This window comes from Pelodiscus sinensis, chromosome 1, assembly GCF_052426305.1.
Source record: "Pelodiscus sinensis isolate ZL-2025 chromosome 1, ASM5242630v1, whole genome shotgun sequence".
Lineage (NCBI taxonomy): Eukaryota > Metazoa > Chordata > Testudines > Trionychidae > Pelodiscus > Pelodiscus sinensis.
The window spans coordinates 349,471,163-349,540,627 of record NC_143052.1 but is presented as its reverse complement, the minus strand read 5'-3'; the positions used below and the strand labels follow the sequence as shown (position 1 = coordinate 349,540,627).

The following is a 69,465-nucleotide window of genomic DNA, read 5'->3' as shown; positions in this document are numbered from 1 at the left end:
ATTTCCAGCATGCACTGGCTCCCTTAGTCAGCAACACAGGGCTGCAGCCAGCTCCCTAGGAGCAGAGTGGTAGGTGGGAGCCGTCTACTGCCCTGCGCTGAAGGTTCTGCAGTATAAAGCTTATAGAATTTGCAAAACAGCCAGGTCCCTGGGAGTGGGTCTGTCATTCAGGAGCAAACAAATTCCCACACACTCGTAGGAAAAGCAAAACACCCCATTCTAGATAACAGAGTATTAACTATCACAGTATCTTCCATCGAGGGGCTTCAGATACATGGTGTACTGTGCTCCCAATGGCTCCGAACTGAACTAAAAACCAAAGAAATCCAATATTTTTCTTTAGTGTATAACGCTCTTCTGGGATGCACAGGCCTCTAAATTGTTTCTTTGTGCTTAGCCTTCTTGCACAGGCCAACGCGTCTTTGTACTTGATAAAACAAGGGTGTCACTCTGATATAACAAGACCTGAAATAACAAGGTTGTCGCTCCAGCAGCCCTGCTTGGAGTATTGAACTGGTTCCTTAGTGGTTCTTTTAAGATGCTGATTTTCAATAATGTCTTTTTTTCTCAGGGGAACAGGAAAGCCCTATAATTCTCACCAATTATTCTAATGGTGGATGAGCGTGCTGACAAAAGGGTGGGGAATCAGTGGCGATTAAGGACACAAACTAGGGATCGTCCCACAAATTGTATTGGGGTTCAATGTGAAGGCAACAATTCACACTGGGAGACAGTTTGCAGAGTGAGACTGCTTCACATGCAACGCCACCCCTGAAAGTGGCAAGATCACGGGATTCCAGATCATAACAGGGCAGGGTATGAGGCTTGGGATTTGCAATTCGGAGAACAAGAGGAATAGAGATGCCAGGAGCACCATAACTCTCTGGAGAACGTATTGGGTAGAAGTGATGGAGCCCTCAGCTGTTCAGGTAACAGAAATATCAGATTAGTTGTCGGAGAGCAACGCAGCTCTGAATTCCTGCCTGCACCATCGAGCCAGAGAATAAAATGTTTAGAAATGCTTTTGCTGAATGCATTTCCATTCAGAATAAAACTATTTGGGAGCCATTCACTGCTACCCTGGGAGCTCTCCTTTCCCTCAGCCCCTGGCAGGACCTCGCTCAGAGCACATGGCACCTCTAGAAGTGGGACAATCCTGACTTGGGGCATTGAGGGTTTAACACTCCAAGCTCATTTTGAATTTCTTCTATAGCTTAAATAAAACACCATGGAGCTTGGGCAGTTGTAAGGGAGGGTTCCCCATCTACTTAGTGCTGCCTGCCTGTCATCCCACCTCTGAGTCACCCCGACAGCCCAGCTGTGTCCTCTGCCACTGCACAAAACAGCTGCCAATGCAAACAGCCTGCAGCCTTCGCCCTGCACTTGGCATGTTACAGACAGTGAAACCTGCCAACGTACCCAGTTCCTGCTAGAAGGGAGCCGCTGGCACCAGAGGTCTTCACCCTAAAAGACAAGGAGTCATCAGAGAGGCTGCACAAGGAGCAGGCAGTGTGTGTTTAGAAAGGGAGACAACTGTCTTTATGAAGCATTTTTGTACATATCCTTGAGGGAGCTACTTGGCCATCAGGGAACCTCAGCCGCTTGGCTTCATGTGCACCAGCTTAAACCCCATGACAGCCAACGGCAAATGGCAGCAAGGCATATCCCAAGGGATTGGGGCTGATTCTAAACAACTAGCCTGCATCACCAGCCCGGCTGCAGGCTTTGTCAATGGAAACTGGACTTGTCATCACTGTTCTCAGGGTTCAATTTGCCAAATAGCTCAGGCAAGGGTGACTGTGATAATGATGGTGCTGTCATGTGTTCTTCCTGACGTAACAGAAAGGTGCAGACAGTCTATGCATCATGTTTGCTCTGACTCAGCAGGTCAAGCAAAGGCATGCGCCCAGACCACATGACACTGAACTCCATTTTGGTTCCTGTGGGAAGCCACGCTCTTGAGAGGGGGGCTACTCATAGATCCGACACCTGCTGCTCCTCTAAACCCTGTGCTCTCCCCAGGCCAGGTAGAGGGTCCATAGTTTCCCACAGTGGCCCGGGAACCCTGTGTAATTCTTACCATAGCCCAGGCCTGGTTTTCAGAAAAGCTAGGAGAAAGGATCTCAAGGTGAAGAGGAACAGTGATAAGATTTGAGTGGAGGGGAAATGAGGCAGGGACCTCTTAGGAAAAAGGGGAGCAGAGCGTGGAGCCTCAGGGGAAGAAGATGAGCAGGTGCAGGTCTTGCGGGGGAGGAGGACGACTCCTTCCTGGGTCCTGCTTTTACCTGTTTGAAAAGGTGACCCTAAACTGCAGGATCTAGGCTGGAATGGGAGCTCACTATCAGTGGCATAGCGAGGGGGGGCAGTTGTCCCCCGGTGCCATGCCAAGGGGGCACCAGTTTTGTCCTCCGCTCCCTCTATCATCCCTTGGCTTGCCTGCTCCTCCTCTGCCTCTCCGCCCCCATCCCAACCCTCCTCCATCTCCACAGGCAGGTGAGTGCATATGGGGGCCTGGCCCCAAAATGGAGAGGGCAGAGAAAGACATGGTAGAAACTTGGAACTTAGGAATTTGGCTGAAATGGGAGCTTGATGTGCCTCTCTGTGGGTCGGTAGCCCCTTTTTAAGGAGCTGTGGCAGCACAACCTGAGCGGATGGTGAAAACCTTGGCCTCAGACTCTTGCCAGGACTCCTGTGTGTCAGACCCTCCCTCACACACACAGCAGGGGGGGGGGAAGAGGGTGTCTGTGCCCCTTGAACAGCCGCTGGCCACAGCTGGTTCAGGGCTCATGGGTCACACAGCATCAGCGTGCTCAGAAGGGCCAGGACTGCGACTGCAGAACAGCCCTGTGGTTTATCTCAGGGCTCCTGGGTGTTTAAGGAGAGACAGGACAGTGACAGGCCTGGTGTCATGGGAAACTACAGCCACACCCCTTCTCTTTTTTGTTTGTACTGACAGGAATTCTGAGGTCGGAACAGCCACCAAACAGCTCTTCAGCGGCCAACATCCCACCGGTCCCCTGGCTCTTTTGATCACAGTCACTTCGTAAATGCTACTTCCTGCCTTGGTCTCCTTCCCCCATCACTCCTCCCTCACCTGCCCCTCACCCACTGCTCCAGGCCTTAGGCCCCATCTGACCCTCCCTCTACACAGCAAAGACCATTAAAACTCATGTCTTCCAGAGCATAACGGTCCAGAATGGAACTGGGGGCCGGTGCCTTTTTTTTTTTATTCATCTCCCATCTCACAAGCGCGGGAGCCGGGTGATGAAATGACCCTTCACTTGATGAACACCCTGATGATCCTCGCACGAAGGTGTTTGCTTTTCACGCTGTACACGACTGGGTTCAGCAGTGGTGGGACCATCAAGTAAAAGTAGGCCAGGAGAAACTGAAACAAATGAGGAGAGCTGTTCCCAAATCTGTGGATCACAGCCAGGCCAAGGACAGGTACGTAGAAGAGCAGGACGGCACAGAGGTGGGAGACGCAGGTGTTCAGGGCCTTGAGGCTCTCTGTGCATGATGCGATCCTCAGCACTGTTTTGAGGATCATCACGTAGGAGAGGAAGATCAGAAGCGAATCGAAACCCAGTGTCAAAAGTGCAGTAAACAAGCCATACACATTGTTGACTGTGGTATCCGCACAAGCCAGCCTCATAATTTCCTGGTGCAGGCAGTAGGAATGGGAGAGGACATTGGAGCGACAATATTGGAACCGTTTCAGGAGAAAGGGCAGTGGACATACTATAGCCACCCCTTTTAACACAAACACCAGCCCCATCTTGGCTACTCTTGGCAGAGTTAAGATGGAGGCGTATCTCAGCGGGTTACAGATGGCAACAAAGCGGTCAAAGGCCATCAACAGGAGCATGGAGGATTCAATACCTTGAAGAAAGTGGATGAAGAACAACTGAGCAAAACAGGCATCCAGGCTGATCTCCCTAAAGTTAAACAAGAATATGCCCAGTATCGTTGGCATGGTGGATATTGATAAACCAAGGTCTGTGAGGGCCAACATGGAAAGGAAAATGTACATGGGCTCATGGAGGCTTGGGTCTGTTTTTATAATGAACAGAAGGAAGGAATTGCCTACTAACGAAATGGCATACATGATGCAGAAGGGGATAGCGATCCAGAGATGGATGTCTTCGTGCCCAGATATCCCAGTGAGAAGGAACACTGCAAATTGGAAGTTGGTATCATTGACAGCTGACATATTGTACTGGAAAGTTCCAAGACTTTTTCTACTTTACTTCCTGAAAGGAACAACAGGAGACTGGATGACATTTAACTAGATATCATTCTGCTCTCTGATCAAAACTAGAGACTTCCCTGAGGAAAAAAAACAGCAAGCAAATGGTCTGGTAGCACTTTATAAACTAACAAAACATGTAGATGGTATCATGAGCTTTCATGGGCACTGCCCACTTCTTCAGATGACCAGAGTTAACACTAGGGGACAAGAAAACTCGAAATAAATAGTAGAAGGGAAGGGGGGGAAGAGAAAGATGCTCTGTTGCCCACCCCCTGTTGGTTTTTTTTTCTGTAACAGACTAACTTGGGTACCCCCTGAATTCCCTGAGGAAGATCATCTAACTCATAGTCTTGGATTTACACCACCAATAGCAATATAGGCACTGTAAGCCTGGATCAGACCTGCATTGCCTCTAACCCAGTATCCAGTGGCCAAGTCTAGATGATTCAGAGGAAGGTAGAAGAAACCCTGCAATATACAGCTGCGTTCATACCTATTCTCAAGGAAAGTTTCCCACTGGCACCTACTAGTTAGACATAATTTGTGGTGAAAATCAAGGAAGATTTACAGCCCTTCCAAGACAGCTCTCACGGCTCTAATTGGATTTGCTGGTTACCCATATAAACATAAGCCTTCTTTGAATCCATCTGTGTTCTTGGTCCCAATGACAGCTTGTGGCAGAGAGTTCCACAGGCTACTTGATCTCTGTGTGATTTACAGTCATGAACGTCACGCAGAGAAACCCTTTCTGGACCTCCACTTTGGTGCCATTGTATCATGGCATGTGCATAAACACATGGCTAGTGCATGGTGAAAAGGGACATTGTACTTCACACCTCTACGGTCAAGCTATTTATAAATGTGTTTCATTGGGCATCTATTACATACAACCACATTTACACTCCCCTTTCCTCTACCCTTTGCTGAGACAGACCAGGGGTTCTGTTCTCTCGCAACTTTTTGAAAGACTTGTGCAGGTATTGCCAATAGATTCTCTTCATGATCCAGAATGGAAGCGTTAGAAAGAGCTTCTGATCCGGTAGCAGGAGGCAGGATCATGCACCAATTCACTGATCAGAGAATGCTTTTCAGCAGGCAAGACCGTACAGAAACGATGACACTTTTAACCACTTGCTAACAAACTCTTTAGTGCTGCACACAGCCATGCTGATTGTGAAGGTTGGTGGAGGTGGTGGAGTCAGGGTATGGACTCTTTCTCAGGGAATGCCTTGCTACTCAGTCATGAACTAGCACTCACATGAACCCTTCAGGGTCAACACGGTGCTGTTAATGTAGCCTCAGACTCAACAAGGCAGCCTGGACTGAGGCAGGAGGAAGGAAAACACAAGAGATGCAGGACAGTGGCTGCTATCGCTTCCCAGCATAAACTGAACCTGGTGGTGAACTCACACTATCCCACTGGCGTGCACCACTCTCTCTCCTGCATGGTGCATACACAGCTGCACATGGCCATGGGGGGGGGGGGAGATAGACAGAGATGCACAGTGTCTGTGTGGCAGGGGGCGGATAGAGACATCCATTGCCCCTTTAAGTACGTGGGGCTCACTTGACGCATATTGCTCTTGTAAGTGGCCAGGGAAGTCCAGAAACAAGACTCTGTAGCTGTGATATCCTGCGCTATGGAGATGGGGTATGGCGCAGGATGGAGGAGGCGAGGGGGGACATTCTGACATCAGCACCCTCTTGTCCTTCCTAGTCCTCAGCCCCCGGAAAGCAGGCGACTCGTAGGAGCAACTCCAAGGCACAGAGCAGGAGCAGCACAGCAGTGAGGGGGAAGGGCAGCTGAACCCAGCCTCATGTCTGCAAGGGAACATGGGGGAGATGATGGTGGGACTGCCAGCCCACCCTGGTTCCAAACATCTCCACTTGGGCACTCACTTACTGATCCATCCTTTCCCCTCCGATCTCCTTTCAGAGATGATTTCTCATGTTACAGTGGGATTTCAAATGTAGCTTCTGTCATCTGGCTTTCTCCAAACCCTGAAAAGGTGGCAGAGTCTCTTGTTAGCAAACAAACATCCAGCAGCTCCACAGTCCCTGGGTTAAGAGCTGACTGGTTCTCCTCAGGGCCTGTTCTGTCAGTCTCTCGCCTGTGCCCGGTGTGGTGACATGCACGGGGGTCTGCATATGAAATATTCATCCCCTGAGCTCTCACTCTCTGGTACGTAACCCCAGCACCTGTTATTCAGGCACGATGAGGGTTTGCAGGAAGTGGATTTCAAAGTCAACTGGAGGAGTATTCATGGAAATGGAGCTCAGTTTCCCACATGCTAGTAATCTCTTGTTCTCTCCCTCAGGGATGTAATCGTTTAAACTGTAACCGTTTAAATGATTAACCAATAAGCATGAGCTTATCAAATACGGAAACTGTTACATGCCCGCTCTGGTGGGGCTGCATCTGAGCCCACAGCAGGGGACGGCATTCGGCTCCCTGGGAGCGGGGCTGGGAGCCAGTGCGCACTGGGATCCAGCTGAAAACCTCGTTTCCAGCATGCACTGTTTCCCATAGACAGCAACGCAGGGCAGCAGCCAGCTCTTTGGGAGCAGGGTGGGAGGTGGGATCCGTCTACGGCCCTGCGCTGAAGGTTCTTCAGTATAAAGCTTATAGAATCTGCAACACAGCTGGCTCCCCAGGAGTGGGTCTGTCATTCAGGAGCAAACAAATTCCCACACACTCATAAGAAAAGCAAAACACCCCATTCTACATACCAGGGCATTAACTTTCACAGTATCTTCCATCGAGGGGCTTCAGATGTCTGATATACTGTGCTCCCAATGGCACCAAACTGAACTAAAAAGCAAAGAAATCAAATGTTTTTCTTTATTGCATTTTGCTGTCCTGGAATGCACAGGCCACCAAATTATTTCTTCGTGCTCAGCCTCGTTCCACAGGGCAACATTTCTCCGTACTTGATATAACAAGGGCGTCACTCTGATATAACAAGACCTGAAATAACAAGGTTGTCGCTCCAGCAGCCTTGCTTGGAGTATTCCACTGGAAGCTCATTGGCGGTTCATTTCAGATGCTGATTTTCAATAAAGTCTTTTTCTTCAGGGGCACAGGAAGCACAACAAGGAGAAGCCCTGGTTTGTCAACTCCTGGTCGTTCAAAAGCGAAAAGGCTTTAGGTTGAGTTTGTTTAATGCTTGTAGAGTGACTGTGAAGAGCTAATACTGTACAGAAGTGCTAAATATTAAGACTTTGCAACCATCGAAAGATCTGGGTCATTTCCGGTTGCTGCTGACAGAAAGCTTAACACAAAGTGCAAACTGTAGGGGGCTGGTACACACAAAACGTATGCTTCAAGAAACCTCATGTCAGAGCGGCTGATCACACATGCTAGAGGAGATACTACTTAGTCCCACTTGAAGTGCAGAGGTTCGCCCTGCATGATCTCTTGACCCCTATCGTTCTCCCCTATTATCCTGATTGTGCATGAGCTGGTGGACAAAAGAGTGGGGAATCGGTGGCAATTAAGGACACAAACTAGGGATCTTCCCTAAAATTATATTGGGGTTCAATGTGAAGGCAACAATTCACACTGGGAGACAGTTTGTAGAGTGAGGCAGCCTAAAATGCAACGCCACCCCTGAAAGTGGGAGGATCACGGGATTCCAGCCCATAACAGGGCAGGGTATGAGGCTTAGGATTTGCAATTCGGGATAGTGATGCCAGGAGCACTGTAACTCTTTGGAGAACCTATTGGGTAGAAGTGATGGAGCCCTCAGCTGTTCAGGTAACAGAAATATCAGATTTGTTGCCAGAGAGCACCGCAGCTCTGAATTCCTGCCTGCACCATCAAGCCGGAGAATAAAGTGTTTGGAAATGCATTTGCTGAATGCATTTCCATTCAGAAAAAACTATTTGGGAGCCATTCACTACTACCCTGGGAGATCCCCTTTCCCTCAGCCCTTGGCAGTACCTTGCTCGGAGCACATGGCACCTCTAGAAGTGGGATCCCAGAGCAACCCGGACTCCAGCTCATTTTGAATTTCTTCTCTGGCGTCAATAAAACACCATGGAGCTTGGGCAGTTGTAAGGGAGGGTTCCCCATCTACTTAGTGCTGCCTGCCTGTCACCCTATCTCTGAGTCACCCGGACAGCCCAGCTGCGTCCTCTGCTGCTGCACAGAACATCTGCCAATACAAACAGCCTGCAGCCTTCGCCCTGCACTTGGCATGTTACAGACAGTGAAACCTGCCAACGTACCCAGTTCCTGCTAGAAGGGAGCTGCTGGCATCAGAGGTCTTCACCCTAAAAAACAAGGAGTCACCAGAGAAGCTGCACAAGGAGCAGGCAGTGTGTGTTTAGAAAGGGAGACAACTGTCTTTATGAAGCATGCTTGCAAATTTCCTTGAGGGAGCTACTTGGCCATCAGGGAACCTAAGCTTTAACCCATGACATCCAATAGCAAACGGCAGGAGGCCAGATCCCAGGGGATGGGGGATGATGCTAAACAACTGGCCTGCAGCGCCAGCCGAGCTGCAGGCTCTGTTGATGGAACCTGGATTTGCCATCACTGTTCTCAGGGTTTGATTCACCACATGGCTAAGGCAAGGGTGACCATATGGTAATGATGGTGCTGTCATGTGTTCTTACTGACATAACATAAAATATAGTAATAATGTGGGACCAGATTTCTCCCTGGCAGCCCCTTTCCTGTATTACAAAAATAATTATTAATTCTATCAGGGATGGTCTAGACAGTATTTGGTCCTGCCGTGAGGGCAGGGGACTGCATTTGATGACCTCTCGAGGTCCCTTCCAGTTAGTATTCTATGATTCTATGAGATAGTTTAAATGTCTCTTGTAGAAAATGTGTCTTGTCAGGTATTTATGGAAATGTTAAGATTGGCAGATTGTGATGGTCTCGTGTTTGCATGGCTTATTATTGCAGCTGAAGTTATGAATATTGACTATCTCCATGTGTGGTGATACCTGGGTGGCACCCACAATGCAAAATACTTAGTTGCAGTCTAGACCAGTTGGTTACAAACTTGATTCTGGGGACCCTTTTGTAAGCCACTGATGGGCCAATGATGCTTTGGTTAGTCAAGTGTCTGTAGCAACGGAACCTCACAGCTCCCATTGTCTGTGGTCCAACATTTCCAGCCAAGAGGGGCTGTGGGAAGCACCAAGCCCCTGGCAGGTCCTCAAATGAAGTTTGAAAACTGCTATTCTAGACAGCAGGTTGGGAAGGGGAACTTAGCGGAAGCAATAGTCCCTAGGAGCGTTTTCCCAAGAAAGCTCCGGACAGCCTATGGGGAATGGCTGCTCTGATTCAGCAGGTCAGGCAAAGGCATGTGACCAGACCACATGACACGGAACTCCATTTCGGTACCCTGGGGAGCCAGGGTCTTGAGAGGGGGGCTACCCACAGACCCTGCTCCTGCTGCTCCTCTAGTCCCTGTGCGCTCCCCAGAGCAGGTAGAGGGTCTGTAGTTTCCCACAGTGGGCCGGGAACCCTGCGTGTCTCTTACCACAGCCCAGCCCTGGCTTTCAGAAAGGTCAGGAGACATAGGACCTCAAGGTGAAGAGGAACAGGGTGAAGATATGGGGGGAGGCGAAATGGGGCAGGGACCTCTGAGGAAAAGGAGGAGCAGAGCGTGGAGCCTCAGAGAAGAACTCCTTCCCATGTCCTGCTTTTGCCTGTTTGCAAAGGTCACCCTAAGGTGCAGGAACTAGGCTTGCTGTGCCTCTCGGCAAGGGGGAGGCTAACGGAGCCTGTTTCCACCACTTCCCAACGAGGTGGAGCAGCACAAACCCAGTGGATGCTGAAAAATTTCACCTGAATCTCTTGCCAGGACTCCTGTGGGTCAGACCCTCCCTCGCACACACAGCTCTGCCCTCCCTTGGCGGAAAGTGCGCTCAGAGTGTGTGTGTGTGTGTGGTGCAGAGCCATTAAAGGGGAGGGAGGAGTTGTCTGACTGGCTTCTCCCAGGTCTCCTGCAAGAATCACGTGTCTGACACGACTCAGTCACAAGCCCCCGGCTGTGGGCAAGGGGGAAGGGTGGGTGTCTGTGCACCTTGAACAGGCGCTGGCCATAGCTGGTGCAGGGCTCATGCGTCACACATCATCAGCGTGCTCAGGATGGGCCAGGACTGTGACTGCAGAACAGCTCTGTGGTTTATCTCAGGGCTCCTGGGTGTTTAAGCAGAGACAGGAAGGTGACAGGCCTGGCGTCATGGGAAACAACAGCCACCTCCCTTCTCTTTATGGTTTGTAGTAACAGGAATTCTGAGGCCGGAGCAGCCACCAAACAGCTCTTTATGGGCCAACATCCCACCAGTCCCCTGGCTCTTCCAAACACAGTCACTTTGTAAATGCTGCTTCCTACCTTGGTCTCCTTCCCCCATCGTTCCTCCCTCACCTGCCCTTCGCCCATTGCTCCAGGCCTTAGACCCCCAACCGACCCTCCCTCTACACAGCAGAGATCATTAATGCTCATGTCTCCTAGAGCATAACAGGTCCAGGATAGAATGGGGGTCTGTGCGGCCATTTATTTTTTAATTCATCTCCCATGTCACCAGCACTGGAGCTGGGTGATGAAATGACCCTTCACTTGATGAACACCCTGATGATCCTCGCACGAAGGTGTTTGTTTTTCACGCTGTACACGATTGGGTTCAGCAGCGGTGGGACCAGCAGGTAAAAGTAGCCCAGGAGAAACTGAAGTAAGTGAGAAGAGCTGTTCCCAAATCTGTGGATCACAGCCAGGCCGATGACAGGTAAGAAGAAGAGCAGGACGGCACAGAGGTGGGAGACGCAGGTGTTCAGGGCCTTGAGGCTCTCTGTGCGGGACGCGATGCTCAGCACTGTTTTGAGGATCATCACATAGGAGAGGAAGATCAGAAGCGAATCGAAACCAATTGTTAAGAGTGCAGTAAACAGACCAAAGATATTGTTGACTGTGATGTCCGCACAAGCCAGCCTCATAACTTCCTGGTGCAGGCAGTAGGAATGGGAGAGGACATTGGAGCGACAATATTGGAACCGTCTCAGCAGAAAGGGCAGTGGATATACTACAGCCACCTCTCTTACCACAAACACCAGCCCCATCTTGGCTACTCTTGGCAGGGTTAAGATGGAAGCATATCTCAGCGGGTTACAGATGGCAACAAAGCGGTCAAAGGCCATCAACAGGAGCGTGGAGGATTCAATACCTTGAAGAAAGTGGATGAAGAACAGCTGAGCAAAACAGGCATCCAGGCTGATCTCCCTAAAGTTAAACAAGAATATGCCCAGTATCGTTGGCATGGTGGATATTGATAAACCAAGGTCTGTGAGGGCCAACATGGAAAGGAAAATGTACATGGGCTCATGGAGGCTTGGGTCTGTTTTTATAATGAACAGAAGGAAGGAATTGCCTACCAGCGAAATGACATACATGATGCAGAAGGGGATAGCGATCCAGAGATGGACATCTTCGTGCCCAGGTATCCCAGTGAGAAGGAACACTGCAAATTGGAAGTTGGTATCATTGACAGCTGACATATTGTACTGGAAAGCTCCAAGGCATTTTCTACTTTGCTTCCTGAAAGGAACAACAACAGGAGACTGTATGACATTTAACTAACCATCATTCTGCTCTCAGATCAAGACTAGAGACTTCCTGGTGTTTGAGGAAGATCCGCTAAATTATAGTCTTGGACTTATACCACAAATAGCAAGATAGGCACTGTCTGCTTGGATCAGACCTACATTGCTTCTAACCAGTGGCCAGTGGCCAGGTCTAAATGATTCAGAGGAAGGTGGAAGAAACCCTGCAATACACAGCTGCACTAATACTATTATCAAGGAAAGTTTCCCTCTGACACCCGCTAGTTAGATGTAATTTGTCAGGAAAATCAAGCCCTCCGAGATAAACACTCATGACTCTAATTGGATTTGCTGGTTACCCATGTAAACATGAAGCCCCTCTTTGGATCTGCCTGTACTCTTGGCCCCAATGATACCTTGTGGCAGAGAGATTTACAGTCATGAACTTCACACACAGAAACTCTTTCTGGACCTCCACTTTGGTACCATTGTACTATGGTACATGCATAAACACATGGCTAGTGCTTTGTGAAAAGGGGGATTGTACGTCTCACCTTTATATTGAAACTTTTTATAAATGTGTTTCATTGCCTCACTCTCATAAGATATAATAAAAATAATACATTATTATTAATTGTCGTATTAGTATTATCTCCGCTCCAAACTATGTCACTGCCTCTTTGCAGTGCACGGGACAAATTCTTAGGGACAGATTCTGAATTCAGCAACATTGACTTCAACTGTGTCACTGAAGATTTATATCTTTAAATTCCGTCAAAGCTGGTCTCTATAATTTTTCCCTTACTCGAAGCTTCTGGCGATACACTCTGGCCCAAAAGAATCCCCCCAGGAGAACCTGAAGTATTTTGACTGGTTAGCATTGATTGATTCAGGAGAATTCAGTCATCGTACAGGCTTCTCTTCATCCTCACAAGACCTGCATCCTCGGTCTGTAGACACCAGGCAAGTTACAATCTACACAGACAGTCACTTCATCTGGTTGGGGAAGGGTTGACTTCACAAATGGTGAATAGTGCAAACACTAGTTTTTCACTAATATTCAGCTGACTGTGCAAGTTACCTCAGTTGGGTATCTATTACATATAACCATATTTACACTCCCCTTTGCTCTACCTTTCACTGAAACAGACCAGGGGTTCTGTTCTCTCAGGAGTTTTTGAAAGTCTTGCTCAGGTATTGCCAATGGGTTGTTTTCATGCCCCAGAATGTAAGTGTTAGAAAGAGCTTCTGGTCAGGTAGCAGGAGACAGGCTCATGCACCTGTTCACTGATCAGAGAACTTTTTTCAGCAGACAAAAGTGCTGCACACAGCCATGATGATTGTGAAGCTGGGTGGATGTGGTGGAGCCAGGGGGTAGACTCATTCCCTGGGAATGCCTTGCTACTCAGTGAAGAATAGAGACATGCATTGCCCCTTTAACTACACTGGGCTTATTTCAAGCATATTTCCCTTTGAAGTGGTCCAGGAAATCCAGAAACAAGACTCTGTAGCTGTGATATCCTGCCTCATGGAGATGGGGTATGGAGCTGGATGGAGGAGGCAAGGGGAGACAGTCTGACATCATCACCTTCTCTCCTTCCTAGCCCCCACCCCCGCAGAAAGCAGGATGCTCATGGGAGCAGCTCCAAGGCACAGAGGTGGGGGAAAGGCAGCTGAACCCAGCCTCATAAATCACAGGGAACTTGGGGGAGCTGATGCGGGGCTGCCAGTCCACCCTGGTTCCAAATCCCCTTAAGGACAGGCTGCTTTTCCCAAAAATCCGGCAAGTCGTGGATGAAACAGGCAGGTGAACAACATTATAAGACAGCGCTACACAACTTTCCGTGAGCTCGTGCTCTGATAGAATAAGCACCGTAACAACTAAACAGCGTTAACTGGGATGACATTACATTGACTGTCCCTGTACATGCATGCCATGAAATCCTGTTTTGTACTCTTTGTATTGCAATGAAAAGTTTTGGAATAACATTTATACATTTCTGCTTTGGCACTCACTTACCCACCCTTCCTTTCCCCTCCGAACTCCTTTCAGAGATGATTTCTCAGGTTACAGTGGGACTTCAAATGTGGCTTTTGTCACCTGGCTTTCTTCAAAACCTGAAAAGGTGTCAGTGCCTCTTGTCAACAAACAAAGGTCTACTAGCATCTCTATCCCTGGGTTAAGAGCTGACTGGTTCTCCTCAGGGTCTGTTCTGTCAGTCACTAGCCTGTACCCAGAGAGGAAACAGGCACGGGGGTCTGCATATGAAATATTCATCCCCTGAGCTCTCACTCTCTGGTACATAACCCCAGCACTTTTTATTCCGGCATGATGAGGGTTTGCAGGAAGTGGATTTCAAAGTCAAATGGAAGAGTATTCATGGAAATGGAGCTTAGTTTCCCACATAACAGTAATCTCTTGCTCTCGCTGGCTAGGTCTAGACTGCGACATTTTTGGGGAAAAAGCTATGCAAAATGCGCTCCTCATTTTGCATAGCTTTTTCCGCTTTTTTTCTTTTTTTCAGAAAAACCTCCTCTTTCAGCGGAGCCCTTATGCCTTGTGAAACGAAGTATACAGGGCTTCCCGGAAGAGTGTGTTTGCTCTTCCGCGAAAAAAAGTGGAAGGGCAAACGTGTTCCTTGGACACAGAGATATCCTTCTAATACCCCGTAGTCTAGACGTAACCTCTCTCTCAGGGAGGTAGTAGACGTTTAAATGGTTAAATGGTTAACCAATAAGCATGATCTTATCGGAGACTGAAATGATTATATGCCAGCTCCCACAGGGCTGTATCTGAGCCCACCAGCATGCGGCGGCAACTGGCTCCCTGGGAGTGGGGCTGGAAGCCGGTATGTATCTGGAGCTGGCTTAAAAGCAAGTTTTCGGTGCACACTGTCTTCCGAGGAGCAGCTGCCATCCTGTGCTTCTGCCTCTATATCATTCTTGGTACTTTTAAGGGGTTGCAAGGGCAGCGGAGGAAGCCCAAACACAATGTGGTAGGTTTCTCCTTCATCCCTCCTTCAAGGATTTTAAATCCACTTCTTAGCAGACTATGATAGAAAGACTGTCCCAATAAGCTAAAGGCAGGTTTTTCTCTCCATTTGCTGGGTCTCTAACAGTTCAATCCATTTTTAAAGTACCTCACATTTGATTTCTTTTGAGTGTCATTCCAAAACCTTACAACTTAAAATAAACCTGAAGTTAGTCCACATTTTTAATGCCCCAAATCAAACCGACTTCTTTCCCAGGTGGCAAATGTTGGGTACACATGGAATGTGTATGATTCGAGAAGAGAAGGAGAACACAGACCAGTTCCGGCTGACAGTTACACTTGTCTAGCATTATTACCTCCAGGGAAAACAGATTTTTGCAGACTAGATTTTTGTCCCTTCTGCTTTTTCACATCTGATATAGTAGAATTGCTTTCCTCTCCTTAATGGATCTTTTAAGATGCTGATTTTCAGTAAAATGTTTGAAAATGAATTTGCTGACTGCATTTCCAGAAGGAAATAAACCTAATGCTTTTTGGAAGCCATTCACTGAGACTTTGGGAGATCTCCTTTCCCTCAGCCCCTGGCAGGACCTCACTCAGACCACACAGCACCTCTAGAAATGGGACCCCCTGAGAAACCCTGACTTGGGGCATTGGGGGATTTAACACTTGAAGCTTGTTTTGAATCTTTGTGCAGTTTAAATGACCCACGGTGGAGCATGGTCTATTGTAGAGGAGGGGTTCACAAGCTAACGAGTGCTGCCTGTTCTCCAGCCCCATCACTGAGTCACCTCAACAGCCCCGCTGAGTCCTCTGCCTCTGCTCAGAACATCTGCCAATGCAAACAGCCTGCAGCCTTCGCCCTGCACTTGGCATGTTACAGACAGTGACACCTGCCCACGTACCCAGTTCCTGCTAGAAGGGAGCTGCTGACACCAGAGGTCTTCACCATGAAGCACAAGGAGTCATCAGAGGGGCTGCAGGGCAGCAGGCAGTGTGTGTTCAGATGAGGTGACAACTGCCTTTATGCAGCACGTTTGTACCTTCCCTTGGGGTCACTTGGCCATCGGGAACTCAGCTGTTTGGCTTCCTGTGCACCAGCTTTAACCCTGTCACTGCCAATGGCAAATGGCAGGAGGCCAAATCCCAAGGGATGGGTGCTGATGCTAAACAGCCAGCTTGCAGCACCAGCCCTGCTGCAGGCTCTACTCCTAGTACCTGGGCTTGTCGGCTTTGTTCATATGGTTCCAGTTAGTCACATGGCTAAGGCAAGGGTGGCCGTATGGTAATGATGATGCTGTCATGTGATCTTGCTGGAATAAAATAGATTAATGATAGCGTGGAACCAGAGAACATGACCCATGAAGGAAGGCTGAAAGAATTGAGTTTGTTTAGTTTAGAAAAGAGAAGATTGAGGGGGGACATGACAGCCGTTTTCAGTTATCTAAAAGGGTGTCATAAGGAGGAGGGAGAAAACTTGCTCTCCTTAGCCTCTGAGGATAGGACAAGAAGCAATGGGCTTAAACTGCAGCAAGGGAGGTTTAGGTTGGACATTAGGAAAAAGTTCCTACCTGTCAGGGTAGTCAAACACTGGAATAAATTGCCCAGGGAGGTTGTGGAATCTCCATCACTGGAGATATTTAAGAGTAGGTTGGATAAATGTCTATCAGGGATGATCTAGACAGTGCTGGGTCCTGCCTTGAGGGCGGGGGCCTGGACTCGATGACCTCTCGAGGTCCCTTCCAGCTCTAGTATTCTATGATTCTATGATTAAGAGATGATAGTTTGTTTTCAAGCTCTCTCCTAAGGGAGGATTAAAGAGCTTGGGGTTACCCAGAGGGAGAAATTCCCAAGGGCCCCCATCTTTGCACGTGAACTGCCAGAGGGGGGAACAGCCTTGACCGGAAGGATACAATTATTTTAGTTTTCCAGCCCAGCTCTTGCTCAACCCATGTGACAGGATCACACCTCTAGGGGGCAGCACTTGTCCCCCATCAGCCTCCCCCTCAGCAAGCCCAGGACATCTGGTAGGGTGTCTCTGCCAGCTCTGTAACAGAGGGAACCCTTGGAAATGGCCTTTCTGGAAATGGACCATCCATCAGGGGGACAATTTAAGAACGGCCAAATTCAATCATAGAAATGGTCCATCCTGTCCAGTGTCCTGTCTCCTGACTGAGGCCAGTGCCAGGTTCTTCAGAACCAATGAGCCGAACAATGCAACCTCCATCGTCTGCTCCCCGCGGCTGGCAGTCACACAGAGCATGGGGTTGGGTCCCCGGCCATCACAGCTACAAGCCACGAATGCACCTCTCCTCCAGGAACTCATCAAGTTCTTTTTAATGGGACCCAGTTATACTTTGGGCCTTCGTAACGTCCCCTGGCAATGAGTTCCAGAGGCTGGCCACTCCTTATGTGAAGAAGTGCTTCCTTTTGCTTGTGTTAAACCTGCTGCCTATTAACTTCATTGGGTGACCACTGGTAGCCGTGTTGCGAGAAGGAATAAATAACCATTCCTTATTCACTTTCTCCAAACCGTTCATGATATTCTACATCTCAGTCATATCCTTCCTCCTCCCCCCCATACGCACACGCACACACTTATCTGTCTATTTTTCATACGGAAATATCCAAGTCTTTTAAATGCCCGGTCTATGGGAAACTGTTCCATACCTCTGACCATTTTTTTTTTTTTTTTGCTGGCCTCCTCTCTACCTTTCCCAATTCCAATATAGCTTCTTTGAGATGGGATGGTGTGACGGCGCGTTGGGGGTCCCCCATCTCCTGCACCCCCGAAATGGCACGAACAGACACCACCAGCCAGTAGAATAGAGGTGTTTTATTGCTTCTCCAGGATACAGCACAGCACAGACGTCATCAGGTTACAGGGCAGGCCTAGGATGCCTCAGCCCCCCTTGATATGGGGCAGGGGGTCTCGGCTTCTAAACCCCCCAGCCTGTTGCTGAGGCTGCTTCCTCCATGCTCCCAGACAGAAACTAACTAACTCTCCTCCAGCCCTGCCCCCCAGCCAGGGCAGCATTCCACCTTCCTTTGTTTCTCCCCATGGGGGGTAGCTGGTCAGACAGATTTGGAGCCCCCTTTGCATAATGACCAGACAGCAGAGGTCGCCACAGCCCTAGCAAGGCACCCCCACTACATCACAGATGGACAGAATTACACTGTAGTATTCAAGATGTGGATGCACTATAATTGACGTGGAGGCAAGATGATATTTTCTGCCTTGAATACTGCGTACAGATGTGGTTGCCTCATCTCAAAAAAGAGGTCTGGGCACTGGAAAAGGACCAGAAAAGGACAACCAAAATTATAGGGGTGTTGAATGGGTGCCATGTGAAGAGAGATTAAAAAGACTGGGACTTTTCAGCTTAGAAAATTAAGGTTGGCGGGCAGTATGATAGAGGTCTATAAAATCATGACAGGTGCGGAGAACGTAAATAAGGAAAAAGTTATTTGCTTGTTCCCATAACATAAGAACTGGGGGTTACCAAATGAAATGAATAGATGACAGGTTTAAAGCAAACAAGAGGCAGTTTTTCTTTATGCAGTGTACAGTCAACCTGTGGAACTCCTTGCCAGAGGATGTTGTGAAGACTAGGATTTTAACAGGGTTCAAAAAATAACTAGATAAATTCATGGAGGCTAGATCCATCAATGGCTGTTAGCCAGGACAGGGTAGGAACGGTGTCCCTAGCCTCTGTTTGTCAGAGGCTGGAAATGGGTGTCAGGGGAGTGATCACTTGATGAGTTTTGTTCTGTTCACTCCCTCTGGGGCATCTGGCATTGGCGACTGTTGGAAGACAGGATATTGGGCTAGATGGACCCAACATCCAATATAGGATTTCCCTGCACTTGGCATGTTACAGACAGTGAAACCTGCCAACGAACCCAGTTCCTGCTAGAAGGGAGCCGCTGGCACCAAAAGTCTTCACCCTAAAGCACAAGGAGTCACCGGAGAGGCTGCATGAGCAGCAGGCAGTGTGTGCTCAGACAGGGAAGTAACTGCCTTATTCAGCATGTTTGTGTAGGCCCCTTACTAAAGGAGCCTCTGACTTTGATTGCAGCTACAGCCTGTTACTGAGAACCTACCCGGGCTTGGAACTAGCAGGCTGCTTCGGGGGCTGCTGAGGATTGTCCCTAGAGGGCAGAGACTCTGCCTTTGCCTGTGGCTGTGAAGGGCCTACATAAACCTGCACTGGAGGTGACTGTGAGTAACTGGGCTGTTTGGAAAAGTGCTGCCTAGGACAGAGCACAGAAGACAAACTGACTCTGGGTGCAATGGGAGGCAGAGTGATCTGCCCAGAGAACCAGAGCTGCTGGCATTTGGTGGGGCCTGCTCCAGTGGCAGAGGGATTTTGCAGCTGGTTGCTCAGCTTGGACTAACATACACAGAACCTGCCAAGGGCTGTCTCCACTCCAGCTGCAGACCTTCAAGCACGCCCACCCAAATGTCAGGGACTCTGAATCCAGAGGAGGGCACGTTCTGGGGTGGGATGGATGGTAGCAGTGCATATGCCAGATGGATAAATTTCCTTTCTTTCTGTGTACTTTGTTAATTGATTTTATTCACTTTTAATCTGTTATACCCTGTTTCTTCAAGCTGTTAAGTAAAGGTGTGTTAATTCTAATCTAATCAAAGTGTATTATTTATAATTGTTGTCTTGGAGTTAGATCCAGATTATTGCTGAAATAATTTTATTCCTGGAGGCTTCCAAGCACACCACTAAGGCTATGTCTAGACTGCAAGCCTCTTTCGAAAGAGGCTCTTTCGAAAGATACTTTTGAAAGAGCCTCTTTCGAAAGAGAGCATCTAGACTGCACGCGGAATTTCGAAAAAGCAAGCCGCTTTTTCGAAAGAAAGCACCCAGTGAGTCTGGATGCTCTCTTTCTAAAAAGCCTGTTTGCTTTCAAGAACGCCTTCTTTCGAAAGAGCACTTTCGAAAGAAGGCGTTCTTCCTCGTGGAATTAGGTTTACCACCGTCGAAAGAAAAGCCGCATTCTTTCGATTTAATTTCAAAAGAACGCAGTTGCAGTCTAGACGCAGGTGAAGTTTTTTCGAAAAAAGGCTACTTTTTTCGAAAAAACCCCTGAGTCTGGACACAGCCTAAGTGTGTACAGGGCCAGCCATGTGGCGGCACCGCCATTGTATATTCTTTAGGAGCAAGGGGGTGGCTAAGAATCCCCAACTGAACAACATCACCACCGAGGTACTCAGGATCTCCTTTTATGTTAAAATGTCAAGCGCCTAGGCACACCTGTGAGTATGACCCGCTCCCGAGCAACCCCGGGAGAAAAAAGGGGGTTACATCTGTACATTCCCTTGGGGCCACTTCGCCATCAGGGGACCTCAGCAGTTTGGCTTCGTGTGCACCAGCTTTAACCCCATCACAGCCAATGGCAAATGGCAGGAGGCCGAATCACAGGGGATGGGGGGTGACGCTAAACCACTGGTTGGCAGCATCAGCCCTGCTGCAGGCTCCGTTCCTGGAATCCAGGCTTGTCGGCACTGTACGTTCTTATGTTCTTATGTTCCTTTGCTGCTGAGGCCTGTCAGCACACTCTGCCGAGGGTATTCTGGGCCCCTCCTGCAACTGGGCCGCCAGAGGGGGGCATCAGGCCACAGAAGGAGACAGATCCCGTTCTGTCTGGCCTGGACAGAGCTCCACTCCCGCCACCTGGCTTCTCTGTGCAGAATGGAGCTCAGTCCTGCTGTCCTGGCCCTCAGCACTCCTGGAACAGAGCCATTTCCCCCATTTCCCAAGGCATCATGGGAGTTGGAGTCCTTAGGGCTAAGTAGGTCAGAGGCTGCTGTAATAAAGAGGCCATTATTATTATTATTATGATTATTTCAGTAGGATCATCACAGCTGTGATAGCTCTGTTGTTCCCGCCCATCTGGCCCCACTGTAGCCATGTGACTAATCGGACCTGCTCGGCTGGTGATCCCAGTTCTCTTCTATGGCAGGAGTCCCCGACTTAACGCCTGGAGCATGAACCTGTCAAGCTCCACCTTAAACCGATCTGGGTTGTTCCCCCATGCTCCTGTTGGGCGGCTCTTCTAGAACCTCCCTCCTCTGAGGGGCAGAAATCTCCTTCCCAGCCTCAGTTTACTGCTTACCCCCCTCGCCCCATTTCTTCTTCGGCTTGCCACACCCTCTGCCCCATCTCTTTCCGAGGCCCCCACCCCTGCGCCTCCACTGGCCAGGTGGGAGCCGGGCTGTGGTAAGGGCATAGGACAGTGTGTGAAGTCCCAGACGCTGCGCCTTCCCTGGAAGCATGTCCTGCCGTGTGGGGCTGCTCACAGGCCCACCAGCCCCCTGCCCAGGACAGCAGGAGGGTCTGGGGCTGGCACAGTGACGCTGGCTCCTTGTGCAGCTCTTACAACGGTTAGGCTCTAGCTTCCGGCCGGGCCAGGGAGCAGGGCCTCAGGGACAGAGAAGCAGGATGTGGCACCCCAAGGGGGAAGAGGAGGAGCAGGGGCTGGGGCTCCCGGTTGTGTCCCACACTCCCTTTTGCAAAGGGGGGCACCCTACACTGAACGGGCTGGGGTGGGAGATGAGCTAGACATGGCCCTGTGGGGGAGCCGAGGCCCATTTCTGCCCCATTGCGTTACAGAGGTGGTGCAAACGGAGGGGAGTCAGAGGGAATCTAGGCCTAAGTTTCTTGCCAGGACTCCTGTGTACCAGACCTTCCCTCACACACACAACCCTGCTGCCCCTCGGGGCACTATGGTGGACTCAGCCGGTGTGTGGTATGTGGGGACATAAATGGGGGAGGGGGTTCCTGACTGGTTTCTGGAGCGCCTGCCTTAATCCTGTCTCTGACACGACTCAGCCACAAGCCCCCGGCTGAGGCTGTGGAGGAAGGGTGGGTGTCTGTACCCCTTGAATCGCCCCTGTCCACAGCTGGCGTAGCCCCATGGAGCACCCAGCACCCAGAGGGCACTGCTACTTTTTTCATTATCTCTGGGTGTTAGAGACAGGCCAGGTATATGGGAAACAACAGCCACATCCCTTGTCTTTATTGACTGTAGCATCAGGAATTCGGAGATTGGAGCTGCCGCTGAGATGGTTCTCTACAAGCCAATATCCCACCAGTCCCCTGGCTCTCCATGAACAGTCGCTTTGTAAATGCTGAAGCCTGCCTTGGCCTCCTTCCCCCAGCACCACGTCCTCGCTCACCGGAGGCTGGGGACAGCTCCTCTCCCCTGGCTCCAGGCCTTAGAGCCTCTCAGACCCTCTCTACAGACTAGAGATAGTGGCTCATGACCTCTGTGATGTAAGGGCCCAGGATGCCTCGGTCCATGTTTCTTGTCACCCATCTCACCAGCACTGGCATCAGGGGATGTGCTGTCCTTTCACTTGACAAACACCCTGATGATCCTCGCACGCAGGTGTTTGCTTTTCACACTGTACACGATCGGGTTCATCAGGGGCGGGACCACCAGGTAGACGTAGCCAATGAGAATCTCAAGCAAGGGGGAAGCGTTATTCACGAACCTGTGTATCACAGACAAGCCGAGCACGGGCGTGTAGAAGAGGAGGACGGCGCAGAGGTGGGAGACGCAGGTGCTCAGGGCCTTGAGGCGCTCCACGTGGGACGCGATGCTCAGCACCGTTTTGAGGATCATCACGTAGGAGAGGAAAATGAACAGCGAGTCCACCCCCACCGTGGAGATCGTGACAAACAAGCCGTAGATGCTGCTGACTCTGATGTCTGAACAAGCCGTCTTCATGACCTCCTGGTTTATGCAGTAGCAATGAGACAGGACGCTGACTTGACAGTATTGATAGCGTCTCAGGAGAAAGGGGAGTGGGAATATTACGGCCACCCCTCTTAGCGTAAACACCAGTCCCATCTTGGCTATTCTGGGTGGGGTTAAGATGGAGGCGTATCTCAGCGGGTAACAGATCGCGACAAAGCGGTCAAAGGCCATCAACAGGAGCACAGAGGATTCAGTGAAGGAAAAGGAGTGGATGAAGAACAACTGGGCAAAACAGGCATCCAGGCTGATCTCTCTAGAGTTAAACAGGAAAGTGCTGAGTGTCGTCGGCATGGTGGATAATGATAATCCAATGTCTGTGATGGCCAACATAGAAAGGAAAATGTACATAGGCTCATGGAGGCTTGGGTCTCTCTTTATAATGAACAGAATGAAAGCGTTTCCTGCTATCGAAATAGCATACATGAAGCAGAAGGGGATGGCGATCCAGATATGGGCGTCTTCCTGCCCAGGTATCCCGGTGAGGAGTAACACTGCAGAGTTGAATGTGGTGTCATTGACAGCTGACATAGTGTACTGAACAGGCCTGAGGAGCTTTGACTTTTCCTTCCTAAAAGGAAAAAAAAACAGGAATCTAGGTTATATTAAACAAGGCACCTTTCTGCTCTCAGTGGAAGTCAAGGGACTCCCAAGTACTCAAGGAAAATCATCAAAAACTTAGTCTTAGATTTGCATAACCTACAGAAAAATGGGCACTGTCAGACTGGATTAGACCTGTAGTCCATCCAGACCAATAACTAGAGGCCATTTCCAGAATCTGCAAAGAAAGATGGATGAAGCCTTTTAATACGCATCCATGGCTGTGTATAGACTATAGGGTTTTGTCAACAAAACTATACCTGCGTCTATACTGCCGCTGAGTTCTGTCGACATAACGTCGACAGAACTCAACAGTTTTGTCAACGGCTGTAAATCTCATTCTACGAGGAATAACGCCTTTTGTCGACAGAGTTCTGTCGACAGACGGCGTTATTGTGTCTACACTGTCATGTCAACAAAGCAGCTTGCTTTGTCGACAGAACTGGATGTAGTCTAGACGCTCTTTGTCGACAGAAGCTTTGTTGACAGTATCTGTCGACAAAATTTCTGTCAACAAAAGCCTGTAGTCTAGACGTACCCCATGAGACAACCTAAACCTACAAGTTAGACATATTTTGTGGGGCAAATTAGGAAGTTTTAGTGCCCTTCCAAGACATTTAAAAAAATCCTCAGTACTGAATTTTCTGGTTCCCAAGTAAATGTCCAGTTCCTCTTGGAATCCTGCTACACTCATGGCCCTATGGATGTCTTGTGGCTGAGAGTTCCACAGCCTTCTGTGTGATTTTACAGTTGTCACCTTCCCGCAAACACCCTTCCTGGTGTATGGCCCATTGTATGATGACATCTGTATGGAAAGTGTTTGGTGAAAATGGTCCTTATATTTATCTCTCCTGCACCAAAGCTATTTATAAACATGTTTCATTGCCTCATCATCAATATATACGTATATATTCTTTACTTTCCCCACTACTGAGAATCCACATTTTGCCTCTGCCTTTTTCTGGCTCATGGTAGGAAATCAGGGCCCACTTCTGAAATCAATAGCATTGCCTTTAACACTGTCACTCCATATCTCAATGTGTAAATTCAATAAGAACCGGAGTGGATAAATCTTCCCTTACCGAATGCTCCTGGTGATACACACTGGCCCCCAAGGAATCCCTCCAAGAGGAGCTGAAGGGCTTTGCCTGGCCAGCACTGACTGATCCCAGATATGTGGATCACCCTACAGGCTTTGCTTCATCCTCACAGGACCTGCATCCTCTGGCCATTCAAGGGTCTGTGGTTGACTTCAGTCATGCTCGGGTAACATGCTATTCATAGTGTCCAACCCTCTGCCCAACTTAGGACCAACCCCAACCAAATCATCCCAGCCAGGGCTTTGTCAAGCCCGGATTTTAAAACCTCTAGGGATGGAGATTCCACCCCCTCCCTAGTTAACCCATCCCAGTGCTTCCCCACCCTCCTAATAGCCAACCTAGACCTCGACCACTGAAACTTGAGACCATTGCTCCTCGTTCTGCCATCTGTCACTACTGAGAACAGCCTCTCTCCATCCTCTTTGGAACCTCCCTTCAGGTAGTTAAAAGCTGCTATCAAATCCCCCCTTGTTCTTCTCTTCTGTAGACTAAATAAGCCCAGATCCCTCAGCCTTTCCTCAGAAGTCATGTGCCCCAACCCCCTCGTAATTTTTGTTGCCCTCCACTGGATTCTCTCCAATGTGTCCCCGTCCTTTCTGCAAATGGGAACCCAGAATTGGATACAGTACTCCAGATGTGGCCTCATTAGTACCAAATAAAGGGAAATAATCACTTCTCTAGATCTGCTGGCAATGCTCCTCCTAATGCAACCTAATATGCCATTAGCCTTCTTGGCTACAAGGGCACATTGTTGACTCATAACCAGCTTCTCATCCACTGTAATCGCCAGGTCCTTTTCTGCAGAACTGCTCCTTAGCCAGTCAGTCCCCAGCCTGTAACTATGCTTGGGATTCTGCACTTGTCCTTGTTGAACCTCATCAGATTTCTTTTCCAGTTTGTCTGTTAGATGATCCTTCTGGGTTCCAGGGAAGCGGGCAGGTGAAAACTGTCCAGAGCTAATGGATCACTCTCCACAGTCTTTGGGAATTCAAATAATTCAAAACTGATCCTGGGGATTCAAATATTGACAGGGGACCACAGAAAATATAGCAAGGGCAGGTCTGATGATCAAAGGGTTTTTAAAAAGAGAACCTGAAGTGGACACCAAAGAGAAACCTCACATAGCACCCATTGCTCCTTGAAAGTGTCCGGGGGGCCAGTGGTCTCTACCAGGAACATACATGAACATATGGGGCTGGAGCATATGACTTATGAGGAGAGGCTGAGGGTCTGTTTAGTCTGCAGAAGCGAAGAGTGAGGGGGGATTTGAGAGCAGCCTTCAACTTCCTGAAGGGAGGTTCCAAAGAGGATGGAGAGAGGCTGTTCTTAGTAGTGACAGATGGCAGAACAAGGAGCAATGGCCTCAAGTTGTGGTGGGAGAGGTCCAGGTTGGATATTAGGAAAAACTATTTCCCTAGGAGGGTGGTGAAGCACTGGAATGGGTTCCCTAGGGAAGTAGTGGAGTCTCCATCCCTAGAGGGGTTTAAGTCTCGGCTTGACAAAGCCCTGGCCGGGTTGATTTAGTTGAAATTGGTCCTGCCTAGAGCAGGGGGCTGGACTTGATCACCTTCTGAGGTCTCTTCCAGTTCTATGATTCTATGATTCTATGATTCTATATGGAGCATTGGAAGAAAGCCCCACAGAATCCTTTCAGCCAGCAGCCTCTCTCTGGTGATGTAGATGGCCGCTTTGGCCGTCGCTAGGAGGAAGTTGACGAGGAGATTCCACAGCTTTGTGGAGTCACTGCTGGGGTGTCCTATTTGAGAAGGTGGGGGAGAGAAGCACCACCACAGACATAAAAGGAGACCCAGGAGGACCCGGGATAGGGTCTGAAATCTGGTGCACTCGGGGTAGGGATAGACATCGGGGACAGGAATGAACCAAGCCAAATCCATGCCCGTCGTCATGGCTCCATGGAGGAACCACCATCCAGCTTCCCCAGCAGGCCATGGGAGCAAAGTGGAATATAGGTTGGGGCGCTGGGGTTCTTCACCCTCAATAGGTGGCAAAGATCCACCATTTAGCATCGGAGTGGGACATGAGGGTGAGGAAGCGGAGACTACGGAGCATGAGCGTGTACACAAACCGTGAAAGCACACAGGCGGAAGGCCTTGCAGCCAGCTCAGATTGTGAGCGGGAGGTGTCCGGGGAGCTCATAGGGCAAGAGCCTAGGAAAAGACCCCGAGGGCCTGTCATGTGCAGTGAGCAGGGAACAACCTTCCGGAGGCCATGCCCAAGGTAAACCCGAGCAGTAAGCAGTACTGTCGACAAAGCAAGCCACTTTTTCAAAGGAAAGTCTAGATGCTCTCTTTCAAAAAAGCACAATTTGCATGCAATAGCAACTTTTTTCAACAGAGTACTATCGAAAACAGGTATTATTCCTCATAGAATGAGGTTGACCACCGTCGACAAAACTGCCGCATTACTGTCGACTTACTGTCGACAGAACATGGCGGTAGTGTAGACGCAGGTATAGTTTTGTCATCACACCCAGTATGTTATAACCTCCGCGCCTGGTAATCAGGCACAAGGAGGGTTTGCAGGAAGTGGATTTCAAAGTCAAATGCCTGAGTATTCACGGAAATGGAACTTCATTTCCCACATGAAAACAGTCGATTGCTCTCTGACTACCTGTGTCTGTTTTCATACCCCCTGGGAACGGTATTGGGACAGACCTGGAGGTGAATTTCCAGAATGAATGTTACTCCTAGCAGAATTCTGTGCCACTGCGCATGCACAAAATGTATGTCCTCAGCAGGTTTCTTTTCTTCCCTGCAGAAAAATGGCTTCCTGAAAGGGAAGCAAGGGGAAGCCACATGAGAGGTCAGGCAGACCTCCCCAGAAATATGTTCCCAGTGCCCAAGGCATGTGGCAAAGAAGTATGTCATTGTGGGGCAGAGGACAGGACTGGTAAGAACTGTCTATGTTTCTTACCCTAGCATGGGGATCAGGTGTCAGTCCCGGCTGGGCTGGTGAGGATGAGACTTCTTCCCCTGCTCAGCATCTGGGGCTGGGTCCGACCCACCCCAGATTTCTCCCCCAGCTGCAGGAAGCTCTGCAAACTTACACACACACTGTAAAAACTCTGGTCTTCTGAAGAAGTGGGCTGTGCCCACGAAAGCTCATGTTCCCATTTCTGTTTTGTTAGTCTAGAAAGTGCTACCAGACCAGTTTTTGTTTTTTAAGTTTAGCCTGTACAAACTAACTCAGCTACCTCCTGAAGCTTCTGAACACACACACACACACACACACACACCCATCACACCTCAGCTTCGGGGGAGGGATCCCCATACAGGAAGCTGCTCTCCCATCTGCCCAACCCCCGTGTATCCTGACCCTCCCACGGAGCCAAAGCCCCTAGACTCAGAACCCCCCTAATGAACCCATAGCTGGCCCACCCCGATGGGTCACCCACACCCAGATCCCCACCTCACTGAGCCTCACTCCCCAAACATCTGGATCCCCACTGAGTCCCCCACACCTCCACCCCCCTGCCAAGCTCTTGCCCTGCATACCAAAACCCTCCATGGAACCCCAACCACCCTCACCTGCATCCCCCTATAAAGTCTCATGACAGTTGTACCCAGAGCCTCACCCCCAAGCAAGCCTCTGTGTACCCAAATCCATCCCACACCTGGATCCCCCAGTGACCCACCCCAGCCTGATTGCTCCCCACCAAGCCCTCTCACCTCACCCCACCCCACACTAAGCCCCTCCATGCTTGGTCCTGCCTTGCTGAGCTTGCCTGCCCACAACTAGTGTGCCATGAACAGAGGGCCAGAGTCCTAGGGTGCTTCTAGAGCAGTCTGCATCCTTGCACTGAGCCCGGGCTGGGTGTAGCCTCACCATTGAGTCCATGACCCAGGTGGGAGATACACAGCCATCTCCTACTTCTGTGCAGCCAGAGGCCTGTGCTCCCCAAGGGCACGCTGGAGCCTCCACAATTATTTGCACAATTTTGAAGAATTTTAAAATATCGGGTGCAGAATGTTCAAGTTTTTGGCACAGAATAGCCCCAGGAGTAACTGAATGTGTCTGTTAAGCCCGGTTCTTGGGGGTGTTTGCTCGCTGTGTCGGGTTCACTAATGGGATGTTGACTAGAGTGGGTGAAACCAGCCTGGTGCTTCTTAATTTAAGAGCAGGCTGCAGGAGGGGAAGCAACAGCTCAAGAAAAGCCATCACTCAGTGCAAGGGGCAACAGAGGAGCTGGGAAGAGCCCATTTTCGGGCTCCAGCCACCTGGCTTGTTCTGCCAGCGCTGGGAGTCTGTCCAGAGGTGGAGCCACTGTTGCGGAGAAACTCTTTACACCGACAGGCACAGACACGGCTGGGGAAGGCTGACGGCCCTCGGCCTGCCTGGGTCCCTGTCAGAGTGGGGGCTTTGGTCTCAGAGACGTGGACAGACTGTTGTTTGAAAACCCTCTTTTCCCCCCATGTTGCACTTTAATTCCTGCTGGTCAGATTACACCGTATTTTGGCTCTAGAAGGCTGGCTGGTGACTCGCCTCAGCCCTACTCAGCTTCCCAAAGTGAAGAACCACAGGGGCTGAATCAACAGCACTGGGACCAGAGAGGGGGCAGAGAAAGCCGATAGCCCTGTAACTCTGAGGGTAGTGACTCTCAGCCAGTCAGGAAACAGAAATGGGCCCTATCAGACTCGTTACCACAGAACCTCATGGCTCTGAATGCCTGACCTCAAAAGCGAGCCGCAGAATAAAACCCTTTAAAACGCATTTGCTAATTCCATTTACAGGAGCAAATCAACTGGAAGCAATTTGGATACTAGTCCCTGGTACTCCAAGGGGTCTCCTCGCACTCAGCCCCTGGGCAGGACTGGGCCCAGAGCACACGGCAACTGTAGCAGTGGGATCCATTTTGAAATCCTGACTCGAGCCACTGAGGTTTTAACACTCCAAGGCTATGTCTATACTGTAGCCTTCTTGCGGAAAAGCATATGCAAATGAAGCACAGCGTGGAATATCGCCGTGCTCCATTTGTATAAGTTATGAGCAGCCGTTTTTGCGCAAGAGGCTTTTGTGCAAAAACGAGCTGTGTAGACGGCTCCTTTTTGTGCAAAAAAACCCTCTTGTACAAGAGCCATTCTTCCTCGTTTTTTGAGGAAGAACAGCTCTTGTGCAAAAGGGGGTTTTGAGCAAAAAGGAGCCGTCTACACTGCTTGTTTTTGCACAAAAGCCTCTTGCGCAAAAACAGCTGCTCATAACTTATGCAAATGAAGCACGGCGATATTCCACGCTGTGCTTCATTTGCATATGCTTTTCCGCAAGAAGGCTACAGTATAGACATAGCCCAAGACCCCTTTGAATGTCATATTTCTGTATAACCTAACACTGCCTGCCCTCCAGCCCCGTCACTGAGTCACCCCGACAGCCCCGCTGAGTCCTCTGCCGCTGCACAGAACAGCTGCCAATGCAAACAGCCTGCAGCCTTCGCCCTGCACTTGGCATGTTACAGACAGTGACACCTGCCCACGTACCCAGTTCCTGCTAGAAGGGGAGCCGCTGGCACCAGAGGTCTTCATCATAAAGAACAAGGAGTCATCGGAGAGATTGCACGGGCAGCAGGCAGTGTGTGTTCAGCTAGGGAGGCAACTGACTTTATGCAGCATGTTTGTACCTTCCCTTGGGGCCACTTGGCCATCAGGGAACCTCAGCTGCTTGGCTTCGTGTGCACCAGCTTTAACCCCACCACGGCCAATGGCAAACAGCAGGAGGCCAAATCCCAGGGGATGGTGGATGATGCTAAACAACTGGCCTGCAGCACCAGCCCTGCTGCAGGCTCCATTCCTGGAATTCGGACTTGTCAGCCCTGTTTGGACTTGAACAGCCCCTTGTCAGCCCTGTGCAGACTTAATGAGTCTGATTAATTATTTGGGTCTCTCGGGTGTGGCTGAGTAGTCACACTGTTGCTGCCACAGCTGTCATCTCCCAGAAATAAGATGAAATAGTTAATAAAAATAAATGATCAATAACTAACCAGAATTTTTCTCTGGCACCCCTTTCCTGTGTTACAAACCCAGCATGCAGGCCAGGGGAGGGAGATTCCACAAGGCTCCTGACTTGGCAACTTTCCTTGGATCATTCCAGGAGGGGAGGTCTCTCCCCAATTCCCTGGGGAATGAGAAGGGGGACCCAGGATCCAGGAATTCCCAAAGTTACGCACAGGTTGCAGGGATCCACTGGTAGCTCGGCCCACCCACCCACAATCCCTGGGCCTCCTCTGATGAACCTGTGTGAGCAGGGAGCTGGAGAGGGTCCTGGAGCAGGAGAGATGTGCTACCAGGATGCCTGTCGGCAACCACTGCTGAAGTGGCTTTGTATGGCGAAGAGAGGGCTGCACAGAGATGGCAAGGCAGGTTGTAGTAGCTGATGGGCACAACACCCCGGCCAGAGACTGATCCCGAAGGACTGGACCTTTCCATATTCAAAAAGCAGACAGATACTCCGTGCCACCTTCATTTATGATACGAGGGAGAGGCAGAAAAGTCTTCCATTTCTCTTGAGGATCCAGGCAACTGTAGCTGGGCAGCCTCATGGCAGCTGAGTGTTGAGGGGAAATGATCTGTCCTCTATGAAAACTCCCTCCCAGTAATGGATTAAAATTGAGGGCAAATATTTTTCCTGGGCGGAATTTCTTTTTCCTGGTTTCCAGCCCAGCTAGAAAACATGAGCCTCTGTCCCTCCTGTTGCATGATCTCACCCCTAGGTGGCAGCACTCCCCCGCCACCAGCCTCTCTCAAAAAGTGGTCCCTGAACATCTGCCTGGGTGGCTCTGTCAGCTCTATAATTGGGGGCCCCCGGGCAATAGGCCGCTCTGCAGCAGGCCTCAGTGGAACAATTGAGGAACATGAGCATGACCATGTTGGGTCTGAGGAATGGTCCATCGAGGCCGGAGTCCTGTCTTCTGACCGTGGGCAGGGTCAGGTTCTTTAGGGGGAAAGGACAGACTGTGGCAAATATCAGGTTCTTTTTTTGGACCCAATTATACTTTTGGCCTTCACAACACACCCTGGCAGGGAGTTCCACAGGTTGACGGGGCGTTGTGTGAAGAAGCGCTGCCTTTTGCTTGCTTTAAAAGCTGCTTCCTTGCGTGAGCCCTGGTTCCTGTGTCAAGTGGAGGGGTAAATAAGACTTTCTAATTCTCTTTCTCCACACCACTCCTGATTTTATGGGCCTCTCTCATATCCCTCCTCGCTGGGCCGAACAATCCCAGTCCCATTAATCTCACCACATGCCCCTAATCATTTCTGTTGCCCTTCTCTGCACTTTTTGTATCATAGAATCATGGAACCCTAAGGCTGTCAGAGACCTCGGGAGTCATTGAGTCCAGCTCCCTGCTCAAGCCAGGATCAACCCCAACTCCATCATCCCAGCCAGAGCTGTGCCAAGCCAGGACTTAGAAACCTCTAGGGATGGAGATTCCACCCCCTCCCTAGGGAACCCAACCCAGTGCTTCCCCACCCTCCTAGGGAAATAGTTTTTCCTAGTATCCAACCTAGACCTCCCCCACTGTAACTTGAGACCATTGTTCTGCCGTCTGTCACTACTGAGAACAGCCTTTCCCCATCCTCATAAGAACATAAGAAGATAAGAACGGCCGTACTGGGTCAGACCAAAGGTCCATCTAGCCCAGTATCCTGTCTACCGACAGTGGCCAGCACCAGGTGCCCCAGAGAGGGTGGACCGAAGACAATGATTAAGCGATTTGTCTCCTGCCATCTCTCTCCAGCCTCTGACAGACAGAGGCCAAGGACACCATTTTATCCCCTGGCTAATAGCCTTTTATGGACCTAACCTCCATGAATTTATCTAGCTTCTCTTTAAACTCTATTATAGTCCTAGCCTTCACAGCCTCCTCTGGCAAGGAGTTCCACAGGTTGACTACACGCTGTGTGAAGAAGAACTTTCTTTTATTCGTTTTAAACCTGCTCCCCATTAATTTCATTTGGTGTCCTCTAGGTCTTCTATCCTCTTTGGAGCCCCCCTTCAGGTAGCTGAAGGCTGCTATCAAATCCCCCCTCACTCTTCGCTTCTGCAGACTGAATAAGCCCAAATCCCTCAGCCTCTCCTCATAGGTCATGTGCTCCAGCCCTCTCATCATTTTCATTGCCCTTCGCTGGACGCTCTCCAATGCCCTCTTCTGTAGTGGGTGGCCCAGAATTGGACGCAATACTCCAGAAATGACCTCACCAGTGCCAAATAAATGGGAGTATACTATAAAGGGAATATACATCCTCTCTCAGCCTATTGAATTCCAGCTTGACCCCTATCCTTGGACAAGTGACCCTTGAGCTGTGGGTTTCCAACTGTTCAAGAAGCCAAGGCTGTATCAGCTGCCATCTCTCCCCTAAGGCTCTGGGTACCATGTGCCCCGATCCCAAGAATCCATAGCAGGGCCATTTGCTGGGACATTAGCTCTGACACTGGGGCTGGCTGAGCCATTCAAAGTCCTGTTGTTTTGGGGAGCTAGGTGACAAACACAGACACTGTAGCTGGCTGGGCACCCTGCCCTGATCCGAAATGGCATTAGACCCAGAGTAGCCTGGAGTAAGGGATGGGCAGGTTCCTCCTTCGCTATCTGTGTGCCCTGGGTCTCACCCTTGTAGGGGCAGTTTCTGTTCCCAGGTATAGGTCTAATGGGGCATGATGTTATTGGATTAAGTTATGACCATACAGATTATTGCTGCCACCCCTGTCATACGTTTCCACCAATGCTTGAACAAGGTGGGCCAAGTGAGGCATCTATAGAAAGCTTATGATTTGCTGGTTTTCTTTATACTGTGTCTATGCAGGTATCATTTTTGTATCTGAAGTTATGACTCTTGGCTCTGTACTTGTATTTCAACTGTGTGCTTTTGGGACATGGCAACAGGAGGTCTGGCCAACCTATTGTGAAAGGGTGGCTAGTCAAGTGAACAGAAGTACTTGACAGACAATGGGCCTTGGGAGGTGCCAATCCATCATCTGATGAGCTTTTCTGTGCATGTTCAGACCAGCACGGGAGCAAGGTCTGCAAAGAACTGAGTCATGCATGGACAAGTGACTTGCTCATGTGACAAACTCCATTTTGGGATGTGCTTATATACAGCTCAAACAATAGGAGGCCCTCCACATGGCCGAGGGTAGATAAAGGGCCCTGGAAATGCCTCCATTTTGTCTTCAATCCAACTTCTCACCTCTGGAGGATCTTTGCTTTGAACAGAAGCTCTGAAGAAAGGACGAACGGGCCAGTGAGTGTGGATGTCCTCCAGAGACTTGACTTAAGCCAGCAGTTTATTCCATCACTGCTACAAGCCCATGCCAAGGATTCTGCAGTTTTAACTCTCATACGTCCTTCTTTCCTTTTTTGTGTGTGTGTGTATGTGTGTGTGTGTGTGTGTGTGTGTGTGTGTAGGATATGAGTTATAAAGGGGTTTTTCCCTTGGCAGCAGGACTCCTCCGGCACCTGTCAGGCAAACCAAAGTCCCCCTCCCTCCACGTTAGAGCTAGGTGCGTAAGGAGCCTGTTGTCCTGTCCCTTCGTGTGCTGGGCTGTTCTGGAGCAGACATCAATACACACCCTAACCCCTTCGGCCCACGGAGCGGGGCCAGGAGCTCAGCCCTGGCTTTGGAAATGCTGCCTCAGCCAAGCGCTAGGTGGCAGCCATGTTTGCAGAGTCCTTCCTCAGCCATGGGCAGGGCCTAATGCCAGCTCCTGAGGTGTCACCTGGTGCTCAGCTGGACTCCCGGGGGTGCATGAGGGTTGTGGGTAGCTGGTGCCGTACACAGAGGGTGGGCCGGAGCTAGTGACTGTCAGCACGCTAGTTATAACAGTACCCACCCCACACGCCCAGCTTGGCTCCAGTCTGTACCCAAGGGGGTGCACTCAGTGCACTTGCTGTGATCACTAACACCCCACAGACCCCCAGAGCTGGCCAGCTGGTAGCGAGAGAACACGCTGGCCTGCCCCTTGCCAGGAGAAATGCCAGGCCCAGAAAGTTCAGCCTGCTGCCCTGGGGGGTGCTGTGCCAGCAGCTGGCGTTCCTGCAGGAGGCCGTGCTGGGCGTCAGCCGAGCGGAGGGAAAAGGCTGGCAGCCCTGGCAGGGCAGTGCCTGCAAGGAGCCATCTCAGTGCTAACAGCTGCTCCCTACCAGGTGACCCTAAGGGCTGCATCCATACTGGGCGAGCCCCAAATGGGAAGCACGCCAAGCCCAGAGGGCGGCAGGACGCTGTGTCGCATTCGCCCTGTGGCCGGGGCTGGTGGAGCTGCCCTGCTGTGCAAACAGCCCCAGAGTTAGTGCGAGGCCTCCCGAAAGGAACCCTCCTTCCCGGCGGCAGCACGCTGAACCCATCTAACACCCACCCTGCACCCTGCCCTAACCCCCAGGGGCTGAGGGGCTGCTGGCTGGCACGACCTGCACAGGCCTGCAGGGAAGGACTCCTTGCTGGTGAGAGCTAGTGCTCAGGGCAGGGTCTGGTCCATAACAGGGCACAGTCACTGTCAGCGAGGGTGCTAGGGAACAACCCAGGCAGTGGCATGCCCGGCCCTGGTTCAGGCACGAGGCCTGGAGAGCAGAGTTCTAGGGCTGCAGCTTTGTGACCCCAGCCCCGCGCTGCCCGCCACAGGAGCGCAGGGAAAGATTAGAGTTCGGACTCAGGGCTGGGAGACCGCAGCGGGTTTTACAAAGGGAAAATCTCTGTCCGCTCGCTCACCCTCCGGTGTGTTTTCTGTGGCCGTTCCCAGGCGCTGTTCCTAAGGTCGGCCCGTCTGTAACGTTTCGCCTGTAACATCTCCTGCTCACCGTCCCTAAAGCGCATGGGTGGAGATGCTACGGCAGCAGAAGGGAGCTGATCCCGGCTGGTCTTAGCTAGCTGTGTTTGTCCCTCTCTGAAATAGGATTCTCTGCAGAAGCGAAGAAATAGGCAGAGACGATTCCGCATGTGCATGGGAGGAACAGGTGAACGTAAGGGAGTCGCATCACGTATCGGGACATGGCCTAGTGACATGAAAGGGCCCTCCTGGCTCATCGGATCCAGCTCCACACCCTTTGAGGAAGGGGTCTCCTGGCTGTGCGTGTACAGCACCTAGCACAACCAGGTCCTATCCTCCACTGGGCCTCTGAGTGCTGCTGGAGTGTAAATCATAGCTGGAGGAAGACAGGAGAGGAGTCTATCAGGAGACCAACACTCTGCTTCCAGTGACTGTGTCACCGTATGACATTGGGAGAGTGACTCACCCGTTCTGTGCCTCAGTTTCCCCTATGTATACAATGTGGCTTAGACGTAACAGGAGCCTGTGAGCTACATCCTGGCACTCAATACATAGCACAGGGCACTGCCTGGCCTGCTGGGATCATGCTGTGCGGCTTCCTTGGGAATCTGGACTCTGCTCTTTTCGTTCCTGGGAGGCAGCAGCCGTTGCTTGGCCTGATCGCTGGAGGCCGAAAGGACAATGATGGAGCAGGAAGTACTTACTCACCCTTTATGAAAGAGCCTTTCCTCCCAAATCCATGACAGACCTCTGCATCATGGAATCAGTTAGCTCGTTAGGTTAATGAACGGGTCATCCCGCCTGTGTTTACAAACATTCTTTTCTTCATGCGCGTCCAGCTCTCAGGGAATCAGTTTGCTCCCCAAGTTAACTTGCTCAGAGACAGAGGCAGGAGGGGCCCTGTGCTGTTCTGGGGGGGGCGGAGGACTTGCCAGCTGGGGTATCTCAGTGAGCCATTCAGCTCAGGAGCTGAACCCTACCTCGCCGCAATATGTGATTCAATCCAGCAGCTGAAGCACGAAGCCCCTTCTGTCTCAGAGAGGATCCCTGCGTGTAGCCTGATGATAGGCAGTGTTCCCAGGCATGATCACAGCATGAATGGGCATGTGGAGAGCACCACAAATGCAGCCACCTCTAGGGCAGAGTGTGACAGCGATTTAACCCACACGCAGCACCACAAACAGTCTGGCTATGTCTACACTGGTGCGTTCTCACGCAAGAGCTCTTTTGCGGAAGCGTTCTTCTGCAAAAACTCTTCCAGAAGAAAGCGCCTACACTGGCATGTGTGTTTGCGCAAGAGATGTGCTTTTGCGCAAGAACATCCGTGCCAGTGTAGACGCTCTCTTGCACAAGAAAGCTCTGATGGCCATTTTAACCATAGGGCTTTCTTGAGCAAGAAATTCATGTTGCCTGTCTACACTGGCCTTTTCTGGAAGAACCCTTGCGCAAGAGGGCTTATTCCTGAGCAGGAGCGTCAGAGTTCTCACGCAAGAAGCCCAGATTTTATACATTAGAACGTCAGTTTACTTGTGCATGAACACTCGACCAGTGTAGACAGGCAGCAAGTTTTTACGCAAGAGCGGCCGCTTTTGCAAGAGATCACACCTGTGTAGACACAGCCTTTAGACACAGCCTTTAGGTCAAGGAAGAAAGAAGGCCTCTGAACTCTGCTGAAACTTCTGGGTGAATTTAGGGATGCTGATTATCAGGGCTTGATAAACTGCTATTTCTACTCCCCTACAGCAAGTAGATTTCAGCCTGTCACTCCATGCTCCCCATTCACCAGTGCTGTGCACATGTGCAGTGCCAGTCTGGTGCAGGGGAAATAGCTCTCTTGCTGCAGATTATATGTGAATGGGAACAAGAGAAGACACATTGCACTACTTTAACAGAACACCATTGCACCCCATGCTGCTAACAGCACATGCACACCTGAAATATGGAGATATACCATCTGCTAGAGCAGGAAGGGACCCTGAAAGGTCATCAAGTCCAGTCCTTTGCCCCCACAGCAGGACCAACTATCCTCCCTGACAGATCTGCCCCAGTTACCTAAACAGCCCCCTCAAGGATTGAACTCACAACCCTGGGTTTAGCAGGCCAACATTCAATCCACTGAGCTACCTCACCTCCTCACGGTGTCCCTTCACTACTGGGTGTTGCAACATTCATTTCACCTAGGAGGCCCACTTGGACCCTACGAACGCCCTCATGACTTCACAAGGGAGGGTTATGACCTCAACCTGATGCTCCTTGACAGGCTGAAGTGGTCTCCATCCTCAGTGAAACAACATTGAAACAACAGCTCCTCCCTGCACCCCATAACCTTTCGTGTCACGGGTGGCTCTTCCAAGTGCCCAGCAAAAAGGGGTTTGTGGCAGGCCGCTATGGCTGCCCCGGAGGTTTTCACTCCGTTTTCACTTTCTAACCAGCCAGGCAAACTGCATTTGACTCACAACCTGAACAAATGGGGTTTAGAATTGGGCTCTGCGAGCATACGGAAACCCCCCGCGAAGTCCAAAATTGGGCTAGTTCCTGTTTATCTGCGCTCTCTTGCCATGGAGCACGTTGGGAAGTATTTCTTTTCACCAGCTGGCTGGACATCTTCATAAACCCTGGGAGATTTCTGAAGATGCTTTGGAATCCATCTGCATTAACCTCATTGCATTCCCAGATCTGTTTGGATTTTTCCCTCCGTACATCAACCCTATTTAGTATCTGCTGTCCTGTAAATGTACACAAGGAAGTGACCCCCCTCCCTTGCCCTCAGCAGCGGATGAAAACGTGTATTGTGGCAGGCTGTTTTCAGATGCCGGCCATGCTAAACTGACTCCACATCTGTCATTTTTTGTCTGACATTTCAGGAAGCCATGGCAGTGCCGCCAAGTTTGCAGATGGCTGCAATTCTAAATTTCTTTTCTTCCCTTCATCTTTAATCAGCAATTTAGAAACACAAATCCCTTTTTCCTCCCAACCATGAAGGTTTGAGAAATGAGCGTTCAGGCTTTGCAGGGAGATCATAAAGCTACTAAAACCTTTTATATAACTTTGCTCCAAATAAAAAATCAATCAAGACACAAAATAATCACATTATTTCTGATGGGGCAGTTGTAAGTTCTCTCTGGGGCTACATCTAGACTACAGGCTTCTTTTGGAAGAAGCTTTTTTTGGAAGAGATCTTCCAAAAAAACTTCTAAAAGAGAGCATCCACACTGCAAAAGCGATCTGCTTTTTCGAAAGAGAGCATCCAGATTGAATGGACGCTCTCTCGCATGTAAACTGCGATTGCTGTGGACAGAATGGCCACCAGGACACCTGTGCTTTTTCCTCTCTCCTCTCCTTCCGAAAGAATTCCCTCTTCCCTGTTCACACACGCCTTTCTCCGAAAGAGCTTTCAGAAAAAGGCTTCTTCCTCGTAGAATAAGGATTACCAATGCCAGAAAAAAAACCTTTGTTCTTTTAGTTTTCTTGTGGAAGAATGCAGTTTCAGTGTAACCGTTCCTCAAGTTTTGTTGGAAAAACGGCGGCTTGTCTGACAAAATGCTGTAGTGTAGACATACTCCCTGGGTGAGCTAGGCTTTGCTGGTTGACCATCTTTTTCCTTCATCCTTTCTTCCGTCCTGTCTGGCAATCATCCCCACAGTATCTGAGAATTGTCAGTTCCCTAATGCCCCTCCCATTTGACCAGAGTCTGCTTTGGTTTTGTCTGGGGCAACTTCAGTCACACAAAGGGAATCTCATAACTGCCTTTGAGGGCAGAACTGGGTGCATCTATGTTTATTTTTAGCGATTTGGGTACATTCCAATCAGGCTGATGCACAGTCATCATAAGAGCCAAGTGCATTTCAGGCTCGTCCTGTGAAACTTGGTTCATCACATGAAATCAACGAAAATTTGGAATAGGAGAATCTGCTGCCTGGATCTCCTCCTTCAGCTGAGGTTTGGAAATCTGTCCATCTCCTCTGGCACTGATTTCCTTTCTGAAATTGCACAGGGAGCTTGGCTGTCCAATCTGTGGTGAGCTCAGGAATTTTGAACGGGAAATAGACGACATTTCACTTTTAAAAATCCCTGTGAAGCATTATTTTGGGATTTACATATAGCATCTAAATGACAGCTCGGATGCAGTGTAATGTACTGGGTACCACTCTAGCAGTAACTGCAAATACAGCTGTTCATGGAGATGAAGTGGTAGAAGTATTTGGGTTTGACTGGCCCAAGTTCATTCCTTGCTATTGACCCATAAGTGATGTTTCTTGCAGACGCCACCATGTTATTATTAAGACTGCCTGACACTGTTGTAACGTTTCCAAATTGAAATCATCTGGACCGGAATTTTCCATGCTCTGTGTCTTCCTCAGACTAACCTTGTGGGGAAAATTTCAGCAAGAGGATACATCACATACTGGTTTTGCTACTTGCCTCCTGCCTCAAGGAAGCTTCGTCTATACTGCGAGCTTTTGCGGCAGAAAATATGCTAAGGAGGGACTCATTAGCATAAGTCGTGACATTATTAGCATATTTTCTGCCATTTCTTTTTGCGCAAGGGGCTTTTTTGCACAAAAAGAATCAGTGTGGACAGGGTTTTTTTTTCACAAAAATCCTGTTTTGCATAAGATCCTTATGCCTGTCCCAGAGAGGCATAAGGATCTTACACAAAACAGGGGTTTTGCACACAAAAAAAAGTCCATACTGATTCTTTTTGTGCAAAAACCTCTTGCGCAAAAAGAAACAGCAGAAAATATGCTAATGATGTCACAACTTTTGCTAATGAGTCCCTCCTTAGCATATTTTCTTCCGCAAAAACTCACTGTGTAGACATAGTCTCATTGCACAGCCTGGATCTACTTTGGAGATGACCCACGGTAGTCTAATGAATGAGGCTTTTGTCTATAGGACTCCTGCTTCATTTGTGATAGAAGTTGGAAGCTTCTAAACTGCAGGAAGAGAGAAGACCATCTGTGACATTCCTGGATTTTTGATATGAACATGCAAAACATTGTGACACCCATTGTGGTGTGTTTGCCCCAAATGTTGTACAAAGTGGGCCAAGTGAGTATTTCAGATGTTTGCTTCTGGGAGAGATCAACAGGCCCCACCAATATTGTGAGTACCGGTACTTGACTGACGATGAACCTTAAGGGTTGCCAATATACATCTGAGGAATTCTGCTGTTAACCTGCAGTCAGTCATGCACCCCGTGGCCACTTGCCTAAAAAGGACATGGACAGGTGACTTGCCATGTGACAAACTCCATTTTGGGAGGTATGGTCACACGGTGAGAACAACGGGACTCATTCCACATAGGAAAGGTTATAAAAAAGGCCCTACAGGTTCCTCCATATGTCTTCATTCCAGCTCATCACTTCTGAAGCGTCTTTGCTATGAACAGAGGGACGGGAAGGACTGTGGACCCATCATAACACAGGATGTACTCCAGAGACTTTTAAGATAGCAGTTTATTCCATCTATGCTACAAGGCTGCCCCAGGAACATTGTGATGGGTGTATCTAATGTTATTTCTTTAACAATTCTACTCTCAAACTTTTCTTTCTTTCTTTCTTTCTTTCTTTCTTTCTTTCTTTCTTTCTTTCTTTCTTTCTTTCTTTCTTTCTTTCTTTCTTTCTTTCTTTCTTTCTTTCTTTCTGTACATCTACACTGCAAGGCTATTTTGGGATACCAGAGATATCCCAAAATAGCTACCCTATGTCTTTTGGAAGCGTCCGTTATTGAAAAATATAGTGGACGTGCTATTTCAGTATCCCTGTAAACCTTGTTCCGTGAGCGATAAGGGATGTCTCAAAATAGTGTGTTATTTCAGAATATGGCATTGTGTAGATGTGCTTAATTGTGGCACAGCCTATTTCAAAATAAAATCAAAATAAGATACGCAATAAATTTCGTATCTTATTTCGAGTTTAGCGTGCAGTGTAGACACACTTTTCTTTCTTTCTTTCTTTCTTTCTTTCTTTCTTTCTTTCTTTCTTTCTTTCTTTCTTTCTTTCTTTCTTTCTTTCTTTCTTTCACTAATAAACCTTTAGATTTTAGATTCTAAAAGGATTGGCACAGCATGCTCATTTGGGTAAGATCTGAGGTATACATTGACCAGGGAATGTGGCTGGTCCTTTGGGATTGGAAGAACCTGTTTGGATTTGGGGAGATTGATTTTCATAACCTCTCATCAGTGTAAGAGATGGCACTGGTTGCGGCACAGGAAAAGCTGGAGTATATAACGGGATTGCTGGTGTGACTTCCTGCTGGCCAGTTTGACAAACAGAAGTGCTCTTTGTGACTGGGTTTGGTGCCTTATAGGGAAGGACCCTCAGTCCTGGGTTGTAAAGTAGTCCTGTTTCTAAGCAGTTTGCCCTGATTTGACCCTCTCAGCTCTGTCCCCAGAAACCTTGTTATATTACATCATTTCATAGGCCAAGCAATTGAATGCTGCCCAGGAGAACTGGATTCCGTCTCTAACTCTGCCACAGACTGCCCATTTGTTGCTGGGAAAGTCACTTAAACTGAACTTGTCACTAATTGTGTGATCCTCAGATTTTGGGTACCTGATCTGAGACCTGGGGTCTGATTGGCCATCACTTTGAACTGTGTTTTGAATCCATGAAGTGTTGCCTAGTGCTAAGTACCCTAGGTGTCTGCAATTGGTCACCCTAAAGTAGGGGATACTTTTTACCTTGATCTCTGAGAAAATTAATTGCTGTGTCTTTATTGCAGTGTTTGAATAAGGCCAGGGAGCCAATACCTTGTCTATACTTATGGAAAGATTGACACTCTGCAGATTGATCTTCTGGTGTTTGAGTTAGTGGGTCTAGTAAGGTCCCTCTAAATCAAATTCTGATGGCATCCTCTGTCAACCCCGGTACTCCACAAGGTGGCAAGGAGTAAGGGTAGTTGACGGGAGTTTCTCCCATCAATCTCCTGAAGTGGGGATGCCGGAAAAATTAATTTAAGGTACATCGACTGCAGCTATGCAATTCTTGTAGCTGGAGTTGCGTATCTTAAATTAAATTGTGTAGTACAGCAGAGAAATCAGATTTTGAATACTGCACATAGTCCTGTGGCACCTAGGAGACTAACAAAAATATATAGTATCATGAGTTTTTGTGGGGTAAGACCCATTTCATCAGATGAGCTGGTGGGTCTTACCCAAGAAAGCGCATGATACTATACATTTTTGTGAGTCTCTAAGGTGCCACAGGACTGCTCCTTTTTAAAGTTACAGACTAACAGTTACCTCTCTCAGATTTGATTAGAAGAGAGCACTGTCCACTCTATGCACCGAATATGGCAGAGGTCCTGTGGATTCATTATGGCTGTGTCTACATTGGCACACCTTTCCGGAAAAGGGATGCTAATGTAGACTTTGGAATAGGCAAATCCGCAGGAGATTTAAATATCCCCTGCGGCATTTGCATTAACATGGCTGCCACTTTTTTCCGGCTTGGGGGAAAGCCGGAGAAAAACGCCAGTCTAGACATTATTCTCCGGAAAATAAAGCCTTTTCCGGAGGATTTCTTATTCCTACTTTCAAGTAGCCTATATGTAACATGTAATAACAATCTGTCTATGACTATGTCTACACTACAGGGTTTTGCGCAAAAACCCACGGCGCGTCCTCATCTCAAGCGTGCTTTTACGCAAGAACATTTACAGTAAAACGGCAGAACAGAGGGCTTTTGCGGTGTAAGTATACCTCTTTCTACAAGGAATAACTCCTTTTTGCACAAGAGTTCTTGCCCAAAAAGGCATGTGTGGATGCTCAACAGGGGTTTCTTGCACAAAAAGAGCCTGTCAGAAAAAGCACAGGTGCTCTGATGACCTTTCTGTGAATGGGAATCAAAGCTTTCTTGCGCAAGCGCATCCATGCAGTGTGGACGCTCTCTTGTGCAAAAGCACGTCACTTTTGCGATGTGCTTTTGTAGTGTGGATGCATTTTTGCACAAGAAGTTTTTGCAGAAGATCTCTGGCAAAATCCCTCGTCCAGGGTTGGTCAAGTCCTAAGGGTCCGTGGAGGTCCAATCTGTATACTGATTGACTGTGTCTACACTTGCATGAATTTCCGGAAATGCTTAAAACAGAATAGTTTTCGTTAGAAGTATTTCTAGAAAAAGAGCGTCTACATTGGCAGGCTGCTTTTCCAGAAAAGCCCTTTTTCCGGGAAAGCATCTGTGGCCAATGTAGACGCGCTTTTCCGGAAAAGAACCCTGATCGTCATTTTCGCAATCAGGGCTTTTTTCCGGAAAAGACTACTGGGCTGTCTACACTGGCCCTTTTCCGGAACAGTGTTCCGGAATAAGGACTTATGCCCGAGTGGGAGCAGCATAGCTTTTCCGGAATAGCGGCTGATTTTGTACAGTAGAGCGTCGTTGCTTTTCCGGAAATTCAAGGGCCAGTGTAGACAGCTTACAGCTTATTCCAGAAAAGCGGCTGATTTTCCGGAATAAGTGGCCCAGTGTAGACACAGCCATTTACTTCAGCTGAGGATCAGGCCCTGAATCACAGAAGTTAGAAAAAGAAAACACTTTCAGGGCATCCTCTCTCTCTCTGCGAATGCAGGATTGGTTCCGACTGCGTTGACACCATCTGCATTTAAAAGTTTTACACGATGGGGCTTTCAGGACTTCTTTTGGGAGAGTCGTCCCCTAGGCTATGTCTAGACTGCAGGCTTCTTTCGAAAGAGCCTCTTTCGAAAGCATCTTTCGAAAGAGGCTCTTTCGAAAGAGCGCGTCTAGACTACAATGCGCGGATCGAAAGATCGATCCGCTATTTCGAAAAAGAGCGTCCAGACTGCCGGACGCTCTTTCGAAATTGAAAGCCACCCGGAACTGCTTCTGCCAGGGCATGGGGGCAGCATTTCCTTCCGGGTGCTGCCTGCCTGCCCTTTGCAGAGACGCGTGGTGAGAGGGACACTCCTGAACACCCGTTGCTCTGCTCCTGCAGCTGCCTTTGCTGTCCCTTGAGGAATTTTGCAAGGCATTGCAGTGCTTGTTTGGAGTGCTCAGCTTCCTGGGACACCCCAGCAGCTTTTTTCTTTTGAGGTTTTTCTGCTTGCAGACCCTTATTTGTGGCATGGAGCCAGAGCTGCCCCTGGGCAGGCGATGGCCCCACACCACCATACTGCAGCTGTTGCTGCATCTTCGTGAGACAATCATGAGGCTCCTTCCCGAGCTGGACCCAGACCAGAGGGACGAGGGGTTCCCCCGTCCAGCAGCCACACTGCCCTTGCCTCCGAACTTTTTCGTGGACAGGCGTGTTTGGAGGTTTGACACCAGCTCTGAATGGTGGGACCGGCTCGTGATGGAGATCTGGGATGACCAAGACTGGCTACGGAACTTCCGCATGAGAAAGACCACTTTCCAGGAGCTCTGTACCTGGCTCGCCCCTGCTCTGCAACGGCAAGACACCCACCTGCGGCCCGCCATCCCCCTGGAAAAGAGGGTCGCCATTGCCCTCTGGAAGCTGGCAACCCCCGACAGCTACCGCTCCGTGGGACACCAATTTGGCGTGGGGAGATCTACTGTCGGGGCCGTCTTGATGGAGGTAAGTCAATGTCTGGGGACAGTCACAGTTTGGGGTGGGGGGAAGGGAGACTGTCAGGAAGGGCCAAGTGGAGTGGGAGTGGGAGTGGGAGGGAGCTCCTCCACTCACCCTGAATTGTGGGGGGGGGGGTTCTGAGGAGGGGATTCCCGGGCTGTTTGAGAGGGAAGGTGGGCGGTGGGTTCTCCTCCTAAGACATAAGGCACCCCTTCTAACACTTTGTTGTCTGTCTCGTTCTGCAGGTGGTGAGGGCCATCAATTCGGAGCTGCTCAACAGGCTCATCTGTCTACCGGATCTGGACAGCGTCATGGCCGGCTTTGCTGCCCTCGGCTTCCCCAATTGCGGAGGAGCGCTCGATGGGACACACATTGCCATCCGTGCACCGCCCCATCGAGCAGCCCAATTCATCAATCGAAAGGGCTACTTTTCTATGGTCCTCCAGGCCCTGGTCGACCATCGTGGACAGTTTTCAGACATTTGTGTTGGGTGGTCAGGGCGGGCACACGATGCCCGCATCTTCAGAAACTCGTACCTGTACCGGAGGCTTCAGGCAGGAACACTTTTCCCCCATCGCCAGTTTGCGGTTGGGGATGTGCACATGCCGGTGTGCATAGTGGCCGATGCCGCCTATCCCCTGATGCCGTGGCTGATGAAGCCCTACACCGGCCACCTGGATGTGAGCAAGGAGCAGTTTAATGCTCGCCTTAACCGGGCTCGCAACCAGGTGGAATGTGCGTTTGGACGTTTAAAGGGCAGATTCCGGTGCTTGCTCACACGCCTCGACATGGGGGAGACCAACATCCCCGAGGTGGTGGCCGCGTGTTGCGTCCTCCATAACCTCGTGGAGAGGAAAGGGGAGGCCTTCCTACCAGGGTGGGGGAGAGCTGCTGATGGCCAGGAGAGGCTCTTTGCCCAGCCCCGGACAGCTGCCATCCGCCAGGCTCACCGGTCTGCAGTTGGCATCCGGGAGGCCCTCCGGGAGCAATTCTCCAGTGGAGGCCACTGAGTGCACTGAGGGGCTTCTGCCTGGGGACTGGGCCCTGGCCCCCAATAGAAGCTTCCCTCCACAACCCATCTCCTGACCCAGTTTGGACACATCACTTACACCAGGGTGTGTTTCAAAATAAAATGTTCTCTTTACTTATTTAAAATTTTGTACATATTATCCAACAATGTGGCAAAAGAACAAAAATTTTTTTCATTTTTGTTGTTGCCAAACTATATACAATAAACAAACAGTTCCTTTAACCCTTTGTGTGTGCTTAATAAGTGGGGTGATGGGGGTCATTGAAACCTGGAGGGGGGAAGGGGACTGGAAACCTGGAGGGGGGAAGGGGATCAGGTTGAACGGGGCTTGGCAGATTTCCCTTTCCTGCCTGGGCCTCGTGTTTGGGGTGCTCCCCGGCTACGGGATCGGGTGATGTACCTGTCGGTTGGCTGGCTGCTGGGGGGCTCTTGGGACGTGGAAGCCTGGGGGAGAGGAGGGCCAGGGGGAGAGAGGGGCTGGGGAGCTGGGGGGGCTGGGGGAGAGGGAGGTCCAAGGGGGGAAAGGGCTGCTGTTGTGGAAGGGGGGTTTGGTGGGGTGGGGTCATGGGGTGCTGGAGGAGCAGGACCTGGCACAGCAGCAGGCAAGCCGCTGACCTCCCTCAGGGTGGCGTACAGCACCGTGCGCTGCAGGACCAGCTCATTCATGAGCCGATCACGCCACCGCTCCTCTGCCTCCGCCCTCCGTAGCAGGATGGCATTCTGCTCCTGCACAGCCTCGACGTGCTGCCGGAGGATGTCGGCGTAGACACGCCTGTGTCTGCGGCTCCCATGTCTCTGAGGTGGAGATGGAGATGGAGGTGGGGCTGGGGTGCTGCGGCCCTCTTCCACGGCTGGTCCGGCTGTGGAGGAAAAGAAGAAGACACAATCAGTCCTATAAACTGGACTCTGTAGCACTTACAATACTAACAGGATGGTTTATTAGGGGATGAGCTTTCCAGGGCCAGACCCACTTCTTCAGATCAGAGTGACACGGCTACATTTCTATCACAATCAGTCATGTGTGCAACAGCTGTCCAAAAGGGCATGCCCTCTCCCTTGAGACAGGGGAAGCACACATTCTGAAGGTCACACTGTGTGTGTGTGTGTGTGTGTGTGTGTGACCTGGGCATCAGCCTGAGCATGACAGGTTTCCCTTGTGCATCACCCACTGTGCACCCACCCACCTACCTCCCCCCCCCCGGGTGTGACACAACCTCACTGTACTCACCTGCTGCTTCCTCTCCCGCGCCAGATGACGCCTGGGAGGCCTCAGAGGTCTGGGTCACTGGCTCCAGGGTGAGGGTTGCCGTCTCCTCGGTGTCCTCCTCCTCTGGGCCCATGTCCCCGTCTCCAGAGTGCTGTAGCTCCCGCTCTGGAGCGTCCACCACCGGGTCTGCCAGTCCGGACTGCACGAACCTTCGTGGTGTGCGTGCTTCTGCACTGCCACCCAGGATCTGGTCCAGCTCTGGGTAGTAGGGGCAGTAGTGGGGGGCTGCCCCAGACCGGGAGCTCTCCTCCCTGGCTTTGGCGTAGCCCTGCCGCAGCTCCTTCACTTTGGAGCGCACCTGGTCCTGGGTGCGGGGGTAGTGGCCCTTCTGGGCCAGGGCTTCAGCCATGCGGCCATAAATGTCGGCATTTCGCCGCCGGCTTTTGAGGGCCTGTAAGGCCTCCTCCTCTCCCCACAGCTCCAGCAGGCTCTTGATCTCTGCGCCGGACCAGGATGGTGCCCGGCGCTTGGAGCCCTTGTCTGGGTCCCCAGAAGGCTCGGAGGAAGGGCCAGGACGCTCTTGGGGCTGTGACATGCTGCAGCAAGGTCGCCGTGTGCTCTGGCTCCTTGTCTGCAACAAGTGGCTGTGAGGGTGCGCCTGTCCCTTTAAGGAATGGCTGCAGCCAGGAACCACAGACGTGCAACCCATGGCCCAGATTGTCCACCAGGGCTTGTTCCTGGAGGCCAATTCTTTCGAAAGAAAGGGCTCCCCCCGTCCAGACTCACGTTCTTTCGATGGATCTCCCTCGAAAAAGGCGTTCTTCCTCGTGAAACGAGGTTTACCGCCGTCGAAAGAAAAGCCGCGTTCTTTCGATTTAATTTCGAAAGAACGCGGCTTGAGTCTGGACGCAGGGGAAGTTCTTTCGAAAAAAGGGTACTTTTTTCGAAAGAACCCCTGAGTGTGGACACGGCCCTAGTTAACAGCAAAGTTCCTGTTGCTCACTCTCTGGAAAAGGGTGCCATATTAAGTCCTAATTTTGCCTTCCTGACATTTATCCACAGACTTTGACCTCCTGCGGTCTTTATCAGCTCTGTGGGTGTGTCTAGACTACATGGCTCCCTCGATGGAGCCATGTAAATTAGTTTACCCGACATAGTCATTGAAGCGGAGATTTAAATAATCCCCGCTTCATTAAAATAAAAATGGACACCGTGCTGTGCCGGATCAGCTGATTGTCGGCATAGCGCGGCAGTCTAGACGCAGATCGGGAAAGTCTAGATTCAGTCTAGATGCAGAAGGGCAGTCTAGACGCAGAAGGGAAACCATTGTCGACCACTCCTGTAAACTTCGTTTCATGAGGCATAAGGGTGCGGTCGACAAAGGGTTCCCCTGTCGACCGATCCGCGTCTAGACTGCCGCGCTGTGCCGGATCAGCTGATTGTTGGCACAGCACAGCAACCATTTTTGTTTTAATGAAGCGGGGATTATTTAAATCCCTGATTCATTGACTATGTCAGGTAAACTACTTTACATGGCTCTGTTGATGGAGCCATGTAGTCTAGACACACCCTCTGAGTCTATGATTCTATGCCTTTGCTGTTTATACCCTGCAGATATTTATGGAGTTTGGAGTTAACATCAGGATTATGAACACATGACCCCTCCATTAGCTTATTTGTACACAATTTATGCAGGACTCTCTGAACAACTATCTCTCTGAGTCATAGAGGCCTCTCTGCTTCCTTTTTAGAAAGTGAAATAACCTACTGAGCTTTCTTATGTTTGCAGTTTGCTCCTCTGCTGTTTGATTTTCCATCACTGGTGTAGAAAGCTATCAGCTTTGTGATCTCTCCAAGGCAGATGGACTCTATCTTATCTGCATTTGCTCTTTCCTGTACATATGTACCAGGTTTGCCATTAAAAATGTCAGCATTTGCCTACTGAGGGTCTGCTCTCCCCAAATGTGTGTGTGTGGGGCGGGGGGGTATTTGCTCCATACCAGTATTTTTAGAGTGGTATAGCTTTTATATGTGTGCAAGCTTTAATTTCGCTCAAAACTGAGGTCCATCAATACGACTGCAGGTGGGTTTTTTTGGCAAATTCTTGACTTCTAATAGCAACCACTGCCCACATTGGTTTATTCGCGGATGACTTTCTCTTTGGATTTCACAGTTATCAGAGAGCTCTTTACAGCTTTGCAGACGATGGTTCAACTCCATGCAGGTCAAATAATGGTGTCAACATCTCAGACTATGTCAACACTGCCAGGTTATTTAGAAATAAGTTATTTTGAAATAACAACTCCCAAAATAACTGTTTCAAAGTAAGTTTATTCCTCTTCACAGGCGGCAGTTATTATTCTGAAAGAACAGGTGTGGGAATGTGGACACTCCCCTTGTTACTTCAAAATAAGTGTAGACACACCCTCAAAGGTGCAGCTGTGTTAGCCTGTAACTTTAAAAATGTGTAGTCACACATTCAGTAGGGAAAACGTACCTTTCGTCTTTGGGATCAACCAATGGGTCCCCTTCTGTCCTGGTGTGTGTTCCGGTGTCATTGTACCTTTTTAGAAAGCATTTTTTTTCCCAATAGGTGTCTCGATTTTTGAACCAGATTGGGTTTGGATCTGGAGCTGTGGTTTAGACAGCTAGACAGAGGGGGCCCAGAGGCGAAATCTGGAACCAGACCTGGGTCTGAGGCTGATTGGAGCTGGAGTGGCTATCCCCCCTCCGTTGTTTTCCAAAGCAGATCTATGTGATAAGAGTTGCAGGGAGGCTAAATTTGATTTCGGCCAGGTTGGTCACAAGGAAAACCTTTCAGGACGTGGCTGTTCTGCTCGGGGACACTGAGAGGCAGATTGCTGGCAGGGGATGAGAAGCCAGGCAGCTGACTGTGGGCATGACAGAGGCTCTGGGCCAAGGATGCTGTGGTCCAGGCTCACAGGGCTGTTGGAGAGCAGGGAGAACATGCCCGGTGCTGCGGGCATGGAACCAGGATGGTGCCCTTCCTTGTTCTGCCCTTCCCCAGCATCCCTGCCTTGCCTCTGTGTATCTAGCACCATTTCAGGCCCACAGCCTCACCTGGCCCAAGGCCCCAACAGCGGGGCTGGAGAATGCGTCCGGGTGGGTGCGAGGGCACGAGGAAGGGGCATGTGAGTCCCTGAGCGGGGGGGGGAAAAGGGGGGAGTCACTCCAGATTAAGTGTGAACAACCCCTGCCCCTGCAATGTGAGGGCTCAGCCCCAGTGTTCAGGGCCGCAGGGCGAATGCGACACAGAGTCCTGCCGCCCTCTGGGCTTGGCACGCTTCCCATTTAGGGCTCGCCCAGGGGGGGTGTAGCCCTTGGGGAGCAGCTGTTAGAGCTGAGATGCCCCCTGGGGGTCTGTGGGGTGTTAGCGACCATAGCGAGTGCACTGGGTGCACCCCTTGGGACACGGACTGGCCGGCTGGCACCAGGCTGTGCGTGTGGGGTGGGGACCATTATAACGAATGTGCCGACAATGGCTAGCTCCACCGTCGCCATGCGGAGCCGGCCACATGCATCCCTGGGCTGCAGGGCCAGGCAGCTGGGCACCAGGTGACCCCTCGGGAGAAGGCATTAGGACCTGCCCGTGGCTGAGGAAGGACTCTGCAAACATGGCTGCCACCTAGCGCTTGGCTGAGGCAGCATTTCCAAAGCCAGGGCTGAGCTCCTGGCCCCGCACCGTGGGCCAAAGGAGTAGAGGGGGGGCACTGTGCGTCAACAGTGGCATCGCCTGCTTCCGAGTCACCCCCAACTTGCAAAAAGCCGACCCTGAGTGCGTCCAGCTCAGCGCCTGCGCAGAGCTAGCACACCGGGGGGAGGTGCGTGTGTGTAGTGGTGTCTGCTCCAGACCAGACCAGCACATGAGGGGACAAGACGACCGGCTCCTTACACACCAAGCTCCAACGTGGAGAGAGAAACGCTGCCTGATGAAGGGGAATTTGGTTTGCCTGACAGGTGCTGGGGGAGTCCTGCTACCAGGGTGGAAACAGCCTCGGACTGTCTCAACCCTCTAACTCAAACGGTGGCATGGAAGAGGGCGAGTTCTACCCTGGCTCTGTGTTGCGGCGGGCATGGACGGTGCTGGAGTAGCACCCAGTCCTGTGCCCTCCTTCGAGCAGGGCGGGATAAGTTAGCGAGAATTCGCTGAAGAGCCCCGGACTGCCTCAGGGCCGGGAAACCTGCCTCGTAGAGCGAGACTCTCGCACCTCGATCTTCGCATAACGCGGGCAGGTTACGGGGCGACTTGCGCTCCGTCTGTGGGTCCCCACGTGGGTCCAGGGAGGAGCGGGACCGGTGCCCGCAGTCCCTTTGTGAGGTCAGCCCCCAGCCTGGCCTGGCCCTTTGTGATGCACTTTGGAACAAAGAGCCCTCAGGAGAGATCCAGCTGAGGCAGCAGCTGGAAGGGCAGCGTTTCCCCGCCCCCTTCCCCACGGCGGAGCCAGGCCCCCCAGCATGTTTGACACGGGGATAGGGATAGCGCAGAGCTGGTTCTGTGTCTGCTTGCACAGCTGGTGGGTGCTGTACAGCTGCCTGTTTCTGACCCTGGTCGTCTGGATGGCCTGGAAGACCAAGCGCAGCTTTTCCTGGAGAACGAGGATGGTAGGAGGCCCCTCAACCCCCTCGGCAGCCTTTCCATGCTCTCAGCACAGTCTGCCTGGAGCCAGCCCCATGGAAGTGGGAGGGGAGGGGGGTATTGTGATATGACCAGGCCCCATTGGGATGGAGTAGCACATCCACAGAGGGAGACATGGCCACTGACAGAGTTGGTGGCTCCACTCACCGGCCGTTCCTTCAAGTCCCCATGGCGAGCGCTAGGAACGCCCAGGCTCTCCCCCACGGCCACAGTCTTTCCCGGCACCAACCCGGCTCTGGGGATTGATTTCACTGCCCTCGGGGAAGCTGGGACCCCACAGCCAGGTTATTTCCCCCATAGATGGAATTGCTAGCTAGGCTGTGACCAATAAACCCTCCCAGCTCCCTCCCATAGCCACAAGCTTTCTCAGAGCCCCGGCCTCGCAGCCGCCTGAGGAGAGGGCAGGCCAGGGGAGGAGAAAGGAAGAGCAGGGACAGATATTTGGCCTACTGCCTCGGCTTCTTGAACTGCCTGTAACACCAAGGACAAACAGGAGGCAGCCTGGAATTCAAGGGGCTGAGAGAGCACAATAGAAAGGGGAGGCCTAGGCATTCCCTTCATTGGGGTTGCCTGGCCATGGGCATGGGGTGGCTGAGGGGAGCCCCCATGACCTGTCGGGGAGGCTGGAGAAAGGGGCCCCTGCCCAGACACTCGGGGAGCAAGCGCTGATGGGATGTGGCTGCCGAGCGTGTGGGAGCAGCCGGGCCTGTCTGCCCTGCCGCGGCTCCAGTCTGGCGATGCCCCGATAGCAGGGGAAGACCCAAAATTGTCCCAATGACACTTAGGTGGGGAACAGGGCAGGGCCGGAGCCAGTGCAGGAGCTGGAGGGAAACATGGTGCCTTCTAACATTGCCACATCCTTCGCCCCAACAGGCTCTTCTGGGCAGCAGGCTCTGGTGGAGAAGGACGAAGGAGCAGGGAGAAGGTAAGGGCCTGCCTCGCCCTCCGCTCCAGCGCCCAGGGTCCAAATCCAAGGGACTCTTCCAAGCCTTTCCCTCTGCCTCAAATGAGGCCTCTGGCCTGTCTCCTGGGAGGGGGCAGCAGAGGGGCTGAGCAGAGCAGGGATGAGCTGACATGGTGCTAACGAACCATCGTCCGTCTGGGGGATTTGCCATGACAGAGGCCAAGGCCTCATTGTCCGCCCCATGTGGCTGGGCCAGCGTTGGCCTCCATGGCTTTGTGCTGGCGAAAAGTGAGTGGAGGGTAGGGGAGCTGGCGGAGTGCTTCATGGCACGCTGGGTTCTCACACGCTCAGCATGCCACGTCCTGCTGTGGCGGGACAGGGCTGCCTGGGGGCAGGGTGCTGGAATGGGAGGGTGAGGGGGATTCAGGGGGCTATGTCCTCCCACTTTTCAATAGCCATAAGGGCGAGAAATGGGGGCAAAGAAGTGAGGAGAAGCATGGGAAGGGGAAGGTCTTAAAGGGAAACGGTGGTGAGGGGGCGGGGTTTGGGACGAAAAGACAATATAGGGGTAGGGTCCAGGGGAAAATGGGCGGTGTCAGGGCAGAGGTTCTGGGAGTTAGGGCAGGATGATGGGCGGAGCCTGACAGAATGGGCGGAGACAGGGCAGAGGTTCTGGGAGTTAGGGCAGGATGATGGGCGGAGCCTGACAGAATGGGCGGAGTCAGGGCACAGGCTTGGGGAGTTAGCGCAGGGTGATGGGCGGAGCCTGAGGGAATGGGCGGAGTCAGGGCAGAGGCTCAGGGAGACAGGGCAGGGTGATGGGCGGAGCCTGAGGGAATGGGCGGAGTCAGGGCAGAGGCTTGGCGAGAAGAGGTGGGGCAGGGATGGGGCCTCAGGGCTGGGGAATGGGAGAGGACAGGGCCACAGGACAGTGCCTTTGGGGGTCCCCTCCCCCATGTTTAGGGAGCTTTCGTCGCTCCTGGCCCGGGGCACGCAGCAGCTCTGCGCTCCCGGCTCTCCTCACACGCCCTCTCTCCTGGTCTGCTTTAGGTGTGGAGAAGCTGCTGGTAAAGCAGCCCTACAGCCAGCCAGGCCGGGAGCACCCCAGCCGTGCCCGCCGGGCCACCAGAAGCCGCTCCATCCGCACGCTGCTGTGTGACAACGCTGACTGCACCCTGTGCAACGAGGCAGCCCGGCAAGCTGAGGAGCTGGTGTACACTGAAAGGGCCAGCACGTGGGTCCCTGCCAGGCCAGCGTCACCTCCCTCTGCGGCCACCAGCCCGAAAGGGAGGGGCCTGCTGGACAGCTCCACGTGGCGAGGCTTCAGCGTGTTGCCGTGGTGCCGCTGTCGGGTGTCTCCTGTGTACGACCAGGCCCCTCCACCGGCAGAGGGCCCCGTCCCGCCCCGCAAGTCCCGCTCCCCGCCAGAACGCCAGGCAGGCGGCCTGCAAACTGAGCGCCGCCCATGGGGCCAGGCCAAGAGCTCCCCCAGGGAGCAGGCAGAATGTCTCAGCTGTTCCTCCCGTGGGCACGAGACTCGCCTTCGCGGGCAAGAGCCGGTCCAGAGCTCCCTGCCCAGCCAGCCAGAGCCGGCCCGTCACAGGAGGGAGCAGGACCAGAGCTCCCTGCCCAGCCAGCCGGAGCCATCGCCTCAGAGGTGGGAACAGGACTATCGCTCCTCAGCCCGTCAGCCGGAGCCATCCCGTCACAGCTGGGAGCTGGACCAAAGATACTCGTCCAGCCAGCCACAGCCGGACCCTCACAGGTGGGAGCAGGCCCCTATCTCCTCAACCAGCCAGCCAGAGCCAGCCCATCACAGGAAGGAGCAGGACCGGATCTCCCTACCCACCCAGCCAGAGCCATCCCATCAGAGGTGGGAGCAGGACTATAGCTCCTCAGCCCATCAGCCGGAGCCATCCCATCACAGCTGGGAGCAGGACCAAAGATACTTGTCCAGTCAGCTAGAGACAGCCCTTCACAGCTGGGAGCAGGCCCATATCTCCTCGTCCGGCCACTCGGAGCCATCCCGTCACAGCTGGGAGCCGGCCCATATCTCCTCGTCCGGCCACTCGGAGCCATCCCATCACAGCTGGGAGCCGGCCCATATCTCCTCGTCCGGCCACTCAGAGCCACCCCTTCACAGCTGGGAGCAGGACCAGAGCTCTTTGTCTGACCAACTGGAGCCATCTCGTCACAGCTGGGAGCAGGACCGAATATACTTGTCCAGTCAGCTAGAGACAGGCCTTCACAGCTGGGAGCAGGCCCATATCTCCTCGACCGGCCACTCGGGGCCATCCCGTCACAGCTGGGAGCAGGCCCATATCTCCTCATCAAGCCACTCGGAGCCACCCCTTCACAGCTGGGAGCAGGACCAGAGCTCCTCATCGAGTCACTCGGAGCCACCCCTTCACAGCCGGGAGCAGAACCAGAGCTCCTCTTTTTGCAGCTGGGAAGAGGATCTGAAATTCTTGTCCACTCGGCACGTGCTGTCCCGTACCCGCTGGGAGCAGGAGCAGCAGTTCCCACGGAGCCAGCCAGAGCCGTTTCTGCACAGCCGGAGGCCAGCAGAGAGCTACTCTTTGAGCCAGCATGAGTCGTCTCTTCTCGCCGGGGAACTGAGAGCAAGGTCCAGGCAGCACGAGATGTTTCCTTCCAGGCATGAGGAGTACCCTGGCCCCGCTCCTGCCCGGTTCCAGCCCTTCCCTCCAAGCCAAGCAGCACCTGGTTGGGGAGGGACTCTCCTGCACAGTGGCAGAGCACAGAGTCCCCAGGCAACTCCTCAGAGACAGGTGCATCGCCCCGATCGGGTGCCGTTCGTGGCCACATCCCAGGCTGGGACCAGGATGCCAGGGCAAGAAGCCAAATGGCAGCCAGACCGAGACAGCCCAGCGCCCGTGGCTGCAGGAGGAGCTCTGGAGTTTCTGGCTATGAGACCCCCAGTGCGGGGTAGCTCCGAAGCCCCGCGTGTGCATGGCAGGATCGAATTTTTCGAAGTGGAAACGCCCTTCCTCCAGAGGGACGTCCGGGTGAGCCTGGAACGGCACGTCCAGGTGAAGAGACTGCAACACACCCTGGGGCTACCCTACACCCTGCAGAAGGCTTTGAAGAGCTTCATGCCCCCCATCCTGAAAGCCACCTCACGCAGAGCCCGGTGGGCGGCCACGGTGGTGATAGTGCCACAGGCTCTTCCCTTCCTGAGCGTTGCCTCCAGGACAGAGCTGGAGCGGCACCTGGAAAGGATGGTGAACCTCAAGAGATGGGGCCTCCCCAAGAGGATCCAGGATTCCTTGCGGCTGATGAAGCCGGCTGCATCTCCTCGCCCCCAGCTCAGCCCCCTGCTGCCTGGGAGACGGTTTCCAGGGGGCGCAGGCCCGGCGAAGAGAGCAGGCCAAATGCCCCGCCTGAGAGCTAAAGCCCCCGCCCAGCCCTCACGGGGTACCACCAGAGTGTCCGAATCCACGCCTAGCTCACAGTGCTGCAGAAAGACCTCGGCGCTTGAGGGCCACATGGCCAGGAAGAGCTTGGAAATCAGACTGGGCGCACTGCCCGCCATGCTGAGGAGCTCTGAGAAAATGGCTGCCCGGGGGCGCAAAGACTGGCTCCTGCCTAAACTCATCCGCCCCGGCTGCAAAGCTCCCCTGGCCCGCCACCAGCTCTGCCCCTCGCTCCGGCACCAGGCGGCCAGCGTGGAGGTGAATGTGAGGCACAAGTACATGCAATACCGCTGGGCCCTCCCCACCCTGTATGCAGAGTCGCTCGCCAGGATGATGTCCGGGCCCCCCGCCCCCTCGCTGCCCCTGGCCACGGCCGTCGACTTCTGCCACTTGGAGGCCCCTTTCATGGCCCACCGGGACTGGGAGCTGCTGGAGAGGCACGTCCTGAGGAAACGACTGCAGCATGAGTGGGGACTGCCCGGCCTGGTGCGGAGATCCCTGGGGCATTTCATGCCTCCGCCGCCTGCGCACCCCAGAGCCAAGACGAGGGTCCGTCTGGCAGCCCGGGAGCTCCGTGTGAGCTGCGGGATCCCCCCCATTTCCCTGGCCAGTGCGAGGGAGCTGGAAGCCCACATCCGGCGGAGGGTGGCCGAGAGGAGGTGGGGGCTCCCCCGGCGGGTGAGGGAGTCCCTGCGGGTGTTCACACGCCTCACGCCCACAGCTCCAGGGCCACATCTGGACACGCGAGGCACAAGGGCCAGCCGGCCTCTCAGGGAGCTGTCGGGGAGAAGGGCTCCAAGCAAATCAGCCACCAGAAGGACCCTCGTGCACCCCACAGCAGTGCCTGTCTCCGTAGCCGGGGCCCTGGGAGCTGCATGGAGCCAGCAGCTCAGCTGGGACACGTGCCGCCAGCTACTGGAGAGACATGTGGCCCGGAAAAACGTAGAGATCCGGTTGGGCCTGATCCCCCGCAGGGCCCAACGCTCGCAGGAAGTTGTTCGGCGGCTGGGAAAGCTCCCCCTGCCCCGGCTGATTCGCCCCGGCCAGAGACCCCTGGAGCGGCGGAGCCGGCAGCTGCTCTTCCTGGAGCCGGGGGCCTCCAATCGTGTGGAGCTCAACCTCCGCCACAAGCATCTGAACTTCATGTGGGGGCTACCCACGCTGTACCGCCGGTCCCTGGCCAAGCTGTTCCGCACAGTCCCCGCCCCTGCCCTGCCGCCTTCCAGCACCCACCCAGCCCGGACCAAGTTCATGGACCAGGAGCTGCCCTTCCTCCCGCCAGGCGCCCGGGAAACCCTGGAGCGGCACGTCAGGAAGAAGAAACTACAGCATGAGTGGGGGCTGCCTCTCATCATCCAGAAATCCATACGGGGCCTGCAAGGGGCCCCCCCGGTCCCTAGCCAGCCCAGAGCCCCTCCGCCGGCCCACGTGGCCATTCTCCAGCCGGAGCTGTCCTTCCTCAGCGAGGGCAGCAGACGGGAGCTGGAGCTCAGCTTGCATAAGACACTCATGCACCGGCGCTGGGGGCTGCCCAAGAGGATCGTGGAGTCGGTGCGGCTGCTCCAGCCGGCCTCAGCAGCCCGAGAGGTCAGGCCTCGCGGCCTCAGGGAAACAGCTACCCAGGAGCCCCTCCTTCCGTGGCACAAGAGCACGGCCTATGTGGAGCGGGGCATGAGGAAAGCCCTCAGAGTGGTCGCTGCTCCCCCGCCGCGGCTCAGCCTGGGCCGTGAGGCTCAGGAGCGGCTGCAGCTCCACGTGGCAAAGAAATGCGTGGAGATCCGGCTGGGCGCCAGCCCCACTGTTGTGAGGCGCTCATGGCAAAGGCTGCGCCTCGTATCCCGGCTGCCCCTCCCCAAGCTGATCCCACCCGGAGACCGGATCCCGGAAACCAGGAACCCCCTGCTGCCCTTCATGCAACCGGAGGATGCCAACCGCCTGGAGATGATGGTGCACCACAAACATCTCACGGCCCTCTGGGGCCTGGCCACGCTCTACACCCAGTCGCTCAGGAGGATGGTCCCCGGAGCGCCCCCTCGGCCAGTTCCACACCACAAGGCCAAGGTCGAGTTCTCGGCACAGGACCTTCTCTTCCTGGGCCCGGAGGCCAGAGAGGCCCTGGAGCGGCACGTCAGGAAGAAGCGGCTACAGCATGAGTGGGGGCTGCCTCTCATCATCCAGAAATCCATACGGGGCCTGCAAGGGACCCCCCCGACCTCCAGCCAGCCCAGAGCCCCTCCGCCGGCCCACGTGGCCATTCTCCAGCCGGAGCTGTCCTTCCTCAGCGAGGGCAGCAGACGGGAGCTGGAGCTCAGCTTGCGTAAGACACTCATGCACCGGCGCTGGGGGCTGCCCAAGAGGATCGTGGAGTCGGTGCGGCTGCTCCAGCCAGCCTCAGCAGCTCGAGAGGTCAGGCCTCGCGGCCTCAGGGAAACAGCTACCCAGGAGCCCCTCCTTCCGTGGCACAAGAGCACGGCCTATGTGGAGAGGGGCATGGCGAAAGCCCTCAGAGTGGTCGCTGCTCCCCCGCCGCGGCTCAGCCTGGGCCGTGAGGCTCAGGAGCGGCTGCAGCTCCACGTGGCAAAGAAATGCGTGGAGATCCGGCTGGGCGCCAGCCCCGCTATCGTGAGGCGCTCGTGGCAAAGGCTGCGCTTCGTATCCCAGCTGCCCCTCCCCAAGCTGATCCCACCCGGAGACCGGATCCCGGAAACCAGGAACCCCCTGCTGCCCTTCATGCAACCGGAGGATGCCAACCGCCTGGAGATGATGGTGCACCACAAACATCTCACGGCCCTCTGGGGCCTGGCCACGCTCTACACCCAGTCGCTCAGGAGGATGGTCCCCGGAGCGCCCCCTCAGCCAGTTCCACACCACAAGGCCAAGGTCGAGTTCTCGGCACAGGACCTTCTCTTCCTGGGCCCGGAGGCCAGAGAGGCCCTGGAGCGGCACGTCAGGAAGAAGCGGCTACAACACACGTGGGGCTCGCCCGCACTCATTGCTCGGTCACTCAGAGCCTTCGCGCCAGAGCCCCTGCGGCCGGCGCCGGTCGTGCCTCGCTTCCGCACCGAGCTGCACCTCCTCATCCTGAAGCAGGAGCCTCCACTCATCGACCAGGGCGGGAGAGGCCACCTGGAGCAGCACCTGCGGAAGATGATCCTGCAGCGGAGGTGGGGCCTTCCCCGGAGGATCCAGGAATCCTTGCGGGTGTTTGCTGCTTTGGTCCCACCGGCTGGCCCACAGCTTCCTGAGGCCGGCAGGGAAAGGGATACTAGGCCACATCAGCTAGGGGCCAAGCAGGCAGACCTCCCCTCACGGAGCCGCTGGGCAGGAACCAGCATCAGTGAGCGGGGAGATGATCTGCAACAGGGCCTGCCTGAGAGTGTGGGGGCCGAGAAGCTAGAGAGAAATGGCTACCGGGAACCGGCTCCCCTGACAGGAGCCGGCACAGTCGAACTCACAGTGCCCCACGCAGGGTCGCTTCTGCTTACGGACGAGGCCCGGAACCGTCTGGAGAGCCACGTCCTGAGGAAGAAACTTCAGCACCTGTGGGGCTTACCGGGCGTGGTGCAGCGATCGCTGGGGGCGTTCACCCCCTCGCCGCCCAGAAGGCAGGCCCAGAGGTGGTACCAGGCCCCAGCCGAAGGGGGCTTCACCGTCAGTAGTCTGCTCTTCCTGAGCATGGAAACCAGAGAGCTCCTGGAGTCGCACATGAGGAGACTGGTCCAGGAGCGCAGATGGGGCCTGCCCAAGAGGATCCAGGACGCCTTGAGGATATTCCGGCCACCTGGAGCAGAGCCCAGAGGCCAAACCCAGACCCCGCGTCATCTCCACCGTAAACCCTCCCCAGGGCCTGCAGCCCCCTTCGGGGGGCAACCTGAAAAGCTGCAGTCAGACTTCATGGAAGCCCTCCCCTACCAGTCCCAGCACTGGCAGGAACTGGGGATGAAGGAGGGCCAAGCCGTCTCCCGTGAAGCAGAGCCCCCTCACGCCATGGGGAGCAGCAGCAGCGGGGGAAGCCAGGAAACTTCCCAGACGAGTGATGTTGAAGGGCCCCCAGGACCCACACGCCTCTTGTCCCCAGAGCAACTCCTGGGCTCCCCCTTCAGCTCTGCAGAGGACACGGCAGAGCCGAAATCCACCCTGGCCTTTCCAGGGAAAAAAGTGCTGGGAATGTCTCAGGAGTCCCAGAGACAAGCCCCACATCCAGCGGCCCACGAGCCTTCCCCACCACAGAGAGAGCCCAGCTCTGAGGAAAGTTCCAGGCCCCGGAGGATCCACGACCACAGAGGAGCTCCGTGGCCAGCAGGCCCCAGCATGCGCTCCCAGCGCGCATCCGTGGAGACGGCAGTTTGGAGCGAGAAGAAGATCTCCCGGGAGCTGGAATCCAGCTTCAGGAAAATAGCCCGGAGCCGCAGCCGGCAGGGCTTGGGAGCAAAGCAGCCTCGGTCCCCAGAAATCGTGGGCCAGCTGGAAATGGGCCACTGCACTTGCTTCGACTGCCCACGCTGCAAGCTAGAGGGGCAGGCCGCCACCCACGCTCCAGGGCCTGGTGCTCCTGTGTGGCAGAGGCAGTTTATCTGCATACGGGAGCCAGCGACTCTTTCAAGAGACACAGCAGCTCCGAGCCCTCTGCCGGCTGAGCACCGATGGCAGGGCTGGGGCACCCCCCGGGCAGTGAAGGATGAAATGGCTGCTTCCTCTCCATCGTCTCTGTCGGGCAGCGAGTCCAGGGCCTCCGAGTGGTCCACCGGAGAAAGTGCTCGGGCCGCCTCTCTCCCTGCACCCGACAAGCCCTCACTGGGGCGGGGGCGCCTCGCTCCTCCGCCGGCCGTGACACACCGGCTCGACGTCCACCTGGCGCAGAAGGCCCTGGGCTCCTTCATCCTGCCGCCCTGCGTCATACGCTCCCGGGCCGCCTACGCCGACACGGCAGCCGAGCGTGGGAGAGCCGCCGCCCAGGAGCACCGGCGGGAGATGAACATCCGGCTGCAGCGCAGGAGGGGCCGGAAGAGCCAGGTGGGAGGGCCCAGGCAGGAATCCCCAGGGGAAGGAGTCCACCCCATGGGCACGGAACAGCCGGGATTCCCCTCAGCCAGGCCCTCGAGCAAGAGACTGGTTAGAGAGTCCCAGAGCCTGGCAATCCACTGCCAGTGTGAGATGTGCCGTGGCCTGTCCACGGCTGATGAGGAGAAACCTGGGGCCCCTCCATGTGCTGCTGAAGAGACCGGGATGTCAGGCATGCCGGGGGCTCAGCTAGAGATGAGCGTGTGCCCCAGGGACATGGCCACGTCCAGCGACACCTGCAAAGGGGAGCAAGGTGCATCCTACCAGTCGCTGATTCTGAGCCATGCAGCTGGGGCTGCCCTGTATGAAAGTCCCACTGGCACTGAGGACAGAGAGGATGCCCAGGGCCCGACCTGGGCACATACCCTCCAGCCAGCGACCAGAGAGGATGCAGCAGAAGGAGGTTCGGCTGACAGCCTTGCGTACCCCCCAGCCAGCGGCCAGTGGCCGGCCAGACCCTCGGAGCAGCGCCCCCAGTCTGCGGAGGGGCTTTCCCAGTTCAGCACCGAGGGCGAGTGGGAGATGGTCGGGGACTGGGACAGCGAGGTCGTGGCAGCCTGGGAGGCGGAGGGAGCCAGCAGCCAGGCCTGGAAAGAGAGGAGTAAGACCCGGGAGAGACGTGGCATGGAAGAGACAGGCCCCAGGGCTGGAACCGGCATGAGGCAGACGAAGACGCGGGGGCCAACTGTAGCACCGTCCCATGACCAGCTCGCCCATGAACGGAAGGGCTCCACCTTCACCGGAATCATGCTGGGCTTCCTCAAGCGCGTCACCTCCCGGGCGTCGGCGGGGCAGCGAGGCCAGGACGACGGGCAGGTGGCTGCGCCCCATGAAGCCCTGCCGCCCCCTCAGAAACTTGCTCCGTCTTCCAAGGGCATGACCTTCAGCGCCAAGGTCCACGTGCAGGCAGAGGTCAGGAGATGCCAGGTATGGGTCGGCGGGGAGCAGGCAGAAGGTGCGGGGAGAAAGGAGTCACCCACAACCACACAGACCAGGGAGCTGCCAGGGAATGGGACGCCCCAAGAAGCTGGAGAGGCCGCTGCAGATGCCATGCAAGGAGAAAGGCATGGGGGCAGCATACCCAGAGAAGAGACTTCCCTGGGTGGAACAGGGTTCTCAGCAGAGCCCGGCGGATACCAAGAGTGGGCAGAAAGAGTGACTGAGTGCCGGGAGGGGAAGGCGCAAGGCCCCAATGGGGCACCTGCTGCACCCACAGGACCTTCCGCCCCATGGCCACCACCCCCAGCCCGCCCCACCGCCCGGGGCACCAGAGGAGGCACTCAGGAGGGAGAAGGAGGCGAAGGCGTCACGAGTCTCAAGGGGGCGGACTCACGGCAGCTGGGGACCACGAGGGCGCAGGGCCGCGCCGCCCGGTACGTGGCCACGGCAGGTGCCTTCACCTCGGGCCAGCTGGACGAGCAAATGGTCGTCATCGGGCTGATTCTGGAGAAGAAGCTGGGCCTGCGTCATGGGCTGTACGCCTGGGAGCGCAGCCAGGAGAGGAGCAGAGCCCTCTGGGGAACGGGAGGCAGAAGAGACGGAGCCGGCACTGAGCGTGCAGGCGACCTGGGGGACACGGCCAAGGAAAGCCAGTGGAGGGATGAGAGCTGCGGGGCCAGGGCTCACGTAGCTGCTGAATTTGTTGTGGAAGGAGCTACCAGGCCACCAAGGACGGATGCACCTCAAGGCCGAGGCACTGATCTTCCCCTGCCGGCTAGAGCGGAGAAATCAGGACCCGTCCGATGTCCCAGCGCCAAAAGCCTGCAGCAGCAGGAGTACTTGGCAGGGGTCTTGCAGTCTGTCTCAGCAACCCTGAGCTCCAGCCAGACATCTCCCCAGGAGTCCTCCCGAGCAAGGCCCGGAGAGCAGAGTGGCCAGGGGCTCAGCCCTTCGGCCCGCCGAGGCCGGCCCAGGAGCCGGACGGAAGGCCTGTGGTCCAGAGGCAGGGCCAGAGGAGAATACAGCAGGAGGCTCCAGGCTTGGAGCAGAGACGGGAGATCCAGCAGCCGAGGCAGGCCCACCGGCAGAAGGAGACGGTCCAGAAGCAGAGAAGGGGAATCCACGGCTCGAGAGGGAGTCCAGGACTGGCAGGATGCACGCCGGAGGCCAGCCAATAGGAAAGGAGGAAATGCCACCCAGGACACCTCGAGGAGAGTCCAAGCTTCCAGCCTGCAGCACCGTGGGCACCGGGTCATGGTGGAAACTCAGCTCCTGCAGTCAGGGGCACATCCCGCCAAGGGCGCCGGCTCCGTGAGCCGGTTCCACCAGCACCGTGCTCACGCCCACCATCACTACACATACGAGAGAGCAGTGGTGCTCCGCGGGGACCACCTGTGCACCCTGCGGGAGAGGATGCAGGCCCGACGGAGGAAGCTGTCCACGTCTCTCGACAGCGCTGCCTCCGAAGAGGAGACTCGCCTCTGGGCCTCGAGCAAGAGTTAGGGTGGGAGTTTGCAGTGGGCTAATAAACCTCTATTTTGCGTGCAAACTGCGGGCATGACCGGGGCCCCAACTCATCAGCAGGGCCCCTTCCCTGCCCTGGGGCTGGGCACTGCCTTCATCACCCCGGGCCTGTCTCCTCCTCCTGAGATTGCCAGCACTTTGGGGCAGCGCCCAGCACAACAGGGCCTTGATCTCAGCTGGGGCAGGGCCTGTCTCTTGCTGGGTCTGCGCAGCGCCCGGCACAACGGGGCCTTGATCTCAGCTGGAGCAGGGCCTGTCTCTCGCTGTGGGGTCATGTCCTAGAATGAGAGCAGTTTTCAGGTATCTAAAAGGGTGTCACAAGGTGGAGGGAGAAAAATTGTTCTCCTTGGTTTCTGAGGACAGGAGAAGGAGTAATGGGCTTAAACTGCAGCAAGGGAGGTTTAGGTTGGACATTAGGAAAAAGTTCCTCACTATCAGGGTAGTCAAACACTGGAATAAATTACCCTGGGAGCTCAGAGCCTGCGAGGGGGCCACAAATGGGCCCCCCAGGCCTGGAATAGGGCAGCTGGGAGTGGGAGAACGAGAGAGTCTCCCATGATGCAGAACTGGGGAGGCAGACCCCTGGAACTGCTAGGCCACTGGGCAGAGCAGAGAAGGGCTATTCCAGGGTGCTGGTCTCCCACACACGCCAGCCACTCCGCTCTGGGATGTGTGTGCATCTCTCGCAGGCTCACCTATGGGGGCTGCCCCAATGGGGTTACACAATGAGCGAGGCGGGCGTGGCGGCTCCCACCCCCCAGGCTGTAGTAGAACCCTTCCCCCTCTCCAGCCCAGGGGCTAGTTCTGGGTTTATCCAGAGGGGACCAGCTGCCCCAGGAGACATGGACGAATTTTCCCCTTCCAGCTCCAGCTGGTGCAACTTCCCTGGAACTGGAGCGGGGGAACCTGCCCCTCACCAGCCCATCAGGCCTCGGAAGGTGTCGGTTGAGAGCTCAGGGGCGGGGTATCTGCAGTCCCATCCCCCTCACCTGGGCCTCTGGCAAAGCTGCTGCCCAAGAGCTGTGCCCTGCCACAGCAGCCAGCAAGGGGCGCTGCTTTCCATGGGAGATGCCCTGCCAAAGTCACTGCCCCCCAGCCAGCATAGGCACAATCTGACCTAGGCTGGGCTACCATCCAGACTGTTCCTTACCACGTGGCAGCTCTGGGAATGAGCTGTCAAGGGGGCCATAAAATCGCTCCTCTGCTGCTCCTTCTCCTTTGTGTGGTGGGGTTATTTTTGTACAACTGACCAGACTGGGTCGCAGGCTGGAGCCGAAGGCAACAGAGGGCATCTAATAGACATTCTTACAGGAGAGACAAACATCCCTCATCAGGGGCTCCGTGGGGATTGGGTTGGTCCCCAGAGCTTCAGTTGGGCTCTGCCAAGACCTAGCTGTGACAGGGTGCAATCACAGAAGACCCCTTGGGGGTACCTCCCCGAGTGTTGACATGGCCACTGCTATTCACCTTCCTGTTCTCTGGGGCTTCTCAATGCCCAGTACTGCTGGGCCAACTCCACTGGACTCCCCCAGCCAAGACCCAGAGCTGAGATCCCTGCCCCCCCCAAGAAGCAGCACAGACACTGAATGTCTTCAGGTCTGAGAACGATGCAGTTTAGGGCCCAGCTTCCTGGGGTACCCCTCCCCAAATGGGATCAAACCCCAAAGAATTGGGTAAGCCCCCTTTAACAATGAAAGGGGGGATATGCACGCTGGTTGCCCCTCCAGGTAACAATTATTTACCCTGGGCTTGATAGAAAAGTGATTTTATGACGTACAAGCAGTAGGATTGAAGTGGTAATAAGCAAGAACAGGCAGAGCAAAGCAAGTTACAAACCAAAAGAAACAAAACGCTTGGCTAATTCTACACTGAAACCTCAGTAAAAACTTTTCCAAACTCACCCTAAAACCTCTTTCCCAGCTGCCCCTCCAAACCAGGGCTGTCTCCCCACCCTGGGGTCTTCAGCTCCATCCTTCAGGTGCAGCCCAGCCAAAAGACCTAGGCAGGAACGGCCCAAGGCAGGCTGCCCCAGCTGGTGCCCCAAGCGGAACACGTGATTGGCACCCCACCTGAATGGCCATCAATGGAGTGATGTCATCATTGGGCACCCCGTGATGTCATCATTGGGCAACCTGGGCGCCCTGTTGAAGGCAGCACCCTAGGTGACGGCCGAGTCATCCTATAGTCACAGGCCACCCCTGGATCTAGGCCCCTGCTTTCCTAGTCTTCTTTAAGAAATTGAGGCCACTCCCTACCAACCACTGCTCAGATTTAAGGACAAAAGAGATTGTTTAACAGTGGCTCATCAAGGCATTGTGGGTAACACTCCCCATGTCTCTCATACACACATTTGAAACACACAAAGTATCCCCCACTCCGTAAGTCTAATTTTACACACAAAAACAATACACACGTCAACGTAAGATCAACAGAACCAGCGCATCATGCCATGGAGATTGATGGGTTACATGAAATAATTTGCTCAGAGCACCTTTGCAGTATGTACATTCATGTCCATAAGTCCGTTCTATAAAGCTTGGGGGGGGGGAGGGTCTGTCGCACAAGCAATAAGCTTTGCTTTTGTATTTCTCGCCTTTTCATTCAGGCGCACGTGGCAGATTGTTCTAGGGCGCTAGGTGCTCAGTCCCGGAGGAATTCTGCACCCTAAGGTCTGCTCAGAGCACCGCAGTAGATAAATGGTGTGAAGTTCTCCCCACACACTGGACGAGCCATGTGGTCTATGTGCCATTGGAGACGGAATGTCCACACAAGCGTTGGATGGTGTCACCTTCTCCTGGACTCTGCCAGCTCCCTGTTTTATCCCTGGAGCTCATCTACAGACTTTGAACGTGCACCTTGTTGTGGGGGTACCTGATTGCACAGGGGGTCTTCAAAACATTTTCCCACAGGAGGATCCCCCAGTAGCCCCCCCCCCCCATCATCACATGGTCTCTCCTCACACTCAAAGAGAAGTTCACTTGCTAACCCCCGGGCTGCATGATAAATACAAAAAGGATCAGTGGCAGGAAGTTACAATGGGGAAGGTCTAGGTTGGACATTAGGAAAAGCTATTTCCCTAGGACGGTGGTGAAGCACTGGAATGGGTTCCCTAGGGAGGGGTTGGAATCTCCATCCCTAGAAGTTTTTAAGTTTCTACTTGACAAAGCCCTGGCTGGGTTGATTGAGTTGGGATTGTTCCTGCCTTGGGCAGGGGGCTGGACTGGATGAATCCCGAGGTCTCTCCCAGTCCTAGGATTCTATGATTCTAGGAAGGACCCCAGAATAAACATTAACTTCACTTCAGCTAGTTTGCCAGGCGGGGCTGCCTCCCTGCCTGGCATGGGGAAGTGGCTTTTGTCTCAATGGGAATGCTAAGGAACGGATCCCCCAGTTGGTGTCTGTCAGGGCTGTTCCCCACTCTGGCCCTCCGAGTGCAGAAGGTGCGGGCCCGCAAAGTTTTTAAATACTTTGTCTCTAGTCTCCGCTTACAAAACCTCCCCAGAGTCACAGATACGCTGGCTCTGAGAAATAAGCAAAAGCTTATTCAAGTGATTTAACCCTGCAAAAAATAGGAAGGAACACTTGAATTCCTTCTCTTTTGCCCCAAAAGAACTTCAAAAAGAAAGGAGGAAAACAAGCTGCAGTCTCTGGTGGCTGACCCCTTGGTCTAGGCAGGCAGACACACACAGACAGAGAGCTCCTGTTACCTTCCAGGACACAAGAATCAAATCAGCACCTTAAAAAAGTGGGTTTTTTTACAAAACAGGAGATATACTTGAAAAAACATACTTGATTGCTGGGTGTTAGAGAGCAACAAATTAAAACACAAAACAAAAATTAAAACACAGAGACAAAAAGGATGTGGCCGCATTGGAGAGGGTCCAGCAGAGGGCAACCAAAATGATTAGGGGGCTGGAGCATATGACCTATGAGAAGAGGCTGAGGGATTTGGATCTGTTTAGTCTGCAGAAGCGAAGAGTGAGGGGGGATTTGATAGCAGCCTTCAACTTCCTGGATATGTCTAAACTACATGGCTCCATCGATGGAGCCATGTAGATTTGTTTGTCTGGCAAAGGGAAATGAAGCTGCAATTTAAATAATCGCGGCTTCATTTAAATGGCTGCCGCGCTGAGCCGACAAACAGCTGATCAGCTGTTTGTCGGCTCACTGCGCTAGTCTGGACGCTCCCCTGCCGACATGAAAGCCTTTTATCGACCTCCCCGGTAAACCTCATCCTACAAGGCATAACGGGGAGGTCGATAAAGGGCTTTCAGGTCGGCGCGGGAGTGTCCAGACTAGCGCACTGAGCCATGTAAATTTAAATGAAGCCGCGATTATTTAAATCACGGCTTCATTTCCCTCTGCTGATCAGACTAATCTACATGGCTCCATTGATGGAGGCATGTAGTTTAGACACAGCCCCTGAAGGAGGGTTCCAAAGAGGATGGAGAGAGGCTGTTCTCAATGGTGACGAATGGCAGAATGGTCTCAGGTTGTGGTGGGAGAGGTCCAGGTTGGATATTAGGAAAAACTATTTCCCTAGGAGGGTGGTGAAGCACTGGAATGGGTTCCCTAGGGAAGTAGTGGAGTCTCCATCCCTAGAGGTGTTTAAGTCTCGGCTTGACAAAGCCCTGGCCGGGTTGATTTAGTTGGGATTGGTCCTGCCTAGAGCAGGGGGCTGGACTTGATGACCTTCTGAGGTCTCTTCCAGCTCTATGGTTCAATGACAATCTTGGGGAACAACTCTTAGAAGGTGAATGGGGGGAGGGGAAGCATGGATTCACACAGAGCAAAAATAAAGAAAAATACCCTAATTGCGACTAACTGGGTTCTGTCCTGGCTCTGCCACTGGGTGGCTGTAGGCACATTGTGTCCTCTCTCCGTGCTTCGAGTTTCTCTCCCCGAAGTCTGCCTCGAGCAGCGTCAACCTAAGGGTCGCGCCCCAGGACTGGGTCAGGCACTGGGTCGCCTGGCAGTAGGGTGACCAGGCAACCAGCAGGGGACCTACAGCAGGCTTGTGTGACTCTCCATCCTGGCACTGCAGACCCCTTTGTGCCCCAGAAACAGCCAGCGGCTGCTCCAGCTCTGAGGAGGGGCTGGATGGGGCTCCCTGCACGGCCTCCTGGGCATCCGCTCTGGGGACTGGTGCCTGTGGGTGTAAGCAGCGTGCAGGGCCACTTGTGCACCTCGGCCTGTGAACTCAGCCTGCTGCTGGCCAAGTCTGGGGGTGCCGTGCATTCCCCTTTGCCGAGACAGGCTGGAAACTGCCTTATTCCCTCTGCTGCACTGCTCATTGGGAGCTGGCAGAAGAAAGCTCCGGACCAAACTCTGAGCACCTGGCCCAGCCCTGAGCCTCTCCAAACCCACAGCCCCCTCCTACCCTCCAAACACCTCATCTCCATCACACCCCTGAGCCTGCACCCTAAGATGGGGCCTGCACCCCCCCTTAAACCCACCCCCACCCCAGACCAGAGCTTCCTTTCACACCCTGAACCTCTCTGCCCTGCCCCCAGCCTGGCACCGCCTATTGTACTCCAAAAGCCTCAGCCTAATTCATCCCAGAGTCTAGAACCCCCAGGTAGAGCCCCCTCCTCCCTCCACCCCATCCCAGCCCCACCCCATAGCCCTCATTCTAGTCAAAATTTGGGTCGGGGACACCAACAATTTTCTTCAACTGGGTCACAGGGAAACAAGTTTGAAAACTACAGGTCTAGACTGTGAGCTCCCCATGAGCAGACAGGACCCTGCACAACGGGGCCCCAGTCCCAGCGGGTCCCTCTAGCTCCTGCCACATTAAAACCACAATCATACATGAATGTCTGAACAGGCAAGAGAAGGGGATTAAAGCTTGAGGACAATGTTAATTCTGGCGTTTCCTATCTTGATTTTTTGACTCTGCGGCTATAGTCGTTTGACACACACACGGCCAGGCATACACATCGCTGAGTCCTGTCGTGTTCATCGCAGATGATAGGCAACCTCCATGCCAAAGCTAAAAGCTAGCAGAGGAGTGAGGAGAACTGGCCGGGGACACAAGATCAAACGGAAGGGAAAGACTCCAAAATGGAAAAGCAGCCAGAAGCCCAACTGGCCAGAGAGAGGTTCCAATAGCAAGGCC

The 69,465-nt window shown here is 53.1% G+C and overlaps 5 protein-coding genes across 5 annotated transcripts; 1 reads left to right on the top strand and 4 right to left on the bottom strand.

Annotated features, from left to right (window-relative positions):
• Positions 1–3,277: 3,277 nt before the first annotated feature.
• LOC142827193 (olfactory receptor 51G2-like) lies at positions 3,278–4,213 on the bottom strand. Its single transcript, XM_075921371.1, has one exon. It carries the CDS (start codon positions 4,211–4,213, stop codon positions 3,278–3,280), a length of 936 nt encoding a protein of 311 aa, XP_075777486.1.
• A 6,619-nt stretch (positions 4,214–10,832) lies between these two features.
• Positions 10,833–11,768, bottom strand: LOC102461802 (olfactory receptor 51G2-like). Its single transcript, XM_006126570.4, has one exon. The coding sequence runs from the start codon at positions 11,766–11,768 to the stop codon at positions 10,833–10,835; it is 936 nt and encodes a 311-aa protein (XP_006126632.3).
• Positions 11,769–22,176: 10,408 nt separating this feature from the next.
• On the bottom strand, positions 22,177–23,112 carry LOC102461561 (olfactory receptor 51G2-like). Its single transcript, XM_006126569.3, has one exon. The coding sequence runs from the start codon at positions 23,110–23,112 to the stop codon at positions 22,177–22,179; it is 936 nt and encodes a 311-aa protein (XP_006126631.3).
• A 22,771-nt stretch (positions 23,113–45,883) lies between these two features.
• On the bottom strand, positions 45,884–47,423 carry LOC149526011 (uncharacterized). The gene is made up of 2 exons (XM_089779239.1): positions 46,850–47,423; positions 45,884–46,481 (listed from the first exon to the last, which is right to left on the bottom strand). Exons 1-2 carry the CDS (start codon positions 47,421–47,423, stop codon positions 45,934–45,936), a joined length of 1,122 nt encoding a protein of 373 aa, XP_089635365.1. The 3' UTR covers positions 45,884–45,933.
• Positions 47,424–51,235: 3,812 nt separating this feature from the next.
• LOC112546353 (uncharacterized) lies at positions 51,236–63,372 on the top strand. The gene is made up of 3 exons (XM_075919700.2): positions 51,236–51,451; positions 52,359–52,410; positions 53,440–63,372. Exons 1-3 carry the CDS (start codon positions 51,305–51,307, stop codon positions 63,324–63,326), a joined length of 10,086 nt encoding a protein of 3,361 aa, XP_075775815.2. The 5' UTR covers positions 51,236–51,304; the 3' UTR covers positions 63,327–63,372.
• The last annotated feature ends 6,093 nt before the right edge of the window (positions 63,373–69,465 follow it).

Excerpts from the sequence above, each read along its gene's own strand:
- LOC112546353 (XM_075919700.2), top strand. The coding sequence starts at position 51,305 with ATGTTTGACACGGGGATAGGGATAGCGCAGAGCTGGTTCTGTGTCTGC. Across the intron at positions 51,452-52,358 it reads TTTCCTGGAGAACGAGGATG|GCTCTTCTGGGCAGCAGGCT; the intron begins GTAGGAGGCCCC and ends TCGCCCCAACAG. Across the intron at positions 52,411-53,439 it reads GACGAAGGAGCAGGGAGAAG|GTGTGGAGAAGCTGCTGGTA; the intron begins GTAAGGGCCTGC and ends GGTCTGCTTTAG.
- LOC102461561 (XM_006126569.3), bottom strand. The coding sequence starts at position 23,112 with ATGTCAGCTGTCAATGACACCACATTCAACTCTGCAGTGTTACTCCTC.
- LOC149526011 (XM_089779239.1), bottom strand. The coding sequence starts at position 47,423 with ATGTCACAGCCCCAAGAGCGTCCTGGCCCTTCCTCCGAGCCTTCTGGG. Across the intron at positions 46,482-46,849 it reads CGCGGGAGAGGAAGCAGCAG|CCGGACCAGCCGTGGAAGAG; the intron begins GTGAGTACAGTG and ends TTTCCTCCACAG.
- LOC102461802 (XM_006126570.4), bottom strand. The coding sequence starts at position 11,768 with ATGTCAGCTGTCAATGATACCAACTTCCAATTTGCAGTGTTCCTTCTC.
- LOC142827193 (XM_075921371.1), bottom strand. The coding sequence starts at position 4,213 with ATGTCAGCTGTCAATGATACCAACTTCCAATTTGCAGTGTTCCTTCTC.